At 38.6% G+C, this 70,523-nt stretch overlaps 6 protein-coding genes and 1 long non-coding RNA gene across 12 annotated transcripts; 4 read left to right on the top strand and 3 right to left on the bottom strand.

Moving 5' to 3' along the window:
* Window positions 1-3,646: 3,646 nt before the first annotated feature.
* LOC122663932 lies at window positions 3,647-4,599 on the bottom strand. The gene has a single exon (XM_043859603.1). The coding sequence runs from the start codon at window positions 4,562-4,564 to the stop codon at window positions 3,686-3,688; it is 879 nt and encodes a 292-aa protein (XP_043715538.1). The 5' UTR covers window positions 4,565-4,599; the 3' UTR covers window positions 3,647-3,685.
* A 7,715-nt stretch (window positions 4,600-12,314) lies between these two features.
* On the top strand, window positions 12,315-13,209 carry LOC122664796 (probable lipid phosphate phosphatase beta). Its single transcript, XM_043860774.1, has one exon. The coding sequence runs from the start codon at window positions 12,365-12,367 to the stop codon at window positions 13,055-13,057; it is 693 nt and encodes a 230-aa protein (XP_043716709.1). The 5' UTR covers window positions 12,315-12,364; the 3' UTR covers window positions 13,058-13,209.
* A 4,778-nt stretch (window positions 13,210-17,987) lies between these two features.
* On the bottom strand, window positions 17,988-19,022 carry LOC122665257 (thioredoxin H-type 1-like). Its single transcript, XM_043861356.1, has 3 exons — window positions 18,887-19,022; window positions 18,359-18,481; window positions 17,988-18,252 (listed from the first exon to the last, which is right to left on the bottom strand). The coding sequence occupies exons 1-3, from the start codon at window positions 18,950-18,952 to the stop codon at window positions 18,118-18,120; spliced, it is 324 nt and encodes a 107-aa protein (XP_043717291.1). The 5' UTR covers window positions 18,953-19,022; the 3' UTR covers window positions 17,988-18,117.
* A 4,622-nt stretch (window positions 19,023-23,644) lies between these two features.
* On the top strand, window positions 23,645-29,236 carry LOC122664205 (thioredoxin H1-like). Its single transcript, XM_043859926.1, has 4 exons — window positions 23,645-23,773; window positions 23,875-23,997; window positions 24,081-24,205; window positions 29,118-29,236. The coding sequence occupies exons 1-4, from the start codon at window positions 23,708-23,710 to the stop codon at window positions 29,179-29,181; spliced, it is 378 nt and encodes a 125-aa protein (XP_043715861.1). The 5' UTR covers window positions 23,645-23,707; the 3' UTR covers window positions 29,182-29,236.
* Window positions 24,898-55,251, bottom strand: LOC122664206. The gene is made up of 3 exons (XR_006333311.1): window positions 55,127-55,251; window positions 26,492-26,506; window positions 24,898-24,910 (listed from the first exon to the last, which is right to left on the bottom strand). It is a non-coding gene; the product is annotated as an uncharacterized LOC122664206 (long non-coding RNA).
* On the top strand, window positions 36,150-51,882 carry LOC122664202 (oxysterol-binding protein-related protein 2A-like). 5 transcript variants are annotated; one of them, XM_043859921.1, is made up of 11 exons: window positions 36,150-36,708; window positions 42,672-43,031; window positions 44,134-44,230; window positions 45,542-45,978; window positions 46,972-47,127; window positions 48,440-48,607; window positions 48,707-48,847; window positions 49,412-49,642; window positions 49,759-49,872; window positions 51,217-51,415; window positions 51,818-51,851. In XM_043859921.1, exons 1-10 carry the CDS (start codon window positions 36,313-36,315, stop codon window positions 51,388-51,390), a joined length of 2,274 nt encoding a protein of 757 aa, XP_043715856.1. In that variant the 5' UTR covers window positions 36,150-36,312; the 3' UTR covers window positions 51,391-51,415; window positions 51,818-51,851. The 5 variants fall into 5 exon arrangements, 3 of the variants coding, with proteins under 3 accessions (XP_043715856.1, XP_043715858.1, XP_043715857.1); XM_043859922.1 differs by having other exon boundaries at window positions 36,151-36,708; window positions 51,841-51,882; XR_006333310.1 differs by lacking the exon at window positions 51,818-51,851 and having other exon boundaries at window positions 49,740-49,872; window positions 51,217-51,251.
* Window positions 55,148-65,667, top strand: LOC122664203 (vesicle-associated protein 1-3-like). 2 transcript variants are annotated; one of them, XM_043859925.1, is made up of 9 exons: window positions 55,148-55,274; window positions 55,435-55,501; window positions 55,737-55,807; window positions 55,930-56,011; window positions 56,163-56,278; window positions 56,371-56,532; window positions 56,651-56,719; window positions 58,905-58,982; window positions 65,295-65,667. In XM_043859925.1, the coding sequence occupies exons 2-9, from the start codon at window positions 55,450-55,452 to the stop codon at window positions 65,406-65,408; spliced, it is 744 nt and encodes a 247-aa protein (XP_043715860.1). In that variant the 5' UTR covers window positions 55,148-55,274; window positions 55,435-55,449; the 3' UTR covers window positions 65,409-65,667. The 2 variants fall into 2 exon arrangements, with proteins under 2 accessions (XP_043715860.1, XP_043715859.1); XM_043859924.1 differs by having other exon boundaries at window positions 55,398-55,501.
* Window positions 65,668-70,523: the final 4,856 nt, after the last annotated feature.

Here is a 70,523-nt window from a genome sequence, read left to right as displayed (position 1 = left end):
TAAGCGTACTAAGATTCTTTTTGTTTCTGTCCATTGACAGTTTTTTAACGGTTTCTTACCCGTCTATTATTTGATCCAATCAATCATGGGTTATCATATATTTTTTTTGGTAAGACATGGATTATCATATATAAAAAGAAAAGGGTTATTTTCAAATGCCCCCCTTGAAAATGGCTAAATGTACAGTTACCCCCTTGAACTTTCACTAATTCCATGTGCATCCTTGCTTTCCAAACTAAGTACCAATCTAGTCCCTCCTGTTAGTCAGAGATGTTATGTTATAACGGATCTTAGTTTTTGAAAATTTATGGACCATTCTACCCCTTGATAGGATAGAATGACCAAAATGTCCCTTCAAAGAAAAAAAAACATTTGCAACTCATCTTCCCTAAATCGACTGGGGAAAGATGAGTTGCAGGCTATAGATAGAAGGTCTGTCCATTAGAACAGTAAGCCCAGCTTTATCTCGACAAGGGAGCAACTTCAATCAGGGAGTTAGGTTCTCAGTAAAAACAACCTCCCGTGGCAGAGCACCATATCTAAGGGTACCCGAGAATAGTCGAAAGCTCCAATGAGGAGAAGCATAATCAGTAGATGATTCTAAGCCCAAAAACAAATATATCTTCCATTTCCGAAACCCCATCACCGACCTTCTCCCAAAACCCATCTCTGCTAAAACCGCCATCATCTCCACTAACCTCTATTTCTCCTTTCATCCTTATTCTTTTCTCGGTATTTTTTTTTTAATCATTTTCATTCTAAAAACCCTCATCCCACCATCACCGATTCTTCTCTCCATTTCTTTTCACTTCTAATCTAACCCACATCCTTGTCTAAACAAAACCCCAATCTGAATTCCAGCCATGACCACACCCATCCTCAACTAATGTATCATTTCTGATCCCATCATGTCTTTGATTTCATTTTCCATTTTCCCTTCCAATAACCATCGGATCCCTATTTCTTTTCTTTTATTCCCATTTTTCCAAACCCAACATAGAATTAGAATCCATTGGTTGCCATCATTTGTGTTTTTCAAGCTCTCTGGAGTCCATTGTCGGCTGTGGTGCAAAGAAATGTGGAGCAGAAAAAATAGAAGAAGATTAGGAGAAAGAAGAGGAAACCCAGGCGGAGAAGAAGGAGATGGGAAGGAAATTGTGCGGACATAGAAGTTAATCGAAGCACAGAAGAGACCCGAGAAGGTGTGGGTCAGATTTTTCCAGGTTGAATCGACCTGATCTTGGGGACATCGAAGACAGCCCACAACTCAACTCCGGGAGGTTTCGCATTTGCGCTCGATACAAGATCAAATCCACCCCATCGTTCGTAGTTCCAGCGACCTTGCGTGAATGACAATTCCATCTCACGAATCCGGAATTTTTTAACCTAATCAAAGCAGCATAAAATCCCATTAGTTATTACTCTTTGAACTTAAACTGCAGTTTTGAAGACGATAACAATTGACAAACCTTAGATTCTGAACAGAAATAAAGCTAATCGGAGAGTTAAAAGCAAAAGCTAGAAACACAGATGCAAATGGGTTAAAACCTAAAGCAAATAGAAGAGGGAAAGGAAAGAGAGTGAATCACGATCGGTTCCATGGTGTTTCCTACAAGGATACCTGCAACTTATCTTCCCCAATTCGATTTGGGGAAGATGAGTTGTAGGTTTTTTTTTTTTTTTTGAAGGGACACTTTTGGTCATTCTATCCTATCAAGGGGCAGAATGGTCCATAAATTTTCTAAAACTAGGACCCGTTAAAACATAACGTCTCTGACTAACGGGAGGGACTAGATTGGTACTTAGTTTGGAAAGTAGGAGTGCACATGGAATTAGTGAAAGTTCAGGGGGGCAACTGTAAATTTGGTCATTTTTAAGTGGGCATTTGGAAATAACCCAAAAGAAAAAAACATAAGGTGAAAGAACATTAAATTTCCTCTTTTTTTTGGGGGGGGGGGGGGGAGGCTGATCCGGTTCTGTTCCAAAAGATCTGTCTAGTCCAAGTTTATGAAAATCGGAATCGGGGATCGAATCAATACTAATTGATTCAATCCAAAACAGTCTGAATTTGTCTTAAAAACCGTAGAATTGGCTCCTCGGATCTGAATCCCCAATGGTCTGGTCAGAAAACCCCTAGAACTAGAAATAATGATTTTAAAAATTAGTTAAAATTTAGAATCGATCGGTGAATCAGCCGATTTGGATCGGTATGGGCTGACACTGATTCCGATTATGTATGACTTTCTCAGTTGGTAAGCTCTCTCTCTCTGTCTCTCATTCATTTCTCTCTTGTGGTGCATAAAATAATCCACCCGAACACATTAATGTTAAAAACGTGCAAGAAGATTGCGTGAGGTCCTGAAGAAAATAATACGTTTTAATAGCTTCTTCAATTCTTCTTCTTTTAGTCATAACTGATTAACTGTAGCGTAGGGTTTGAATGATACAAAAACCATGTGCGAAGAACATGATAATCACCCAGAGATCCACTGTTCCAACCATCCCACCCAAAAAGGACTTCATAATTAATGGCCTCTCATCACATTATCGCTTTTAATTATTTTAAGATCGATCTTACCAGAGAAAGAATTACTTCTCTCTCTCTCTCTAATCTCTATCAGATTATTAAAAAAAAAAAAAAAAAAAAATCTCTAATACCACATTTAATATAGTTAGGCACAGCCATATATAGCAGATACTGAGTCCTAATCAAACACCGAATTCTTTCTCTCTCTCTGTCTCTCTCTAGCGTTTGCGTGAATTAAGCTACAATCAATCCCATTCATGAATATTGAATCATGCATGTGTCGTGGTGCCCTTAGAGAATAGAGATGATTATCTCTGGCTCCCTGGTGAGAAAGAGATCATGACTCATGACTCATGAACACCTCTTATGTGTTTCTTCAATCTATTAGCGTGGAATTATAGACAAGTAGGGTTGGTTAGTTGGTCTTTGATACTTACTTGACTCTAGCTAACCTTGTTTGTTTATGTGGTAGAGGTATTATACTCGATCAATGCCAAATTTTGATGTGACCATGAAATTCTTTTCCAAGCTCAAACTTGAAAAGGTGGGGTACCGTCTCCCTCCGAGGGTCTCTTCATCGTTTGAATAGAAGAATTTCAAGTTGGAACTTGGAACTTGGAACTTGTAATTTGGAAGTGTTCTCAACAAACAAACCATCCATTTTCTAAATATGGGACTCCTCCTCACCTAAACACTACAAACGTACCCCATCCATTCTCTTTTACAAATTTCCTGAGTTTTAGCAAACTTTGTTTGAAAAACCAGCCCGTGACCGACCATGAGACTTCAGGACATAACTGTTAATATAATATTGACAAAAATACATCAAAGAGGTGGGACCCTTCACTCTCTTTATACATTTCCCAACTTACAAACTGTTCCATTGCTCCAGAAAGTATCTAATTAATTAAACACCAAAATTAGTTGCAGAATCAATCAAAATTCATCATTCATTAATTTATCAGTACAGCAGCTTACAGAATCACCACTTCAAAGAAGATGAAGAAAATTACACCAAAAAAAAAAAAAAAAAAATTAGAAAACCATTGAAGCAAAATGGAGTAATAAAATGTTGAAGTATTTATCAACTCAAAAAAAGCAAATGATCGAGTTGATAAATACAAGAACATCTTCTTTCTTTCTTATCTTTTCTTTTTTTTATAGTTTATAGATGATAAGGAAACAAGGCAATACTGCCCGTGAATCATATACAAGGAGCTCACCATTGTCCCCATTTACCGAGTCAAACCCAACTCGGCTTTCTAAAAACGAGTCCAACTCAAGCTGCTTACACACTCTACCTGCAATGACGCGGCACACCAACATAGCTCTCCGTCCTTTACCCCCACCGGCGTTCTCGTGAGCCACTCCACTACCGGAAAACGTACGTATCGTTGCATCTTTGCCGGAAAACGTACACATACCACCAGCATCATAGATCATTCCAGTGGCGGGGCCCAGACAGTGAAACCTCATCACTTCGTTTCCATCCGCGACGCACCTTGCATCATCCTCCCTACTGCTACCGCTTCCTCCGCCACCAGCACCAGCACGAGACTTCATCATCTCCCGATACTCTTCGAACCGGGCCACCGTCTTGGGCAGGTGTTGAACCTTGAACATCATCTCGATCCGACCCAAGAACACCTTAGGGGACCAGCTTGTGTGGAAGATTATCTCCACAACGTTGCGAGATGGGTGTCCCTCCGCCAGCTCGGTCAACGTCGGAAAAAAAGATTCCGGCGTTCGGGCAGTACGTGCAGAGACACTGCGTCGAACCCGGTTCGTTGCATTCGAACCGGCCTCGACTTTACTCTGTCCTGAGTTTTTGGAACTCCGTCTGGGTGGAGTGGGCGATGGTGGGTTTGATTTCCTGGGCTTCTTCTTGCTGGTGTCGATCACATCCTTAAGATTCTGAACGCTTTTTCTGCAACTCGAAGAGACAAGCAAGTGGTTGAGGTGCTTAGGGTTTGGATGGTAAACATCTTCGAAAGCTCTTGATTTACATTGTAACGATTTGACCCAACCAGTCGCCATTAACGTCAACAACTTTAGATTTCCTCTTTGTGGTTTGAGGGTCTCTCAATTGAAATTTGAAATCTCTCATTCACATTTTGGTATTTCCTTGGAATGATTACTGAATAAGAATACAAACAGAAGGAAGAAGAAAGACGGAAAGAAGGGGATAGAAGAAAGAGCTCAGACAAACAGACAGGGTCAAAAGACATAATGAAGCAGCAGTCGCTGTTAAATGAGTCTATTTTTTTACCCCAAAAATAAAAAAAAAATGAGTTTATTTTAGTTGTCCTCATAATGACCAAATTACCCTCTCCAAGTTTTCAAAATTACATAAATGTATTTTGTCACTATTACAAGAAAACAAAAACTCATTTCAATAAAAGACAAATTCCATTAAAACGTTTAAAAGGGCCAAAGTTTGATAACATGGCCTAGAATTCACCATATACCATTTTACGTGGTGTCATCTGATTGCTCAGGGACATCAAATTATCTGCTTTGATGAGGTCCCCCTACACCCTACCCTTTATTGCATGAATCATGAATCTGCTTTTATTCTAATCTGATGGTTAAGACGCATGGTAATATAATTCCATGGCTAGTTGGCTTGGTGATTTAGATGTTTCTCTTACCAAAAAAAAAAAAATTTAGATGTTTGCCGGCATTTTCAAATATATATTATTTTTAGGATTCAAAAAACTGCATTAAATGTTTTTGGGATTAAATCAAATGGCATTAAATGAAATTGTCAAATTATTAACACCCAAAGAGGATCGAAATGGAATCAGATAAAAATCCATAATAGACAGCAAGAACAATCCGTTAAGAAAAAGTGATAAAAATTAGGGAAAACCAAACCATACCAAAACCGAATTTCATCTTAATCGTTCTGTTTTGGTTTTGACAAATTAGGAATAGGGTGGTGGGAATTAAAGGGAAGAAACATTCCAGAATTGGTTGAAGGATCGCAATCAGTTATAAGTTTTGAATGGAGCATGTTCTCCAACTCCGACCAATCTATTCTGGCTACCCATCACTTTGTTATTCCTTACTAAACAAGCAACAACTATTTTCACTGTTCTTATTATTGAAAGCTGTTCCTCTTAAAATGAATGAAGGAAAAGTGTTTTTTATTCTTTTCTTCCAACCCTCTTCCTTTTCCTTTTCTTTTCGTGATTTAGGGCTTAGAAGACTAAATGTTAGATGGGGCCTTCTCAAAACCGCCTTTATTAGTTTATTAGTTACTATTATTCTACGAAAGGGATGGTTCTTTAAAGATCCTTTTCACTAATTCAACTCCAAAGAGACATGAGAACCACCACATCAGGTTATAATCTCACCCCTTTCCTTCCTTGAGAAAGGTCATTCCTTCCCCCAAGCACTTCAAAACATTATTATATTGTAACCCATGAGGCTTACAACCAAGATGGATGGGTCGATCATCAAGCTCAACAACTCTCTCTCTCTCTTGTCATTTGAAAAATCAAAATTGAAATTGGTCATTTAAAATCGGGCTGAACGAATCAAATAAGAATTGATTTGAATTTTCTTTAAACTGTATTAGTAGTTTAGAGTTAGGGTTTATGGTCTACCACCAAAAGCACTTCGAATACCATTGATGTACAAAGGAAATTTCTATGTAGAACAATCTATGTAGTTTAGAGTTAGGGTTTATGGTCTACCACCAAGTCAATTCGGTTTCGATTTAAATTTTTTTTTTTTTTTCCTCAGTTCGATTAGATTTTAGTTTCTAAATTCCATTATGTATCTTGAATCGAATCGAACAATCAAAATCGAACCAATTGACACTCTTCTGTCTCTCTCATAAATGGAACAACAAGAGTGATTAGGATCGTTTGATATAAAATGTTGATTAATGGAAGAAATAGATCATTAATTAAGGTGTGTTCGGAATCAATGCATGGTTGGTCCAACATCAACTGCATCCATGTGCAGTCTATTGCAGAGAGTCATGTGTTGTCAATAATCTTACAAAACTCCGGATTCTAAGATATACCCACTATAGTATAATAATTAAGAGGTTAAATGTTTAAATAAAAGTAATATAATAAGAGATTTAAGTATTAAAAAGAACTGATTAAGAGGGCTGGGCTAGGGTTTGATTTTTGAGTTTCTTAAGATTCAGTCAACAGGTGAGACAGAGAGAATAGAAGAATAATTCCTAAACAAACAGAGCACCACCCAACTATTAACAGAAAAAGAGAGAATAGAAAGAATAGAAGAATAGAAGAATAGAAGAATAGAAGAATAGAAGGAGAATTGAAACTGAGGAGGAGGAAGCGACGATGCACTGAAACTAAAACTGAAAACGACAAGTTTTCTCACCACCAACCTTGACTTTTTACCAAATAAAAGTACTTTTTTTTTTTTTTTTAAAAGATGGATTAACGAGTTTCCATCAGAAGAAGACAACATTGAGATATATAAAGAAATAAAGTAAGTAAAGCTTATTGGATACCAAATCACTCCGACAAAACAAAGCGCACAACTTGGAAAGTTGGGAAGAGAGACCCAAGAAGAAAAGGAAGAAAAAACCAAAGACAGTGAGTGTCTCAGAGATAGAATTTGAACCGTACGGGTTTGCCGGGTGAGGGAGGGTTTGGAACGCACGAGTTACGATGGTAGGTGTGGAACCATCAGCCATGGAGGGTGAGGGGGGTGACTAGGGCTTTGCTTTGCCCCTTTGACAGCCTTTGGCCTCACGCCTTGAAGAATCTCTTGACTATTGACCCCCGGGAAGTGCGCCGTGCGCGTATACTGGGCGTGCTTATTGGCTGCTAACAACCAAATTTCATCTTTTTATTGCCTGTGGAGCTATGCTGAGATGAAAGGGTCTTAATAATTCCTGCACTCACCCATGTACTAACAATAATAGTATTACATGGTCTCAGCAACCCCACCATGAATGATTCGGTGGGGACTCAAAGAGAGTGAGAGAGAGTGTGAGAGAGGATATTTCTTTTCAGTTATTTCATTAGCTAATAAGTATGCATTGGGGTTTGCTGTATTCTGGAAATGATGTTCATCTCACATGCATATCTTTCATCATCATCATCATCATCATTATTCCCTATCATCTTCTACTTCTCAAAGGTTCTGTTTTTAAGAATTTCTCTCAATGCCATTATGAAAGATGCAAGATCTTCGATTTCCTCTTCCGCTTCAGTCAGAAAGTATAATATATTCAGATTGTTTGAATAATTGATCTCTTACCCTCCACCATCTTCTTTTTTTTTTTTTTTGGGTAGAACCCTCCACCATCAATAAGTGCGTTTTGGGTTCCTCTTTCTCTCGTAGAAGAAAAGAACTAGGTTGAGGTTGTAACATAGTTACCAGTTTAACCCAAGGGGTTAACGATCAACATCTCACAATTTAGATGTCATGAGTTCAACTTTCTTTATAGATAGCCTATTTATGTCACGAATTTGTATTTTAAGGGGTAAAACGCCTTAGGCCGTTATAGGTTTCGATTTTCACTATAATTTATAGTAAGAGAATTCTTTAAACGAGTTGAGCCGTGAGGACAAGTGGTTGTAAATTGTAATTCTATTCTCATATTGTCAATAAAGGAATTCTCATCTCACAATCTTGTGGAACCACATAAATCTTCATTTTGCGATGATTGTGGTTTTTTTTTTTTTTTTTTTTGTCTATTGTGTATTTGTTTTTTAGATTGTGATTAGATTTCAGTTTCTACATATATATATATATATATATGTTTGAGAAAATATTGAAAGGGGAGTAATGACAAGTCAATTTTAGTAAACCATGCATAAACTTGTAAGTGCATGCTGAAAATTACATTTCAGTACATAGACGTGCTCATTACTTGATTCCCAAATAACCAATAACACAGTTATTTTATTTTTGTAAGTCTTTATTGTAGAATTATGAGAAATGAAATTATAAAAAGTAAGGAAACATATGTTTTTTTGATGAAAAATCTCGATAAAAAACTGTGAATCTTATAGATTATCTATAGCTCTAGGAAAATAATCCTTTTCAATTCCTTAAAAATGTGTATTGCAGCAGTGCTAGGTGAAGATATCGACGCCTGGCAACTCGGACATCCAACGGTTCAAGCTCATTGATTTCTGTTGTGTTCAAACCAATGGATGTCCGAACTGCTAGGTATCGACATCTCCACCTAACACTACCACACTGTACACTTTTAGGAATTGAAGAAGATTAAAATCCATAGCTCGATGTTATTTAACCATAATGCTTAAATTACAAATAAAGTTTTTTTTAAAAATATTATTTATAACAAATATTAAAAAATATAGTTTTAAAAAAATTTGAAAATATTAACGAAATAATGTTTATGTCTGACAAAGAATTAATACTATTAAAAACCTCCTCCTTACAGGTAACTAGGAGATCATATGAATCATAATGACAACCACCACATAGATCCATTTGATTATAGATAGATGGATTGTGTAATCCATGCATAGGCTTATGGAGATTTAAGCTAGCATGTAGCAACACACTATTAAATTATTAATTATATCAAGGTAATTAAAAAAGAAAAGAAAAGGAGTCAAAATGCAACTATAACTAGTCAAAATAATTAATGGGGTCCCGTAATTAATTAGTGATGCCCCCCATTAATAAATTGTTGGATTTATTATTGATAAATGTTGGCGTAGAAAGTCGAGCCGTGAAATCATTAATGAGTTTGAAGTTTGAACCCAATACCATGGAAAGGTAATAAGTCCACAACTGAAATCAAGCTATCCTATTTTTTATTTAAAATTGTGATTTAACTGTTCTTAATGGATGTGGTACTCGGATCGAACTTTAATTTTGAACTGAATCCAGAACATGGTTTTAGTGCACATATCGTATCGTGTATTGGTCATTTACATAACTGATATGATATCATATTGATGGTATCGGAACAGATCGATAGATTTATCCCTGACTATTCATCTGGACTAATAAGGTGTTTTCTATCTTTGCCATTGTATGTCCCTTGTTTTTTAAGGTGTGTTTTTTGGATCTTTCATCACCTTCAGTTTTCTGTCCGACCCAGTTCTTTAGTTCTTCTAACAAAGGGGATTGGAATGACCACTCTACCACTGCGTAAACACTCTGTCTGGATGAGTCCATCACCCCTATTAGAACAACTGGGAAACTGGGCCGGCAAAAGACTGGAGGAGATAATTTTTCGTGCTTTTCTTTGTCCATTTGTTTCTGTTTTTTATTTGGCATACATTCCTTTGCATTTAGATATATTTTGTCTTTGTATTTCTTTTAGATTTTGGTTAGGATTTGCTTTTAGGGATTCGATTCTGTTTTCGGTTACATATTCCTTGCTTCACTCTAGGTTTTCTGGTTCTTGTATGATTTGTGTTCGTATTATTTTCAGACTTGGTTAAGGTTTGATTTTATTTTTTCGATTTTCATTTATATATATATATATTTTTCACTTTAGTGTTTTTGAATCTATGTGAGTCTAGCCTTGGTGCAACGGTTAAGTTGCGTTATTGATAATTCGTTCACACTCATGATTACCTCATTCAAATCAACAACCTAACATAATAATCTTGACATATAATTAGTATAGTTTTAAGAAATTGACTCTAGTTTTCTTCTGATTGTCAAATAAATAAAATAAGAAGATGGATTGATCTTTCTTATGACACTATTATTGTTTTAAAAAAAATCTTTGAAGCATCGGACTATAAAAGAAAGGGACTGAGTTTTCCTTCATCCATGGTAAAATGACAATCTCTTAATCCACGGGTTCTCTGCTTGAAAAGGACTTATAGAATGTATTTTGGATAGGGCTGCAATAGGGTCAGGTTGGGCACTTGGGTTGGGTTGGGGTGGTTGGGCTTTTTGAAACCCCAGGCCAACCCTGAGTCCCCTTAGTTGGGCCCAGGCCCGGCCCGACCCTGACTCAGGGTTTGGAAAATCCAACCCTAACCCGCCCTCAAGGAGAGATCCATGGACTGGATTGACCTTGATTGGCCCTGATCATGGAGTGGGGGAAGGGAGAGATCCATGGACTGGACTGAGTTGGCCTGGATCGGGGAGAAAATTATCATTTTTACATAAAATAACACTATAATAAAATATAGGATAAATTACATGTCACCCCTTGGTTTTCAAACGAAAATCAGATAACCCCATGATTTTTGAAAAAACTCAAATCACCCCTGGTTTAGACCCCAATATGACAAATTAGTCCCTATTGTTAGTTTTATGCTGTTAAGTGATGATGTCAGCCAATTAAATAAATTTAAATCCCTAAACTACCCTTGACCAATGTTGAAGATGAAGGAAGGGTAGTATTGTAAATTTAATTCTAATGTTTTATTACAAGGGTAAAATAATCCTTTCACACCAATAACTAACAGCAAACTAAGACCGTTACTGTAAAGGGGGTGATTTGAGTTTCGTTTGAAAATGAGAGGGTGACATGTAATTTACCCTAAAATATATTAGCTTCAGATATAATATATTATATAACAAATATGTGTGACATTTAAAGTTTATAATATAAATAATATATCAATATATATTTTATAATATAACTTAAAATAGGATCGGGCTGGCCGAACCGGTCTCAACCCTAGCCCAACTCGACCCTGACTCAGGTCTAGAAATTTCTAATCCTGACCCGCCCTCAGGGCTAAGTATCTCAGCCCAAACTTGAGCTCAAGGCGGGCTAGGGCGGGTCGGGGCGACCAAACTTGCACGCCTAATTTTGGACTTTCGACAATAAAGGGGAGAGGTAATGATGAGACCACCATTCCAAGAGTCTCATTAGAGCGTCACAAACTATGGTCCCCAAGAAAACTTTCACCTTAAAACAAACAGGAGGAAGAGTTCTATGCATAATGGATATTAGTTATTTGGTGGAACAATGGATCAAAGCCGGGAATTAATGGCCCCAATTGTGTCCATTTCCATTTTAAGGATAGAGGTTTCTCAAACCCATGGTTCAGACTTCGGATGGTATCCAAGGGAATAGGGGAACAATGAGCTATTTATCAACTTCGTACTATGATGGGGGAAGGTTTACCAAAAAAAAAAAAAAAAAACTATGATGGGGAGGGGACCAGAACATTTGTTCTAAACTCTTTCTGTGGAATCCCTTTGTTGATTGTCCTAGGCCCATTTATGTGGTCCAAGATTCTAAACCGTAGATTTTACCTTTTCAGAAATGGGAACTCACAGATGGACCTTTTGATTTTAATGGTCCCACGAAGATCTCCAAGGTCCACCACCTACGTATAAACCAACTAAAGGTAAAAGGAAGGTGATATACTGATATTGTGATCTGATGGATGGGCTTGGCATTTTGTTCAAAACTCACTGGAGAATATACTCTATTTCTGTATGGGTGCTGCAGACTATGGACCTCAAATTGTACGAGTTGGGCTCACGTTCACGTACGTGAGCGGCTCACAGCCGTCAAGATGGAATCCACACTGTGGGACCCACATGGGGTGGATTCCCCCTTGACGTCTGTGAGCCGTTCTCGTACACTCATGTACGTGAACGTGAGCTGGACTCAAATTGTGCTCACTCTGTCCTTGGGCCCAGACCATCGACCAATAAACCCAACCCACTAATCGGAGTAGATTCAGACTCAAAGGAGGCTTGGCTGGTAGGCCTAGCCCAAGCTTTTGCTCCTTCGGCTCAATCTAGAATAAATCATGTTTGGATATCAGTTGCTACCAAACGACGTCATCTAAGCTGTTTCGGTTTAACCATATTACCCGTAGGGAAGAGTTGGCTCGCTGGGACTCTGGGAGGTGTGTCTCGGCCAAGCTCCCAATCATGAGAGAAAGAAAAGAACCAGAGCCACCCAAGGAGACCTCCGTCACCACTGTAGAGCCATCCAAGAAAACCACCACCTCCATCCTCCGCCGTCTGATAGAGCTAGACACGGCGTGGTCCCTCCACATCCACACAATATGCCAGCCCTTCCCCCGTTCCGTCCTCAAAACCCTAGAAATCTCCGGCGATGGCCGCTTCTGGTTTCCCATTCCAGTGGCCCTCTTCTTCTCTCCTGTGGCCTCTAAATCCAATCAACTTGGCTCCATCCTTATCGGTCTCTTCATTGGATTTCTCCTCGACCTTGCCTTGGTTGGCCTGATCAAGTATCTTATCCGTCGACCTCGCCCCGTCTACAACAAGGGAATGCATTTGACGGTCTCCGTTGATCACTGGTCTTTCCCCAGTGGCCATTCTTCTAGGGTTTCCTTCATCGCCGCCTTCTTGTACTTCTCCGCGGCTTCCATCGGTGAGGCACTGGTTCAGCTAACAGCTTCTGGCGACGAATTCGTTAGTCGGTGGATCGATTCTGAAAGTAAGACCATTCAACTCTTCATCTTGGCTGTGTGTTTGTGGTCTGCTGCTACATCGGTATCTAGGATTTTGCTTGGCCGGCATTTTGTTTTTGATGTCACTGCCGGCGCTTGTTTGGGCGTTCTTGAAGCTTTAATAGTGATTAAATTGTTCAAGTTTTAGATTCATTGGAAAATGGATAATGGATATCCCTTTTGTAATTTATGCCCCTTCAGCCAAAAATTTTGTATGTCGTCAAGAATCTGTGTAGTGGTAGTTAATAATGTTTATTATTGCTTTCTTATGTTTATGTGTCACTGCATTGACTTCACTTGTTTTTCTCCTTCTCTTATTGGGTGGCTGTTCATTAGTTAATGTGTTGGTTCAAGGGTTTCTCAGTATTGACTATTAGGTTGAAGTGACAACGGAGTGAACATGATTTCTGGTTGCTAACTTTACTTTATTATGTCTTCAGGAAACCACATACTTTTTTTCCCGTAAGATTTAGGCTAAGGGTCTGAAAGGTTGATATGTATTGGGTTGCATATATGACTTGAAAATAGATGCTAGTACAGGGTTTATGATTTTTTTTTGGGGGGTAGAAAGAGGGTTTATGATTTTAGGATGCTTGTTATCAAGTTAAGTTGATGCACAGGTTAAAGGTTCAGTTGGGAAAGAAAGCATGAGTACCGGAAGGTAAGCCGCATTAGGGCTGTAAAAATTTCTAAAACGGCATATCTGTGCAGCAGAGGAGGGAAAATGAAATCCTAGATGTTTCCTAGGTCTGGATTTGATCTGAGGTTTGCCTTTTCCTGTGAGCTATTGAAAGGGAACATTTAATCTGATGGAATGCTAGGCCTTCTAGAGGAGAAAATTAAGCATTGTGACTATGAGTCAATTATAAGAAGGTTTCTGGGAAATAGGTGTACAATTTGCACAGCATAGAATAAATGCTCAAGTATCTTTGGTTGGTATTTCATCCTATACCGTTAGGAAGGTCAGGATCTGGTGTGAAGTCATGGGACTGGCTCAAACGCTTTATTTTACCTGTAATTTTCTCTGTTTATCATTGTGGTTCCAGTATGTCGTTCTGAGAACCGATGGGCATTGGTTAAAGGGATACCATCACCCTCTACCTTGTCATTTGGCCTTGGAAGCGTTAAATTTCTGTTGAAGGCTGACTTGAGCCTGCACGATGCTTTGTGGTGCCAAACAATGATTCATGTCTCTCACTGGCAGTCTATTATGCTTAGATATTCTGATCAGAAAATCCTTTACTTGATGCTTTTCCTACTTTGTTTGGAGGTGTATTGGGCCCTAGGATAAATTTCCACCATAGGATCATGTTTGGTGTGAGAGGAATGGCTCCTAGCCTCTGTTCTTAGCTGTAGGGTTGGTCATTTCCCCTCCAAACACCTTAGCTATCCTCTTGGTTCAAGATACAAATCGGCAGAATTTTGAATATTGTGCTTGCAAAGTGTTGGCAATTGGCAACTCCAAAGGGGTTATCTCTCTAAGGGTGCCAAGTCAGTTTCTTTTAGGGGTGTCAATGGGTCGGGTTGGGCCGGGCTTGCCCTAAACCCTAACCCAACCCTCGGGGCCTTAGCCTAAACCCTAACCCAACCCAACACTGGTAGGGCCTAAGAAACCCTCAACCCGATCCGACCCTGCCAGGGTTTTCCCTGACCCGACCCGGCCCTGATTAACCCTGATAGGGTCGGGCAGGGTCGGGTTGACCCTGATTGACCCTGTCTAAGAGAGGATAATAATCCCATTTTCTCTTCCTTTTTAGAGTTCTATACTAATATAATATCAAGAAAAAAAGTCAAATCAAAGAATCTACACAAAAACCTACTTGATTCTTGATCTGAAGCTTAAATTTGGTTCTCTGTAAAGCCTTCACCTAATTAAACGATGTACTACTGTACGTGACCATTTCAGTTTCTATAAGAACCACAAACACTTCTGCTCTTCTCTCTCTCTCTCTCTCCCCCCTTGGTCCCTCCTTAACCCTATATCTGTGTGTGGTCATCTTTGTCCGTCCTGCTTCCTTTTAGCCAGCAATTGATCAGTAGAAAAACCAATATGAAGAAGATAGATCAGAAGAGAAGAATCGATGGGATCGGTTGGATTGCCATCAGTTACAGAGAAGAAAACAAAGCCAATCTACAACCCTGCGATTTTTTATTGTAGTTCTCAAATCTCTCAATCTCAAGACCAGAAAACGTAGGGAAAATGCTGTTTTTCAAATATCTATGGGGTAGATTGATCCAATAAACAAAAGAACTAGTTTTGGGCGAGAAAAATCAGATCTAACGTAAAGAGATACCTGTGTTTCCGTTGAGAAGGATCCAAGAGACTCAATTGCTTTGATCTGCAGAGAGGAAGTCTTGATCGTCAAGAGAATCGGAGCAGGAAAGGAGGAAGAGGAAGGCACAAGCGGCAAAGTGTCGAGCTCTGAAATGCGATTCTTACTTCTTAGGGTTTAGCCATCTCTATTCTCTAAGGGGTTTTTTGTCTTTTCCTTGATAATATATACATTAATATATACCTATAACTAATACAGGGTAGGGTCGGGTAGGGCCGGGCCAGGCTAAGCCCGAGGTCTTATCCCGAACCCGACCCGACCAGGGTCAGACTAAAATTCAACCCTAACCCGCCCTTCGGGCCGACAGATCAGGGTCGGGTCCAGGTCGGGCTCAGGGCAGGTTCGGGCGGGTTCAGGCCAGCCGGGCATTATTGACACCCCTAGTTTCTTTACTCGGTCATTAGTGTACATAAAATTCGAGACTTTGCTTAGTGATTTCCTAGGGAAAGTACTCAACAATTCCAGTAAATTCCACTCCAGTGGTTGTAATGATGTTTGCAATTCTAAACCTGTTGATGGGTTAGGATTATATCTGGTTCTTGACAAGGTAGTTGGAGATTGTTCGTTGGGGAACTCCATGGAGGAGAATTATTTGGGCCTGGTATTGAAGTGGAAAGGGACGGGACGGGTGGGAGGCGCTGGGAGTTTGGAATGGAAGAGTGCAGAATCATCGTCTTTTCAGCCGTGCCTTTTTTGGAGCAGTGTGACTGAGCAGGTCATGTTCTAGCTCATTGTAAAGATATGTATGACTAGTAGCTCCCTATCCTATTCCTATCTCGGGAGACTCAAAGGGGCTCCTCTCAATTTGGCATGCACAAGGCTTGACCAGGCATCGCTGAATCCTATTTAACATGCTTCCTCATGCTCTTGCTTGGTCTGAATGGAACCTATGGATTTTTAAAGATCAGCACAGAACTAATAATTGAACTCGGGATTGCATCAATAGTCCTCAAGACCTCATGTGAGATTTTTTTACCTTTTCAAACAAATTTAAAACCTTATTTTTGACACGTGGTGATGTTGGATTGAGTTGAAAATTAACACACTGAGTAGATAAGTATGTAGATGGTACATTCAAAAAGTTCATACGCCATTGAACCTACTGTATGGCAGCAATGGTATTGCTACTGATGGCTTCCAATCCTGTTGATGCTGGAAACCTGGTTGGCTCAAGCTGGGTCACACACAGGTACACTATGACAGACCCATCTCCTTGGTTGGGCTAGGGTTAAGTGGTTTACAAGTTTTCTGCTTAGCTTTGCAGCCTATGTCTGAACAGGTGAGGCAGATGTTGAAATTTCCCAGCATGAGAAGGATAAGCTGGGCTAGGGCTTGAGCTGGCCATTGGGTTTTCAAAACTCATCCCACCTGAGTTGCATCCATAGGTAGGATGGCTAATTGCTCAACCTAAAACCAACCCATTTTATTAATTGGGTTGGAAAAGTTACAGATTGTTAGGTTGGTTTCAGACCTTGTTTGAAGGATTGGTTGGGATAGGCACTAATTAAACTACCTAAGCCGATTAATAGTCAGTTTTTCTAGACTTGATTAATAGTCGGTTTTTCTAGTTGGTCTTTGGATAATGGAAGATTGCCATCCGAGATGGAAGTCTTGAACTACTTTTCCTTCTTTCAAATACTTACTGCACAGATTATGAGAACCCCATGTTGATTACTCATCACTGATCAGAAAGGTAAGTTAATTTTTCTGTCCTATTTTACGGGGTTCCTGATGCCAAGGAATCTCATGCGACATGTTCATATTAGGTTGTCAAGGACCTGTTTCACATACTCTCTGAGGTTTGACAAAATCCAATATGGCCATTTACTATTGGCGGTTGACAGACAATACTTCATTCTAAAAAGTTTTAGTACTTTGACAAGATATCTATCCTATTTGGAACAAACCTAAGATCTTGTTAAACCTGTCCAGGTGAATCCTTATGTCCAAATCATAGAAAGCTTCACCTATATCTTTCATATCAAAATTATAGCTACTAGTGACCATAAAATGTTTGCCCCTTATAGTACATGGTCGATAATATCTTTATACCATTCCTTGATATGATATGCATGCCATCTGAACGGGTCGACCAAGGGATTGGCTGAAGGAAGACCGTCCCCTTTTATTTCAATCTGGTTTGAAGTTGGTTGTTACTGTAATGAATAGTGTAGTACAACTTCCCTGGTATTTTGATGTTACTATCGTTAAGAGTATGGCATCTCCTGTGCCTTAGACACTTGGATTTCATATCCTATGGAAATAAAATTGTGAAGGTAGCAGCGAACTTAAAGCAACCGCAATGGTTTCTTAGTCTTCAGGATATTTCTTTTGATGTTAGACTTTCTTTATTTTGAGTAGGGTTGCCACAAAGTACAGCTTTGAAAAAAGTTGAATGGCAAAATAAGATCACTCTATTTGATGATAGTTTGGCATTGTCTGTATTATGATTTCATTAGGTATTTTTTCGATTTTTCATTACAAGGTTTGTATGGAAATATCTCTTGTATGTGGAGGATTAGAGGTCAGGCCTACATCTCTCACTCCACAATAGGTTGTAATCTTTGCTTTTATGTAAATAAAATCTGCAAAGTTCCACGGTTGAAAGGGGGAATTTTGTTTTTAATGAGCTATGCAATTAACGTATAATTAAGAAAGATATGTTATAATCTGCAATATATAACAAAGTTTAGATTAAAATCAAAGATATGATGGAATAAATAATAGGGCCATCAGTTACATATCTAACTATGCACGTTGTTGCTTGCTCTCACTCAAACAAAACACATTATTGAAACGTACTATTCCCTCTCACACAAGAAAAACACAAAACCCCCCAAATAGTATGATCTGATGAGATCGATTTATGTAGCCCCTACATTGCATGCAATTGTTCCATTGTATCATAAAGCTGTTCTGGCTTTGCATAATCAAGCTTAGTTATCTGTTTCCCATCCTTCATGAACAAGAAAGCCGGAGCTGCTTCCACTTTCATTGCATTAGCAAGAGACTGCAAGTGCCAAAGTTGTCATAATTAAGTTAAATCATCAGGAAGAAAAAGATTAATATCAGCAATATATAGAAAGGGAACTAGCTACTTTCTTGATGATACACACCTCGAAGTGTCGCATGTCCAGCTGGAGTACTTTGACACTGGGGTACTCCATTGCCAAATCCCTCACTGTCGGGGATAGCTTGTGCGCTGGCCCACTCCATGGAGCCGTGAAGAAGGCCATCACCTGCAACAAAAATAACCCATGTATAATTAGGATTTGAAACTTAACCTGAGACATGCCCTTCATCAAAAGGGATCGAGGTTAAACTTTCATATATTTTTTTTCCCTTTCATTTGTTCTTTTTCCCTGAAAAACGAGAACAAATCATGTTTTCACTTGGGAGATTGCTTAGTAAATTCAGCAATTAGATGTGGCTATATCCTCTGTAGAGATATGGAAAAAGGAGAAAAATTGAGAGCCCTATAACTAAAATTGGATTCCCGGAGAATTATTTTCCATGAAGACTTTGTTTGAAGGAGATTCTGACCGATCCAACATCTCAGTTCTTGCAGGCACTGAGATGAATATAAAATTAAAACCTGGAAAAAACTTGAAAACAGGGATTCGATTGAAGAGAGGAAAGGGTACCTTGCCAGAATTCATATGGTTTTCCCAGTCGGTGAGGTTGGAACAGATGATCACTTGCCCTGCCATTTTCTCTTCTCTTCTCACTTTCCAAGCTTTAATAAACGTCAGAAAACAAGTAAACAGCTAAAATTAAGCACCAGAGTTATGGAGAAGTGGAACTAGAAGTCACATATATATATATATACATGTTAGTGTGTAGGAAGAAAAGTGGAAAAGCAAATGCTAAGGGTTTTAAGTGTATACCAGATAAGAGAATAATTTAAAGGTTGCGATATGTTACCAGGAAACTTCCTGCAACCCGGGTAACAGCAAAATTTATTCCTGGACTCTCAATCAATGACTTTTTCGATTCATTTTTTATCCATTCATATCAAAATTGATTTTTCATTGGACCGAGCTTTCCTCAAGCTACGGTGAAGAAGGAATTCCTTCATCAAAATTATTATTTTTTTTGGGTACGAATTCCTTCGTCAATTAATGTCATTATTGTACTTAGATGGGTGTTAATTAGGGGATTGTCAAGGACATTTCATACCTTCCAACAAATAAGAGAAAGTAATTATGATAATAGATTCGAGGGTGTTTTCTTCACCATGGATGAAGGGAAACCAACTCCTTGCCCATCACACGTCTTCTACACGATCAACATCACAAGTAGTCACATCTTTTTGTACCTGTGGTATAACCATGTAAAAGTATCATAAGGGTTTCTTTTGTAACAAAACACCGTTAATGTGCTTTTGGATGGTCGGTCAAAAAGTAATTGGTTTATGAGTTTCTAGGAAATAGAGGGAAAAGGTTTTAACATTCGAAGAAGGGCGGCCATGTGGGGACGGGGACGAGGAATAACAAGATTTCTAGCAGTATCCAATGGGGAAGAGTCGAACAAATAACCTCTCCCATGAACTTAGGACAGTGCTCTACTACAACTGGTAGCCACTGCCACGTTAAGAGACGTTTTATGTGTTTGAACCATTGGATATGATTAAATCATAAAATTTCATATCAAGTTAATCAACTCCTCACAAAAATGAAAAAGAAAAAGAGAGAAACTCGAAAAACCCTAGGATGGTGGGTGAACTCTACTCTATGGGTGGAGGAAAACTTTGTCCATGAAATTTTAACTTAGTTGGACAATTTATAATTTAAAATTATATTGGATTAGTCATTGAAGAGGTTACTTTCTTTGTTCATCGTTCTCTATTTTTCAACTTAATGTAACTTTTTTCTTTTTTTTTTAATAAAACTCAATGTAACTTAAAGTCCATGTATATATTACCAATTGGATATGTTTTTTTAACAGAGCCTGGAAATTTATTTTATTGGTCTAATCATACCAATCATAATTTATTCTAATAGATTATATTAATATGGGTCCTTCTATCCGTTACTATGCCCAGTGAAGTCTAATGCTTCACTATTTGTTTGTCATCTCATTGGTTAAATTTTTGCCCAAAATAAGCAAAGAAAGTTGTTCAAACTCTGATTCAAACTTTTAGTAAAATTATCAAAATACCATAAATGAATATGAATATAAAATATAAGATGACATCTTTTGTAATTTTAACTACTTTCCCTATTCATTTTAAGCTGAAATTGTACTAATGTGATGCTTACCAAATCATCTATCACATGAACTAATCGGAAAAATTTTTGCTACTACAAGGCTAGCAGCCAAGGAAATGGAATAATTCACTTTCCTTTGAGTTCATAAATATCCTCCTAGGTTTTGTATTTTCTAAAATACCTTTTAAGATCCCATTTCCTTGGTTGCCAGCCTTGTAGTAGGCACATTCATGCTACAAGTGTAACAGCAAAACTTCATCTGAACTAACCCATGTGACAAATAGTAAAATGTTGATTTTTGGATTTTCATGACCTACACGCTACCCTCTCTTTTTTGGGTGGACTCTTTACCACAAATTGCTAGGATGGGTGGGATTAAAAGTTGTGGAGACAATAAATAAATAAATATATATATATGTGTGTGTGTGTCACACGTTAGGCCGGGATAGTTCTAGGAAGGAACAGATTGTTTCCTTTACAACCAGATGGAGATTAACATCACCTATGAGATGGGTGTAGGAGGGAAGAGAGAGAATACTATTCTTGAATTTCCAAAAAGAGTATTTGTAGTAGAAGAAAACTAGTTCATATGCGTGTTGGGTTATTCTCTACAAGCATAACATACAAGGGGCTGCATATATGAGATATACGTGTGGGCCGGAGTTATTCTATGCTATCAGATGCTATTAAAAGAAAGATTCTTAGTAATCTGTTGACGAATTTTCTTTCTGCCGAAAGACCAAATTCTCTGCAACATTAGGGAAAAGGCCTCTTGGCGTGATGAGGGGTGTCAATTGCATTAGAGCGGTGGCCTAAATCCAAGGGAGAGGTAAAACTGTCAAAAAAATCAAAAATACTTTAGATGAGCAATGGGTACTGTTTTGGTTAGTTTCGTAAACCCAAACTCAAAACAGTTTATTTTTGTTAATTAAAACAATGAGTCGACAAAAACCTAGTAGTGGCTAATCAAGTAATTTTTCCTAGATACATATATGTGGCTAAATAGAAAAGAGATAGAGATTGAAAAGATCCATTGATGAAGCTGTGAGATGCAACAATGGTGAGATACCGTGGATGAGAAGCCCTGGATGAGAGGATGTTGGGTTGAGATAGCTGGTCCTATCCCTCCTTCTATATCCCTTTCTTCTTTTTTACCTTATCTTTTATGTTCTCCTTCATATGTAAACATAAAATTAGTAATAAAAGAGTTTTAGTTATTTAATTTTTGTTCCTTTTATTGTTCTCTCTTTCTCTCTCTCTCTCTCTCTCATAGTCATCTTTGCCTCATTGTGGGTCAGCTCCTCAGAGCTACACTCTAAGCACTTCATTCAATGACTCTGTGATCACCCTCTCTCCATCCATAGAGGCAATAAACGTATTGTCTAAGGAAACCTAATTAACTAAATTAGGTACAAATAGCTCTATTTGGTTGTAAAGGAAATTAAAGGGATAGGAAGTTAGATTTCAAACCTAATAAAAAAAAATTTATAATCGTTACTGCACATGGTTATGTTCCTAACCCCAAATCATTCCATATTTGGTTATTAAATTTCACTTTATTTTGTATTAAAAAGTAAAATAAAAAATACATCTAAAAAGTATTTTTAAATACTTTATAGAATCATGTTGTATAGTGATTACAAAAATTTCCTTTTCAAATTTAAAAATTTTCACTAATTTCCGTCCTTCTTTTCCTTGAACTTCCTTTGCAGCCAAACTAACTACCATACATGGGAAAGGCTGGATTCTTAAATTATATCATTCAAAACCCGCAAGTGGGATGGGTTTCTGTCCCCTCCGTGAGATAGTTGTTATCCAAAGACGATTTATATAACCACCTTCGCAGGTCGTATTGTAGAGAATTTGCACTTTCGGCAAAAAAGAAAATTCATCATTAGATTAGTAGGAATCTCCTCTTTATAATAGAATCCCATAGCACAACCCCATAACCATAAATGGCTAATTACTCTTTGGATTCCATTTTTAGAGTGGATCCCACTTCCATTTTTAAAGGTATAGATATAGTCAGCCCCTTGTTTTCATAAATACCCCTTCGCATCCTTGTAAATGGCAATAATGGGACAGGTGATTACTAAGGATGTAAATGAATAGCCAAAATTCGTTTTCGTATCCATGTCTGTATCTGTTTAGCACTATCTAAATCCGTCCGAAAGCTAAACGGATACGGATACGGATAAGCTATAACTATCCGAAAAGCTATATTTACATATAAACGGATAAACTATTCGATCCATATCCGTGTCCGTATCCGTTTAGCACTATTCAAATCCATCCGAAAGCTAATCGGATGCGGATACGGATGCTGATATAGCACTATCCGAGCCGAATCTGATCCGTTTACATCCCTAGTGATTACTTCTCGCCGTTCTTGAGGTGGACGTACGTGCCAGAGAGGAATTGAATTCCTCTTCTACCACTACACACTTTTGGAAAATCAAGAATCTCTTGGCTGCAAAGGAAACAATCTCTTCCTCCTCCTAGAACTATTCTGGATGGATCCAACTTCTCTATTTTCGCTTGTCCGGTACTGCCGTGCACTACCATACACAAACACGATCGAAAGTGCCGCCTTGTTTGTGTGTGGGGCACACACGACAGTAGGGGTAGGCGGAAGTAGAGGAGTCAAATTGATTCTAGATCAGGATTGTTTTCAGGGAGGTGTGTGCCTAGGGTGCTGCTAGGGGGGCATCCAGTGGCTAAGCCATGCTGCACACATCTCGGCGCATGCCAAAGGATGTGTGCAACACAACTCAATGGCTGACAACACCTTGGGCATGTTGAGCTCCCTGAAAACGAGCTAAACTCAACTATTTCTACCTAACGTTTTCCACGTGTTCTCCACTACTTTTAATCCCATCCATCCTAGCAATTTGTGGTAGAGGGAACAATGGCCCACCCAAAAGGAAGGGTTGTGGGGGGGAGGGTTTCAAGTAGGTCATGGAAATAAATAAAAATTTGTGGCTTGATTTTAGTAACATTGATTGCCAACCCTACCCGAACCCATACAACCCATAGCCCACCCTTGTTTCTCTATTTGGAAATTTCCTAGCACCCTTCGCATATGCTTTTCCACTTTTCCACTTTTCTACTTTTCTACTTTTCTTCCTACACACAACATGTATGTATATATATATGTGATTTCTAGTTCCTCATCTCCATAACTAAGGTGATTTTGTCTGGTTTTTTGTTTTCTGAAGTTTATTAAAGCTTGGACAGTGAGAAGAAAAGAGAAAAATGGCAGGGCAAGTGATCATTTGTTCCAACCAAAGCCACTGGGAGAACAATAAGAATTCCGGAAAGGTACCCTTTCCTCTCTTCAATCCAATTCATGTTGAGGAGAGACTATCATGCTCATCTCAATTTTCTTTCCCCATTTCCTAATGGCTTTTATTTTGTTGCAGGTGATGGCCTTCTTCACAGCTCCATGGAGTGGGCAAGCCCACAAGCTATCCCCGACCGTTAGGGATTTGGCAATGGAGTACCCCAGTATCAAAGTACTCCAACTGGACATGCGACACTTCGAGGTGTGTTATCAAGAAAATTAAGCTGTTCCCTTTATATCATTTCTGCCCGATTTAACTAATTAAGGCAACTTTTTCACTTGCAGTCTCTTGCTAATACAATGAAAGTGGAAGCAGCTCCGGCCTTCTTATTCCTGAAGGATGGGAAACAGATAACTAAGCTTGACTATGCAAAGCCAGAACAGCTTTATGATACGATGGAACAATTGCATGCAATTTAGGCTTCTACATAAATCGATCTCATCAGATCATACTATTTGGGGGGTTTTTGTGTTTTTTTCTTGTGTGACAGCCGACAGGCAAAAAAAGGTTTCAATAATGTGGTTTGTTTTTAAGTGAAGAACAACAAAGTGCATAGTTATATATGTTGTTGATGGCCCTATTATTTATTCCATCATATCTTTGATTTTAGTCTTAACTTTCTTATATATTGTAGATTGTAATATATCTTCTTATACTTTGGATAGCTCATTAAAATATATTTCCCCTTTTAACCATGGACCTCGCAGATTTTATCTATATAAAGAAAAGGTTACAATCAATTGAGAAGGGAGAGATGTAGGTCTGGCCTCTAGCTAATATTCCTCCACTTATAAGAGATATTTCCACACAAACCTTATATAATGGAAAATGGAAAAATACCTAATGAAATCATAATACAAGCAATCCCAAACTATCATCAAATAGAGCAACGAAATGGGGTCAGCTACATAGATCTTGTTTATCCATTCAACTTTTTTCAAAGCTATATTTTTGCGCCAACCCTACTCCATATAAAGAAAGTCTAACATCAAAAGGAAAATCCTAAAGACTAAGAAACCATCATGGTTCCTCTAAGTTTCCTGCTACCTTCATGATTCTATTTCCCTGAGGTATAAAAATAAGGGAAGTACATAGTTTTCTGTCTATCTCTCTCCTCCTTGAAACACGGAAGCATAGGTGTCTTTTCATATGGGTCATGTTTGAGAGAAGACTCAAACTATGCATGTTTTTACTCACTACTTCTCCTAAGGTCACTTTAGGCCTGCCCCTAGTTCTTTTAGATCCTTCAATCTAAATTAAATCACTCTTTTGAACTGGTGCATCCCGAGGCCTCTGTTGAACATGACCATATATACCACCTCAAATGACTCTCATAACTTCTCATGTATAGGGGCTACTCCCAACTCAGCTCTAATATGGTCATTCCTTACTTTATCCTTCCTAGTCTTGTTACACATCCATCTCAACATCCTCATCTTTGCCACACGTAGTTTATCTTCATGTCGCTTCTTCACTACCCAACATTTTGCACCATCCATACATCATGGCCCATCGAATGGCAATCATATAAAATTTTCCTTTGAGTTTTAAAGCAATATACCAATCACACGTTTACACAAAATCAATAGGGCCTTCCTACAGGCCAGGTTTTCAATAATTCCATTGCCTAGCCCCGGAAATACAAGAGAACAAATTCGAACAAAATGTGGATACTACACAAAACATATCATGGATAATTGGTTCAATGGTGAGACAAACTGGGGCTTTTCATGGATTCGTAATTGGGGATATAACCTCTAAATTATCCGTGGTTAGATCATTCAAATATTGATATTGATATGTAATGATTCAAGCTAATCTCTTTATTTGAAAAGTCAGTGATAAAAACAAAAACAAAAAAAGAAAATCCTACCATAGAGATTCATAATAGTGCATGATGTGTTGGTTCTTCTCCCTTCAACCATCCTATTTTAATTCTCTTGGAAACATCATCCTCTATATTACCTTCTTTATTTACGATAGAGCCCAAGTATCTGAAAAAAAATCACTTTGAGGTATCTCTTTATCATCAATATTGACCACCTCATTAATCGTCGTAGTATAGCTAAAGTTGCATACCATACTCTGTCTTTGTTCTATTTATCTTAAGACATTTTGATTCTAAAGTAGATCTCCACAACTCCAACTTAGTGTTAATCATTGTTTTTGTCTCATCTGCCAACACAATATCATCGGTGAGAAGCACACATCAAGGAATCTCATTTGTATGTCTTGAGTTAAATCATCCATGATAAACGCAAATAAGTAAGGGCTTAAGATTGTTCCTTAATGTAGCCCAAACGTAATTGGAAACTCACCACCTTAACCCCCACAGATCTTACGCTAGTCAACAAGCCATCATACATAGAGGTGTCAGATTAGTTCTCTAGAGACTCTATTATATTATATATTATGGGTAAGAGATCTGTAGTTGGTCGCATGGTCTCTACACAAGTGTCTGTGCCAATTATAGATCATCCAAGGGCAGAGGTGTCATCTCATGGTGCCTTGTGAGAGGGCGTAGAAAACACCACCAAGTAGAGATCTTTTTCTCATATTATATATAATATAGGTAGTCAAATGTATGTGAAAAAGAGACTTTGTTTCTAATTTTCATCAATTTGATCATTTTACCCCACTCAAGTTGCAATTGTACACATTTTCATTAATGGTAACCGTATAAATGGGTCTTGACTCTATTAAGATTTTTCTATTATTCTGACTTATTTTAAATAGAAATAAGATGCAAAAATGATACCAAACACCTGAAAAAATATTTTTGTATAAAAACGAATAAAAATAAAAATATACCAACTAACAGATACATTAGGAATCTAATCGAATTGATACCATGAGAAATGCTGGATTGCCTTAAATTATATCATTAAAAACCAACCAGTGGGATGGGTTTATGTACGTTCCATGAGATAGCGTTATCCAAAGGCGATCCATAAGAATATAACCACCTCCGTAGAAGGTGGCGTTGTTAGTAATCTTGTAGAGAATTTGCTCTTTCGGCAGAAAAGAAGATTCACCATTAGGTTACTAGGAAACTCCCTTTTAATAGCATAGCCCCGCAACCATAATTACTTATTATTCTTTAGATTCCATTTTATATAAACAGGTATGGAGCCCCTTATATGTGGATAAGGACCGTGTTCAGGGAGCCCAGCGCCCAAGGTGTTGTTAAGTGACATCCAGTGGATGAGCTGTGCCGCACATATTTCGATGTACGACTAAGGATGTGTGCGACACAATCCAAGACAACACCCTGAGCGTGCTAGGCTCTCTGGAGATGAGATAAATTCCTTGTATATATGCTATGCATAAAGAGAGTAATTCCACACGCATCTGGATTTGTACCACTTTCTTTTGAAAAATCATGAATATTGGGCGAGGATTCCCTCCAACGCTAGTGTGCAATTTAATATTTTAAAGGGAGATGTATTACAAGAAACCTTGACAATTGGGGATATGTGGGAATCATGCAAAAAATGGTCCAAAGATGCTAATGATGTCGTAGGGGATCTTTTCCCTATCAAGAATATATATATATATATATATATTGTATTCTCTTTCATCTTACACTTTTCACAGGTGATGTTAATCTCCAGATTGTGAAGGAAACAATATGTTCCTTCCTAGAACCTATCCCAGCCTAACTTGCCACAAGTTGCCCTCCATTACTTTCAATCCCATCTTACCAACGTCGGTACCTAAATTTGTGCTAGAAAGATAAGTGGCCGGTCTACCCAAATGGGTAAAGAGAGTTGTGAACCTCATATGGATGATACTATTGTCCAATACCCTATTGGTATGTCGTGCATATTCCTTCTTACAAGGAAATCCTCCCAAGATTTCAATTAACAAGATTACTTGACAAAGTGCTTTGTATGAATAGAAACCCCTTCCTTATAGGCTTATACTCATAAAACAATTTTTTGACCAACCACAAAAAAACACATAATATGGATCTTTATCCTCTCAATTACACTGTCCGTACTTGACTCAAGTACATCTAACAGAAGAGGCATAAATGACTATCCTACCCATTGTCCGAGGTGGGGTCCACCTCCCTCTATTAGATGTACTTGATGGTCAAGTACGGACAGTGTAATTGAGAGGATAAAAATTCACATAAATATATGTTCTGTAACAAGACAGACCCTAATAATGCTTTGTATCGTGATCTACGGTGCACTGCCCGTAGCGGCTTGAGTGGCGTACAAATAAGGTGAGGTACAATGACCGCCTTACCTCCACTCGGGCAAGGTGCTCGAGCAAGGGTAAAACGGTTATTGCACCATACCCTGTTTGTGCATTGCTCAAACCACTACAGGCAGCGCGCCGTAGAAGATCGGGATGCTTTTATAGGATTACGCGGTGACCATGAAAAGATGTGTGCACTTGTGATGTTGATCGTGTAGAAGGTGAATAACGAAAACGTGTGATGAGAAAAGAGAGTTTTCCTTCATCCGTGACGAAGAAAACACTCACGAAACAATAGTGATAACCATCAATAAAAAGAATTCGTCAGTAACGTACCATTGCTTGAGGATAACTCAATCCAATAAAAAATCAATTTTAATAGAAATGGAATCCTTTGAAGGAAGACTAAAAATAGTGGATTTGAACTCTTTTTTAAAACGTAATTTTCTTCGGTAGTGAAGAAAAAGAAGGGATAAGGATGTAAGATGCCGAGGTTTATCAGACAAAAACCAAATGGGAGACAAAAAAAAAAAAAAAAAAAACAAAGGTGTAACTTGAGAGTTGAGAGATCGGCAATTCCAACCCTGGTTTCAGCCACCAGATAGCCACCATTTAAATTATTCTCTATTTGGATATAACCTCACACGCATAGAATTTGCTTTTCCACTTTTCTTCCTTACATACAACATGTATATATATGTGACTTCTAGCTCCACATCTCCATAAATAACTTTGGTACTTTTTTGGTTGGTTACTTGTTTTCTAAGCTTAGTTTAAAGCTTTGGAAAGGGAGAAAGAGAAGAGAAAATGGCAGGGCAAGTGGTCATTTGTTCCAACCACAGAGACTGGGTATCAAAGTACTCCAGTTGGACATGCGACACTTCGAGGTGTGTATCAAGAAAAGCTGTTCTCTTTCTATTGCTGATATTAATCATTAATTCTGCCCGATTTAACTGAGACAACTTTGTCACTTGCAGTCACTTGCTGCTGCAATGAAAGTGGAAGCAGCTCCGGCTTTCTTGTTCCTAAAGGATGGGAAACAGATATTTAAGCTTGACTATGCAAAGCCAGAACAGCTTTATGAGAAGATGGAACAATTGCATGCAATGTAGGGGCTACATAAATCTCATCATATCATCTATTTGGGGAGGGGGTTTTGTGTTAGTTTCTTACTAATGTTGTTACTAGGTGTGTTTTCCTTGTGTGAGAGAAAGAATAATTAGTTTCAATAATGTGTTTTGTTTAGGTGAGAACAACAAAGTGCATGGTTAGATATGTTGCTGATGGCCCTATTATTTATTAATTCCATCATATCTTTGATTTTAGACTTTAACTTTCTCATATTTTGTAGATTATAATTTAACTTCTTATACTTTGCATAGCTCGATCATTAAATTATTCTGACCCTTTCAACCATGGACCTCGAAGATTTTATTTATATAAAGAAAAGGTGTAGGCTTGACCTCTAATCCTCTACATACAACAAGAGAGATTTCCACATAAACCTTTATAATAGAAAATTGAAAAATAACTAATGAAATCATAATACAGGCAATCCCAAACTATCATCAAATAGAGCAAGCAGTGTGTTTGCTCAACTCAACTCAGCTAAACATAGATCTTGTTTTGCCACTCAATTTTTTTCAAAGCTGTACTTTGTGCCAACCCTTCTCCAAATAAAGGATATTGCCTAGTAAATTTGATTTTGTTAGGAATGTCAATGGGCTGGGTTTTCTAAAACCCCAGCCCAACCCAACCCAGCCTTGATTGATTGGGCTGGACTGGCCGGGTTTGCTGTGATTCCTTGATTAGGGCCTCTGTATATGTACTAAGAAAAAATGAAATATGACCAACATCAATCATTCTTAAAAGATATAATTAACCTAATATAAATTGATAAAAAGTTGATTCATAATATATCAATAACATGTAAAAACAAACATCAAAATTAAACAAAAATAATTTGTATTTCAGAAACAAACTTCAAAGTTCAACCTCCCTTCCCCTCCCAAAAAAAAAATTGTTTGATGAATAATCTTCAATAGACTGAAGATTATATTTTTTATAGACATAGATTGAGATAGACATATTGTATACAGGGTCGGTTTGGGTTGGGCCTGACTCAACCCGGGCCCAATCCAGTATAGCCTTGTTTCGGGCTTCAAAATTTCAGCCCAAGTCTATCCGGGCATTCTTGATACTCCTAATTTTGTCTTACCCTTCCTTTTTTTCGTAAACATATTTGTTTTATTATTCTTTTTCTTGTAGATTGAGAAAATTACCCCCAAAAAATTCGTGATTATAGCGGTTCTCTACAATCGCTAATTAAGGATCTTTAAGGATAAAAGATATTCTTTTTGTGACAGTTTTTCCATCCCAAAAAAAAAAAAAATTCATGTTTGTTGCAGTTTATAAACATAAGACTCCATTTTTAGAAGTTGAATAGTGAATCTCCTAATCGTTATTTTCTTCACATTTTTGGTTGTCGATACTTTCTTCTTCTTCATACACATATAAGCAATAAATGTGAGAAGAAATATATCCCTTGCGTGTTCATTGGATAATATAGAAGCTTAGCAAAATCAAAGATATAATAAATGAAGGAGACAATTGAGTAGTTGGTGGGAATATATAGTTGACAACGTCAAAGAAATAATATTTTCCCACAAAGTAATGAATGAACAACAGTCACAGGCTGCATTTGAATCTCTTCAGGATTTGTATGTCGGGTTTTGGATCACCAGTTTCCCAGCTTTGTACGTGGTTTTAGTGCACGGTATCTGGCACAAGTATGGGTCGCCACCCACACCGATACGATACCGATATGAATTGGAGTCTTTATCCTTCTCCAAAAACTACAGCTAACCAGATAGAAGAGACTCTAATTCAATGATTTTGACACTGAAATCTGTATTTCTGAAATTAGGGACATGGGTTTTCTAGCGTTGACTAGTTTTTCAATCCAATGCTCCTATTGAGTTCCACCAAAAAAAAAGAAAAAACTCCAACTAACGAGGGTTTACCAACTCGATCATGTGTAATTGTGTATGTAACACATTTCTTAAAAAAATATATTTAGAGTCAACGTTCTTTGTGGGAGAACACGGCCCTTGTGCGTGCACTGGGCCAATGAGAACGGCTGAATTGGCATAGTGAGAAGTGCAGAATTTCCATCTTTCATAGGGGCGGAGTGATCATTTTGCTCCCTTTGTGTCTAGACGTAAGCGATACACTCCCCCATAAAGAAGTTTTCACTATAAATAAAAATAAGGTAAAAGGTTTGTGCTCACCCCATAAAATAAAATCACAAATGGTCAGCAAGTCTAGTCTCCACCGGACCACCACTCTCCACTTTGAAGGAAAGGTGAAGGGACTTGCAACTAAAGATTGGATATTGATGCGTTGTGAAATCAACTTCTTCTTCTATTTAGGCGTTGTTCTCTCCTTTAACACATGGGCCCTTGATCCCCACAACCACTTGTGTCCGTTTTCATTTATTTACTTTCCCTTCTCCGAACCAACCTTATTCCATAAAACAAATAATATATTTAGTACCCATACCTATGAAATCTAAAGCCATGCGAGTTGGGTTGAAAACAATGGAGAAAAGGACCAACTTAGAGTGTAAAAACAAAAAAAAGTGTCCAAAGGTCCCGATTTTATTTTATTTTATTTTTTTCGGTACAAGAGAACCCTCAATAGGATGATATATTAGGGTCTAGAGGGAAAAAGGAAAGATATAATATTAAGGAAGTCCTCTAAAAATGAAGATGTCCACAAATTCAAATAAGGGTAGCACAATGTTTATTGAGAGATATTATGAATACAAACATTATCAAGTTTACCAACAAAAAAGAAAAAAAATAGATTAAATACATGAAGAAAGAAGCCTTAAATCCATCATAATAGTGGATATTTTAATAAGAAAAACAAACAAGGGGCTCGCCAGAACACTTCACATAGACTTGACGGTCGGAGGATCCAGACTATTAATGCTTAACTGGCAAGTGAGATTTAGTACTCTTCCTTAATTGATAACACTTTGGATTAAGCTTTGCCTTTGTGTGATCATTAATAAGGGAAGTGACATGTGATAGAGACCATCTTAAAAGAGCCTGATGGACCTTTACGAGTTTGGGTATTAACCCACATGGCTGGGGAGAGAACCAAGATAGGTTGGTCCCACAAAGTGCTAACACTGCCATTGTTGTTATTTTTTAATTTGGAGTGAGGGTTGTGTGATTGACATCCACTATTCCATTTTTTATGATTAACAAGAAGCGATTGATCCGGTGCTCGAAGGACTACACAAAAATCAATCTATAGTAATGTATCTATGGTTTTAAAAATCGAGAATCAGATTGGTGAATCGATCAATTTGGATCAAAATCAGCTGACATTAATCCTGATTTCCATCGTTCCTAATTATTGCTTCCTAAATTAGAATGGGATTGACGGTTCCTAATCATTTTTTATATAATCTTTCTTAAATTAGACCAATTCATTGGTCGATTCTCAATTCTTGAATTGATTCATTTCATCATAAAATAGCTTAGAATCCTAATTCCTTATCCGATTTGGATTAAAATCCTCTTTGACCTATTCCATTCCCGATTCCAAAATTTAAAACCTTGAGTAATTGATATTAGAATGAACAATGAAACTAAAATTCGTTCGTAACTAACTGAAATCTCAAAGTAATCTTGGTTTTAAGTCTGGCCGAAATGAAACTCATGGTCAAAACCCAAGTTTTGATCTTGGATTTCAATCCAGAGAGGTCCAAGATCAAAACCCAGTATCGAAAACTTTAGACGCTATCTGACACATCTTGATTTTGAGTTTCAACCTAGAGAGGCCAAGTTTGAACTCAGTATCAAAACCTTGAAACAAAATCCGACACATCTTGATTTTGAACCTGACCGACACTGAGATATCATTCGTTGATAAGAACTGATTTGATTAACATGGTGTCGTTCTTAAACTCTTGGATAAGTGCAACGTTTATTTCGTGCGCTCCCTGAATCTAGGGCAGGGGGCAGAGGCAGCGCAGTGCAGATACCCAGGTGGCATTCTTTCTCTCATAATTGACTCGTTTATTATTGTATGCCAATCACATCAGCTTTATTGTGTCGTTGCTTTCCGAAATCTGATATAAACAGTTCTAGTTTCGATTGGTCTTGTTTAGCTCAAGTAACCAAGTCAAAAAAGAACTGGTGGTCTTTGTTGCAAATATTGCCGTGCCGTTGCCCATGTAGAGAGAGTGAGAGAGAGAGATTAGTTGTTCTTTTCTGGTTTTTGGTAGAACATGCAGGAAATAAGAGTTCGTGGTTCAAGACCTCAATAGTTCAATAATTCAATGAGAAGAAAATAAGTGAAACATAAATCAAAGCCTCGAGGAACGACCTGCTTTATTTGGTTTATTGAATCTCTCTCTACCTAATGCAACTAAGAACATGAAACGACAGTGGGCCACGCTAGGGAGAAGTGGTAACCCACTTTGTGTAAAAAAACTTATCTAAGCGTAGCTAGGAGTAACTACTATTCTGAACCACTTTGTACAGGCTTCTTCACCTCCTTCTCTTCTTTCTTTTGTGGTTAGGGATTAGGTCCAACCAGATCAAGTAAACTACTAGAGTCCAGGATTGGGGGAGATTATATCGTGGCAAAGGCTCAACCAAGGTTTCTATGAAGAGTTTTGATGCCCTTGACCAATAATATATGTTTGCTTGGGCATGGTGAGACAGTTATTACCCCAGGAGTGACCTTTGCGTTCAAGGCAGCCCATGCTTCGCAGGTGGCCCATCCTTTGAAGTTTGAGCTCATTTAGTTTACATGTTTGCCGGGACAAAGGTGCTCTAAATCGCTTCATCGTAATAACTGTCTCTGTATATATATGGGCATTTAACTTGGGATAATCAGTTGGGGGATGGTGGACATACGCCATAATCGTGGACGATTTCTCAATTGAGCCTTAATATATGAGAAAATGGATGAACTGAAACACCTATCTTAAGAGACAATAAATGGATAGGTTTTTAATTGGATTTTTTTTTAAACTAAAGAGAATTTGACAGCTAAGTGTTATTTAACTCCCGTGCATGTACAAAAGGGGGGAATTTTTATTGCTAATCCATTAAATATAGGGATGTAAATGGATCAGATACAGATATCTCGTATGGACTTGTCAAAACTTTAGGGGGGCATGAAGAATATTGGGTGCATTTTAGAGGGCAAGTTGTATTTTACCCTAGAAATATTATGATTTCAAAGTAAGTTCGTATGCCTTATGGAAAATAGGTTGGTGGGCCCTATATTTTCCTTCTCTTTTGGTTAAATTTAGATTAATGGACGGGGAAAAAAACTGAAATAACTACAGCTGTTCAAATGGAACATTTCCACAAAATAACTAAATTATTCTTATCTTTAATTACTAAGCGTTCAAGAGTTGAGAATTCACAAATTCCCAGGGAAAACAAGGGTTGAGGATTTTTCCTCCCGACGAATGAGGGAAAACTTCTATTTCAGAGGGATTTTTTTTCCCTTCTTCCCATCACTCTGCCTAGTGAAATATAACACTTTTACTATTTACCACGAGACAATAAATGGGTTAGTCTATGCGAGGACTAACTAAGCATCTCATTGGTACAACTTTAATTTAAAACGAGTAGAAAAACTTGCTAAAATTACAAAAGATTATATTTTATATTCATCTCCATTTGATGATATTTCGGTAATTTTACTAATACTGTGAATCAGAGTTTGAGCAACTTTCTCAATTAGACTAAAATTTGGTCACTAAGATATAGGTGGCATAATGATACGTACGAGGACCCCTATTTATTTATTTTCTCCCAACTATTTGCATGTCCTCTTTGACTGATGATCTCATTTCACATATTACTATTAGTGTGTCATAGGAACTTATTCCTACACCCTGTAGGCGGTGTAGTATGGGAAACCTCTCGAAATTAAAAGGGAAGTGTTTTCTGTGGGGAGCGTGGCTCCTACGCAGGACTAATGGGAGCGCATGTGGAACATGTATCATTGGGGTGAGGTGGTCATTTCACCCCGTGTGTCTAGGTGCAGGCGTTGCCAGGCTGCACTCCCCCATACACAATCCATTTTCCAGAATTAATATCTTGTTGGACCTTGGTTTGAGGAATCGGTATCGATGTAGGCCGATATCGATTCCTAACCGATCCCATATTGATGGATCAGGACATACAAGGATTAAAATGTAAAAAATAAAAAAAATAAAATAAAATTGAGGGAGAATATTGGGGTAAACCTGAACAATTAGGGGTGTAAGTTTGGCCCTATCGACCTGAATCCACCATAAGCCCGAATAGGCCTGGACTAAATTTTTCAACCCAGAGGGCAGATTAGGTTATGCTTTACAATTTATTAATTACATTTTGTAATTTTTGTTTAGTATCTAATTATCTATTTGTGTATCTAAAAAAGAAAAGTCTAATAATTATCCATTGAACAAAAGTATTTAAAATTTTTAGATTGGATTAAGCTTTTTAATCGAAAGAAATGTCTAATAGTCAATTGAGTATGAAACAAACCAATACCCAATCACATGAGACTAATCAATCAAGACCAACAAGACCCTAGCAAAAATTTGTATCAATCAGGGCCAACTTTGCCCAACCTGACGCAATTAGAGTTTCAGGGTCAGGCTGGGCTGTGCTGACTGCTGAGCCTAGCAAGGTTGGGCCTCGGCTGATATATCTCAGCCCAACCTAGGGCTAGGTTGGGCTTGGATTGAGCTAAGAGGACTCAGGATTGGGTTAGGGTTTTTAAAAACCCGATCCAACCCAGCCTTGTTTCACCCCTATGACCAATCCGGTTATGTATCGGATTGCCGATATCGATTACTAATTCTGGCCCGGACAGTCTCGCGATGTTCCCGAACGAGATATTTCCGAGATATTCACTAATATCTCTTCTTTTTTTTTAGGGAAACTTAAGTTTCTGCGGTAGTTGAATGGGACCATGAAATTAAAGATCGTTGTTATATATTATTATAAATTAAACTCCGAAACTCTATTTATTAATTCTTCAAAATCATCAAATCTCCCTCACTCTGTCTCTCGCGCTCTCTCCCGCGCGCGCGCCCACATACTCGCTCACTGGAGTTCTGCTTAGTTTCAGAACTCTGAGGTTTCTTCTGAGCACTTCTTCGTCTTTACTGAACAGAAAAAGTTCCCGAACTTTTGAGTTTTCTTTTCTTTCCTTTCTCTTTCGTTGCAGTGAAGATCAAATGGAGATATGATTGTTGAATTCAGTCGGTGATCGGAAATGCGAGTAAAGGAAATGCACCCTCTGTGTTGTATCTCGCTGGAGAGCCCTGGGATCAGAGATCGATCGCCGAAGGTTTCATCCATTAGAAGAGGTCTTTCTTCAGTTTCTGTCGGATCTGACTGCAATGCAGGGAGGGAAACGGAATCCGACGTTAATGTCGCCGGAGTTCTTTACAAATGGACCAATTACAGCAAGGGATGGAGATCCCGATGGTTCTTGTTGAGAAATGGTGTTCTTTCATACTCGAAGATCCAGCCGTCGGAGAATCTCAATCTACTGTCGACGGGCGATGAAGTTCGAGTGATCGGAGATGCTTCTACTGACCGTCTTTCACGTCTCGACAGCAAAGGGAGACGAAAGCAAGAGAAACCTGTTGGTGTCGTTCATCTCAAGGTACGTGTGCGTGTATATGAGAGGGGGGAGGGGGGGGGGGAGAGAGAGAGAGAGACAACCACAATATGATATCTCCTGTGCACCAATGCATCCAATCGGATATCTGAGCTGTTTTTTTGTTTCTTCTTTTCTGAACCTGAGCCGAACTCCTCTTTTTGCTGCTAATTTAGAAAAGTTTCAATGCATCCATCTGAAAAAACGAGAAAGTTGTAAGTGCCTTACCAATTCCTTCCTTTTTCAGTGACCTGTGAGTTAGTTTCCTCCTATTTTCGCCAGTAAAGCTTGGATATCTGAGCGTTAAGTCTGTGAACCATCGGTTTTTTCGCCGTTCCTCGTATTCTTCTGCGAATGAAATGCTGTAGAAGTCCAAGGCTGTATTTTGCGTGTACGACCGAGCAAACTGTTTCTCTGCCCTGCGAGGCTGTGAGTCTTGACGTTCTCTATTTTCCATGTTTTCAGTCTATTTTTTCCCAATTTACATTTCTAGCCCTTCATTTGCAGTTTCACCGTGTGTTAATCTGTAAGTTGTCACATCACCAGGTGGGCTCTAGGCACGAAGGGCTATCAGATAAGTCTAGGGTTTTAAGCAGTAGGTCATGCACGGGATCATCGTCACTCATCCATGGTCCCATTCCATGGCATTGCGTCACGCTTAATGTAGTCCCTTTCTTTCTCACCGAAACGCCCTCCTTCCCGCTGTCTATTGAGGGTTCGGAACGGTGAGGTTTTCTGTATGCTTTTGTTTTCTTTATCTGTGAAAGAGAAGAGAGAAGGAAAGCTATAATCATGCTTTGAGTTGATCTATGTGGGTTGGAACCTCGCTAATTCGTTTCATGTCGGCATTCTCTGTACTTGTTTATATTCTTACTGATTTGACGGTCAAGAGGTCAGTCGGGGACTTGGGGATCTACCAACAGTGTCGATTTAGTCCACTAGATGGAGCTAGTATAACAAATGAAAGGTAGAGGAAAGCAGTTTTAGTGCGTTTTCATATCTTAGAATTTGGAGTATGCAAGCAAAGGCTTTACAATATAAATTAGAAGGATCTCTGGCGTTTCACTTTCCTATTATGATTTTCTCCTAGACGGTGGTGGAGTGTTTCTTCCGTTTGGTCTATTCCTTCTATGTCTTCTTTTTTTGCAACAATTGTTATGAGCGAATGCTAAACGAGTCCGGATCCCCCCCTAAGCGTGAGCATATTCTACGGACGTTCGCTCGCTCGCTCTTTTAGTTTCAGTTCGAGTTTGAAGGGGACTGTGTGGCTTGATGGTGGTTGTTTGCGATTGACCTGAAGTTGGGTGGATTGAATTCAAGCATATGGTCTATCGTTTTTCATTCTGGATTCTGTTAGGCACTTTCTGTTAATTTTTAATTTATATTTCTTATAAACATTGGTTTTAATGTATATTGTGTCCAGACAGTTGATTTTTTTTTTTGGGGGGTGCGGTGCGGTTTGGGGTAGAAGATTATTTTATATAATTGCTGTATTAGATTGTGCCCTATTATTTGATTTCAAATTCTTTTACACAAGTCTGTACACTGGCTTTTGTATCGCCAGCGGTGATGGTGTAGTAAATTAGGATTTTTTTTGATAAGTCAGAAAATCAAGATTACTGAATAATTAGGAAGGCCATTGAAATTCTTAACTCTTTTGAGCACTTCAAAACCTGCCAACTAGTTCACTGGTCTTTACACCCCCCAAAAAAATAAAATTCACTGGTCAGTGGTCACACATTTTATTTAGGCAACAACCTAGCATCTGGTCCCCCTATTGGATGTGAAACTATCATTTTATATGTATGCAAGTAGGGTTAAAAAATATGGAATCAGGATCCGGATAGATCTCGGCCAATTCCGATATGGATTGGATCAGAATCGGCTTGTATTGGTCTGGATTTGGCCTTGGAATCGATGTTTTAGTCCCCTAACCCTAGTTTCTGTACAAGGATCAGACGAGCCGGAATCAGGATCGGCCTCATCCGATTCCAAATCAGTACCTGACTTTAAGCACCAGCAACCACACAAGAGAAGAGATGAAGATTGAAGAAGGGAGAGGTGAGACTGCTAAGAATACCAGCAGGCTTGATATCCTTGCAGCTCCCCCTACCGATTGTATTTATAATAAGTAAAAAAAAAGCTTACAATCCAGTTAACAACTAGGAATTCAGACTTAGAGAACAAGTAGGAATCTTAGTGACAAAACAACACAAGATACCCCCAGCTAAGAAATAAGAAAACAAAGAGAAGTCCTAATCTAACTAGGAAAACTGTCAAACAAAGATACAAAGCCACGATAGGCCGATAGGGACACTCCCGCTATCGTGGCACACTATAGCATTGCTAACACTTCCCCTCAAGTTGGAGCATACAAGTCACCCATGGCCAACTTGGAACAAACTTGCCGGGAAGCAGGACCAAATAGAGGTTTGGTGAACGCATCACCCAATTGATTTGCGGAAGAAACGAACAAAGTTACAATCAGCTTGTTCATGATGGCATTCTGTACAAAGTGACAGTCAACTTTAATGTGCTTAGTTCTTTCGTGGAACACCGGATTACTAGCAATATGGATAATTGCCTAGTTATCACAAAACATCTTCATCGATGACGTAATAGGAAAACCCAACTCTTGAAGCAATGACTTCAACCACATCAACTCGGCTGTAGTATGAGCCATAGCTCGATATTCAGCCCCAGCACTTGATCTTGCCATAGTTGTCTGCTTTTTACTTCTCCAGGTAACTAAATTGCCACCAACAAATGTGCAATACCCTGTGGTAGATCGCCTATCACCAGCTGATCCAAGCCAGTTAGCATCAGATAATCCAACCAGATCAACACTTTGATGGGGACGATAAGCGAACCCTTTACTCGGAGCTCCCTTCAAATATCGCAGAATACGACACGCTGCCTCCTAGTGAGCCTTCAGAGGAGATTGCATAAATTGACTAATAATACCAACAACAAAGGAGGTATTTGGTCGTGTCACAGTAAGGTAAATAAGTTTCCCAACAAGTCTTCTATATTGGTTTTTATCTACAAATCCCTCACCGCTATATGATAGGGTCATAGATGCAATAGGTGAAATCATGCCATGACCAGCAATATGAGGAGAGGAACCATCAACAAGAATGACAGGAGCAGAATGAGGAATGGAAGATAATGACGTAAGACTTACCTGTCATGTGGGTAGATGCTCTAGAATCAATAATCCAAGGAGTGATAGTAAAGAAGACTAAGTTACCTGTATGTTCTAAAGTGGAAATGGAAGTAGAAGCTGATGACTCAAGTAGTTGGAGCCGTTTCAGGTGTAGTGGTAATTGCCCCAGGAGCCGATCTGGTGTCATTGGTGATCACATGTTTGGCCTGACATGTGTCAACAATATCTTTTGGTTTGTTGCAGAAGGTACAAATGTACAATAGCGAGAAGAATTGTCAGATTGCTGCCCACTAGTACCACGACCACGACCACGACCTCTACCAGGATAGTAGTTACCTCATCCTCTGTTGGCGGTGAAGGCTGACCTTTCCCAGGAGTGGGGGAAAGATCAACTTTGGGTGCAGTTACCAACTTTGAAGACAAGAGAAAATTTCATTCACTGAAGGAACCTTTTGGTGGTAAGGAGCTGACTTTTTTGACTGTTTGATAGTCCTGATGAACCCCAACTAGAAACTTTGCAACATGGAACTTAGCTCATTGAAGCTTTAATTGTTCTAGATCAGTGGTAAGTGATTGATAGATCTGGAATTCCTCAATAATGCCCTTATAGTTGGTGAAATATTCAATGAGAGACTTATCCCCTTGCTTGTAGTTAAACATCTTCTCATAAAGATCATAAGTTCGGGATATATTCTTGTCTTGAGAGAAAGTTTCTTTCAGATCATCCCAAACTCCCTTTGTAGTAGAATGAAACATAACATTGGCTGCAATGGCGGAGTACATACTATTTCATGACCAAATCTTGAGTATGGAATTTTCACGCATCCATTCTTCATAGGTGGCAATGGCTGTGGGATCTTTGGAATCAGCAGGTGGAGGATCAGAGGTGAGATATTTCATCTTACCTTTCGCATGGATGTAGACTTGAACAGCTTGGGCCCATAACAAGTAGTTAGAGACACCATTAAGCTTGATACTGGTAATTTGAATATGAATATTGTCAACTGGAGCCTTGGGATCAGCCATCATGCAAATTGGCAGTATAGGTATCAAAGGCAGCATGTAAAATAGTAACCAGCAGCAGTAAAACTCAATATAGCAGTAGTAGAACTGATCTGAGAGATCAAATCAGCCCGCAGCAGCAATTTCTTCAAATTGAGACCTAATGATCCAGGTTTTGAGAGAGATTAAGTAGCAGGGTGTAAATAATATGAGATGCACGTGAGAATTGGATCGAAGGTCCCTCTAGAAATAGGAAAAATAGTCCCAAAAGATTGGGATAAGTATCTGAGTGAATCAGAAGTAATTAGGGAAGCACACTTCTGAAAAATCTCCTAAAAAATAGAGTATCGCAGGAGATAATTGGAGAACTTTGATTGAAGAAAATCATACCATCAATATTCCTTCAAACCTGGATCAAGTGTATTTCAGTATGGGAGCAATCAAACTTCAAAAGATCACCCACATCGGTCGGCTGGATATATATTAAATGCTGAACTCAGAAATCTGGAATAATAACCTCAGATGTAGAAATCACAGGCATCAAACTCTTGGATATTGATGTTTGGAAGTAATAATCTTCATAATCAGCAATATCAATCAAGGATGCCCTAGTTTAATTCCATATGATCAATAACCAGGGCACAATGCAGTAATTAGACAGCAGAGGTTCTGCAACCAGGAACCAAGAAAACTTGTAGAACAAACTATCAAAACGGCAATGGAGAGAAGCTTGGTTACTGGTATTCTTCCTCTGATACCATGTGACAGTACCTGACTTTAAACACCAGCAACCAAGAAAGAGAAGAGAAGAAGATTGAAGAAGGGAGAGGTGAGACTGCTAAGAATACCAGCAGACTCAATATCCTTGCATCTCCCCCTACCGATTGTATTTATAATAAGTAAAAAAACTTACAACTCATATAGCAACTTGGAATCCAGACTTTGAGAACAAGTAGGAATCCTAGTGACAAAACAACACAAGATACCCCCAGCTAAGAAATAAGAAAACAAAGAGAAGTCCTAATCTAACTAGGAAAACTATCAAACAAAGACACAAAGCCACGATAGGGACACTCCCCCTATTGTGGCACACTATAGCATTGCTAACAATTATTATTATTGTTGTTGTTTCTTTTTATGAGCACTTGAAAACCTCCCAACTAGTTCACTGGTCACACATTTTATTTAGGCAACTACCTAGCATCTGGTACCCCTATTGAATGTGAAACTATGATTTTATATGTATGCAAGCAGGGTTTAAAACATGGAATCGGGATCCGGACCGTTCTCGGCCAATTCCAATATGGATCGGATCTGAATCGGCCTGTATTGATCTGGATTGGCCCTGGAATCGATGTTTTAGTCACCTAACCCTAGTTTCTGTATGAGGATCGGACGAGCCGGAATCAGGATTGGCCTCGTCCGATTCCAAATTGGCTCAACCGATCTCGATTCTTGAAACCCTGTATGCAAGCCACATAATGATCTACCACATATAAACATTGACACCATGCAAAGTGTTTTTATTCATGTGGTGTTGAGTTTTTGCTAATGATATTTTATATTAATATTTAAAGTTATTACATATATCAACCTGAACCTGAACTACTTATGGATTGCATTTTCCATATATCCTCTGGAATACTTTTTAGTTAGATCTACTGGTACTAAAATTATTTTCTGGACTTGTAAACTTATATTATTTTGTATGGATGTTTTATGGGAAATTATTTAATTTCATTTGCTTGTATAGTCTTTAAAACTAATTGGAGCAAAAATTATTTTTCTCTTTCATCTTCAGATCTCATCATTTCGTGAAAGTAGGTCTGATGTTCGACGTTTCTACATATTCACTGCTACAAAGACACTACATCTGAGAACCAACTCAAAAAAAGATCGTGTGGCTTGGATTAATGCTTTGGTCTCGACACGAAACCTGTTTTCCCTGAAGCCATTGAATGATAAGCTCTGCCATATCTCAACCAATTTATCTGTATCCACCGAAAAGCTTAGGAATCGATTGCTTGAAGGGGGAATCAATGAAATTCTTATCCAGGACTGTGAGCAGATCATGCGGTCAGAGATTTCAGAGTTACAAGGGCAATTTAAACTTCTTTGTGAAGAACGATCAAACCTGCTCGACACCTTAAGGCAGTTGGAGGTACTTGTTACTTATAATTATAAATGTAGCTTGGTAGTGAAATTAAGTGGTGCCTTCCTATTTTATTGTGCTTTAAGGTTGATTAATGGCAGTGATGACATATTTATCTAAAGACATTTTTGTTAGATTTATCTTTATCAAATTTACGAGTTTGCCTTCTATTTTAGAAATGTTTTACTTAATATGCATTACTAATTACATGTGAAGGTGAAGTTTTTTTCTTCAACTTTATCACTATGCATAATGCAATTGAAATATAGTTTGTGTAGTTATCACTAAGTTTGTGACATTTAGCCTGTCATCAAAATGCAATTTCTGGCTATTTTGAGTCCTCATTTTGATCCAGTAGTAAGAGTGAGTGGCAAAACAGCCATTGGAATCTATGCCCCTTACTCTTACACCGGAAGGGAGAGGAGGTTAGTTAATCAATGAAAGACTCACCCGGAAGATAAAAGAAATATATAAAAATAGCCTTGAGCTTGACAAAAACTTCATCGGCAAAATGTACCGGATTTGGCTTCTGTGGTGATTGCTGCAGAAAGAATGGTAGATTACATGGAAAAACCTACTCAGAACAAAAGGGTAAGTAGGTCGGCTTCAAAAAGGGCTAGGGCTGCTTTCTCTGTTGGTTGAATTCACCTCTAGGTGGAGTTCCTCGTAGTAATTTATCGTTGTTTTTTCTTTATTTGTTTCTGTCTCTGTATTTGTTTTAAAATTGGGTTCCTCATTCACTGTGGATCAATTTCCACACGACAATTGGTTAAATATTGGGTGCTTAAAATTGCAATATTGGTGTACCATATTTTTATTGTGGAATATAGAGGAGCATTTTACACGCTAGAGTTAAACTCGTTCAGCTGGGAAGATACCTTTGACTCAAATGTTATGAAATAAGTGCAATGGTGTTAGCTTGGCCTGTGTTATGGTTTCCTAATGAGTTTATTGATCATTAATTGTGATGCATTTGCATCTACTAATTTTTTAGTGGAGTTCTTTTTTGCTTAGCAGTTGTACCTTAGATTTTTGTTTTTCAAATTTTGTTCTGTATTTGTTTTAGAATTCCTTCATTTAATGTGGATGAGGTTTTATCTTGCATGTGCAGGCTGCAAATATTGAAGTTGAAGCCCCTGGATTACATGAAAGCCAGTACCAGCTGGCAAAGAATGAATATCCAAGCCCTGGACATGGAAAATATAATGGTATGCTATTTGATGTAATTATTCATCCTATAATTCCCTTTTTTTTCTTTTTTGATTTTTAAGAACCTTATAAGTTGCAGAACTATTTTACCCAATTAAAACAAAAACCAGATTTAATCAGGTTTGGACGAGAATCTTGTCTAAAATCCCTGACTAGACAATTTAGTCTTGTCCAAATCAAAAGTGGGTTGGTCCGGGTTTATATGCATAAATCCATAGTTCCATACGCAGTTCATCCAAGTAGGGAGATTTTGGTATAACAAATATATTAAGTTGGCCTATAAGTTAAACATTAGCTGAGTTGGTATGAGCTGCAAGTTTTGACTACTAATAGATTTGGAGTTAAAATCTTTAAAAGGTTGTTTTTAGCAGTAAATACCTCAATCACAATGGTATTTTCAGCATTCATTAAACTCAAAAAACTGGTTTTTATGGCATTAATTGGTCCTATTGATTTGGACGTGGACAGGAATGCTTGCCTGACTCTGCTCTGTTCTTGACTGGTATTTGCAAATTCATAGACATCAACTAATCGTCCAACCTGATCCAGGATTTGTCTAAAAACTCTGAATGTTGCCACTTATTCTTCTTTATTTTGTATTTCCGTGTTTGTTGAAGCATGGGGTGTATTATCTTTTCAATGAACCAAAGCTTCAATGGTTCTCCTGTCAAAACTTTCGATGAGAATGTAAACAGAAAACCATGTGCTAAGTGTTCATTCAGTTCTAGATTTCAAAATGAGAATGCAAACAGAAAACCATGTGCCAAGTGTTCATTCAGTTCTAGATTTCAAACCTTAGTACCTTATCCATGTGATAGAACTCAGTTTGAGCACTTGATAGTAATGGTGATGGTGGTTAGACTAAAACTCCAACTCTGTTCTTAACGTCTAAATGTTGGCTACTCTCTCCTTTTAATTCCAGTTTGCATTTTTTTTCCCCTTTCCTTTTGAAAAGAATCTACAAGAGTGGAGTACAGGGTATAAATGTATACTAGTGTATTGCTGGGTCACTGTGAAATTGAGTAACGCATTATGAGGTTAGGAAAAATAAGGAATTAAACAAATGCCATCTCTGGCTAGTGGCTTATTTGTTCTATATTTCCATTGGCGAAGGTCCTTCTGGTTGGGATGATCAAATTGATTTCTTTTTTTGTTATTCCAATCGCACTTGAACTCTTTCAGTGAAAGTTGACTATGTTTGCTTCCAACTGTAGCTCATTGCTGACATTCCTGGAATAAATTTTGTGGAGTAAAAAATAATTTAAAATTGTGTTCTTTTTTGCTTGCTGCTATCTTTTTTGGGCATTCAGAGTGGAGTACAACTGAATCATCAGATGATATTGAAAAGCAAGAGCTTGAGGAACTGTCAGATGTAGATGAGACTCTCTTCTTTGACACAAAGGATTCCTTCAGCAATTCTGCATTTAATTATCAATCTACAACGGGAGTGATGAATGTTGTGGATAAGTGTTTGACTCACTCTGATGCTGTGGATAGGATGCATGTGGAGGCAGAATTTAGTAACTGCAGTTATCCTCACATTGAAAGGCGAAAGAAACTTCCTGACCCTGTTGAGCAAGAGAAGGGCGTCAGCCTTTGGTCAATGATAAAAGACAATGTTGGAAAGGACCTTACTCGAGTGTGTCTTCCTGTTTACTTCAATGAGCCAATATCATCCTTACAGAAGTGCTGTGAGGACTTGGAGTACTCTTATCTTCTAGATCGAGCATATGATTATGGAAAAAAGGTAGGCATCATACACAGTCCAGAAGGTAGTATGTAACTTCTTGCTTTTATGTTTCCATCGGAGTTCTGTATCAAATATGTTATTTAAAGAGAATTCAATGCTACTGCTTGTCTAAACCTGATGTAAACCATTGACTTTGTTCCATACATGTTAAGATTTATACTAAGATATAAGCTTTCCCAACCAACTCACTCCCAACCCTGGACCAAAACCCAAGCTGATCGATTACCACCTGTAAAATTAAATCCCTTAATATACCCTGTCCCTCCCATTTCAATTTGGTTAAGGTTACTTATGGGTCCAACTTATTTCATATATTCTTCTCAGGAATACGTGATACGCCAAAACCAAATCTAACTGAGTTTTTTCTTTGTTAGACTACTCTATATTCTTCTTTTACAACCTCTCTTCTTCATTGAATGTAATTTCTGACTTCGTGTTTTTTTTTTATTCAAATTATGTAATTTCTCTTTGGAGATTTGATTCATTTGTAAATGTAGAAATTGGAGTAAATGACCAGTGATTTCCTTATTCTCTTTGATTGTACTGGTGAAGAAATCTTTCCCGTGTGTAATAATTCAGCGCTGGGTAATTTAACACTTCCACCCTTTTTATAATTTCTATTTTAGAAATTCAAGTGTTGGAGATTACAATGTCAATGTAGTTCTTGATATGGTAGGTCATTTAACTTGGATTTCTATTCTTCAAACTTCTATCTTCGATGCATAAGTTTGTCTTTCATTTCTGTTCCAATTTATGGGCTTTAGCTCTGCCAGGATACCAGGAATTAGTCTTGTTCAGTCTATGAAGCGAAATTATTTATAAGTTTATAACAAGTGCTGCTTTCATTTTAATAAACATTTTGATTTGCGTAGTTAGAAACATAGGATTTTATTCATTTTCAGATATTTCAAAATATAATTTACCTATTGCATTGTGATGTTTTGACATCTATCATTACTTCTCTCAAATGAGGCTCTACTGTGTTGCTAGGGAAATAGTCTACTCAGGGTTTTGAATGTTTCTGCCTTTGCGGTGTCTGGATATGCTTCATCTGAAGGTCGGCACTGCAAACCTTTCAATCCTTTGTTGGGGGAAACTTTTGAAGCTGAGTATCCTGATAAAGCAATCCGCTTCTTTTCTGAGAAGGTCAGTAACCAATAACCTTATAAGCAGCACAGACAAAAAGAATTCGTAGATGGGTCCACCGAGGAATGTATGCTGAGTTGTTGCATGAGATACGGACATGCTTCTTCTGATTGCAGCATTATTGTCATGTGAATGCATGGTGTCAATGGTCTAGTTTGGCTAGGATATTATTGTTGTTTTAATGGAACTCTGATCCCTATATTTCTTCCAGTGAGATTTTATTTAATAAAGAGAATCAAAAAACTTGATCTGATACTATTAGAGAGAAATTTTTGAATCATGGTTGATGCTGATGCTCCAGAATTGATGTTACATGCCTTCCCCTCCCCTTCCACACCCCAAAAGTAAATAAATAAACAAAAAATGGGTAAGAGCTGCATTACTGCACTGCACTTCATCTAAGGATGACTTTCAAACATTGGAATATTGTCCGTACCTTTATCAAGGAAAATTGCAAGTTATAGGCATGCAAATGCTGGACGCCATTCATTTATAGTTTCTTGTGGCAGACAACCCATTGCCAACTTGCCCTTGATGGTGGCCTGCCACAACTTTATGAAGACTTTTTGAACCTTGGATATGCTTAGTGTGTCATGGGAATAAGAATGTAAATCATTCTTGGTTAATGGTTGGAGGTGTAGAGAGTCAACTCTAAGGGGTTGGATCTGGAAGTCAGAGTTTGTAGTGTCATTTTTTATTAATGACTGCTAAATCTTACAATTTAACCATAGAATATTTTAGTAGCTTAATTTGTTTTTCCACCATGGGGATACCATGATTGCGTGATTTGATATCCCAAGTGAAATACCTTTGGGTGGGCTTTATTTTATCTTCCGATATGATGTTTTGAATGCATACTATTTTATTCAGATTAAAAATCTTACCAGCTTATAATTTCACGACCATCTTAGTGAATTGTTTGTTCTTAATTTGGACAATTGGAACTTAGTCTGTCAACATAATGACTTCTGAACCTGTGCTTAACATATTAAATTAATGGATATGTCTGTACTGCCACTACCTCTGTACATCTTGGACCTGCAGTGTACAACCAAGTTGCATGTTCCACACTTTTAAGTTGCACTGCCACCAGATAGGAGTCTTGAACTTGAATTTAAACACACAAGTTGCATGTTCCACACTTATAAGTTGTACTTTTTTTGTAGTATCATATAACTGGATGTGCAGTTTTTGCTGATATTTTTGTTGCCTTCTGATTTTGGTAACTTTCATTGCTAAATTATTTCATATCTGTAGGTTAATAACTGTCCAGATGTTTGTTTTCTTAAGTTTATCCATCATTTCTGGATAGGTTAGCCACCACCCCACACTCATTGCCTGCCACTGTGAAGGTAAAGGGTGGAAATTTTGGGGGGATAGCAATCTAAGGACTAAGTTCTGGGGGCGTTCAATTCAGCTTGATCCTGTGGGCGTTCTGACTCTTGAGTTTGATGATGGTGAGGTCTTCCAATGGAGCAAGGTATGCATCGCTGCATTATGCCTTTTTCTTCAATCAGACTATAGTATTTATGTGTGTGTTTGAAAATCTATTGGTATTCTAAGCATCTGATCCTGACAGGTTACCACAAATATTTACAATCTTATTCTTGGTAAAGTATACTGTGATCACCATGGGACACTGCATATACGTGGTAACCGCCAATATTCTTGTAAACTCAAGTTCAGGGAACAGTCCATACTTGACCGTAACCCTCACCAGGTAAGTAATTTGATCAGTTTTATGTTTGACATTTTTTTCCCCTCTTGATGAGCAGTGTGTACCTCATCCAGAGGAGGGACCTTGGCGCAATGGTAAGGTTGCTCCATTGCGACCTAGGGGTCGTGAGTTCGAGTCAGGAAACAGCCTCTCCGCGAAGTGGGGGTAAGGCTGTGTACATTATGACCCTCCCCAGACCCCGCAGTTGCGGGAGCCTTGTGCATTGGGTACGCCCTGTTTTTTTGTTACCCACCTGCTATCCTCTCCATGTACATGCCAGTGTTCTGAGCTATTCAATTGTCATACCAACTCTTGAGTTGGACAAGCTCAAACAGTAATCATCTGTGTTGACTAATAAACTTTTCTGATATTTCCCCTTGCTTTTGGCCAATGGAATGGTCCAGAGGACCAGAACACCCTGCTTCTCATTTTTCACGTGGATGTCGATGAGAAAGTATTAAATCGCATGATGCACCACCATTGAGATCATCTCCCAATCGATCTTACATTTCCTTGTTTAAATTTCTATTATGTTGAATTAGTAACTTGCCTAAATGTGCAAAGCAGGTGCAAGGAACGGTTGAAGATGTGATGGGAAGAAAGGTTGCCTCGTTATTTGGAAAGTGGGATGAGAGCATGTATTATGTCAATGGAGATTGTGCTACCATGGCTAAGGGTTGTACTCCACCACCAGATGCCTCTTTATTATGGAGAAGGAACAAGTCTCCCCCTAATCTCACTCGGTACAACTTAACATCATTTGCAATTACACTAAATGAGCTTACACCAGGGCTGAAGGTAGAGATGATGTATTGAGTCCGTTTTCTTGCTTTCAAGTTCATTTTTTTTTCTTATTCATCTCTAATTGTATGTTCTAGCTCTGTCTGATCCAAAGTGTTTGATCACGGATTAAGGAGAAGCTTCCACCCACGGATTCGAGACTTAGACCAGACCAGAGGTATCTAGAGAATGGGGAATACGAGAAGGCAAATGCAGAGAAGCTGCGTTTAGAGAAGAGACAAAGGATGGTATGTGTGGAACAATCTTTTGTTATTTCATTTTATTGAAACTTGCACAACTCTTTTTAATTTTTAATTTTTTCGTTTAATTGGAAGTATATGCTGGGAGTTGAGTAGTTGGATCAAAGATAGCCTAGCCATTTTCCTATACTTGTTGCAGAGTTACACAGTTCACACATCAAATGGATCGAATGGTTCATGTCCTTGAACATATTTACTGGACAATAAAGTTCATTCTATTGTTTCTCTATTTGATGTGTTTTTATAATGACATACCAGTGTTTGGATGCACTGGATATGTAATTATTGCCCTTGTTTCTTGGGTACATATAGTGAAATTTCATAGTAAACCTTTTTCAGGAGATGTGAGTTTACCTCAATATCAAGCCTAGTTGACTGATCACAAATGAAACTTTTTCCAAGCTATTGTGGGATTTTGCTATTTTTCAGTTGTCTAAATGAAGTTGTTTATGGGATGTTCAGTTTCCCGTGAATTGCTTTTCCACTACAGATGCAAAGGTATTCATGGGTGTTCTACGAGATGGGTGGAGAGTGATTATGCTCTTTAGTGGCAATTCATACTATTGTTCCTCTAGATGTTCTGTTGCCTTTTACATTTTCTTTTTCCTTTTTCTCCATGAGGGACGATGCAGAGTGGGTGTAGATTGTTCATTAGCTATGTTATGGTTATATTCTCAGTAGTTATTGTGTGGATATATTTTAGTTATGGGGGAGTTACATGTTATGTGGGAAGTAGTGTATGTTAGGGAAGGAGTTATAGGAGTTATTACTTAGAAGTTGTAAGTTTGTAACCACTTGTATTTCTATTTACTAGGAGATAATCTTGATTGAAGATAAGAATTGAAGTCCTAAACAATGCTCTAATGAGTAGGAGGTGAGATTCAAGCCAAAGACACCAAACTTTCTTTGTAAAGCTATTATATCCATTGTCCTATTTTATCTCCTTTCTCTCTGCCCGTATTTTATCTCTTTCTATTTTCTCTCTTCTTCCCACCCACGTGCACTTCACTATGACTATACAAACTTTGATGTTTAGTACTTTTAGTTTTGAATGTGTATTACCTTAATTGGAATTCCTTTCGATGCAACTTTCTCATCTTCAGCAGTAGTTGGAAATAGAGGAACTAGAACTGACCAGAGTACACAAATCATGTTACCTTGATAAGAATATGTTTTTTTTTTTCAATAGAGTGAAGGGGTTTCATCATGATATTCTTTTCCCCCTGTTTTAATATTCATGTTTCAGTGCATGGAGCATTTTGTTTTTCTTTATGAAATTTAAGTTAGTGGTAGAAGGGCCTCAGTATATTCACCGGTTTATCATTCTTACAGTCAAGGAAGATACAAGAAAATGGCTGGAAGCCAAGATGGTTTCAGAAGGATGGTATGGACGGGCCTTTCCGCTACGTTGGTGGATATTGGGAAGCAAGGGAGCAGAGCAAATGGGATGGATGCCCACAAATATTTGGTGAATTTACTGAAGAGACGGCTGTTAACACATTGTGAAGTATCTGGATTGATTGGGACACAGGTGTGTTGTTTGCTGCTATTGCTGCTTGGAATTTTCTTTTTTGTTGTTTCTCTTATTTTTGTAGATGGCTATGAGTTAAAGAGAGAATATCACAGCACAAAGGGTTACAAACCCTTGTTAGTGAGATGATGAGATTCCACCTCTAGTCACCTCATGCACTGAGAAACATTCATTACCATGACAATATTTGGACAGTTTTCCTCCACCCATTGAGGACAGTTCACCCACCGTTAGGGTTCGCAAACCCCTCTTAGGGTTTTAGCATCTTCCAAAATACCCTCCGATACTCATTCCTGCCTTCTCCAACCCCCCCATTCATCGTGAGTGGAGGGAAACTTGGTCCTGATTTTTTTATTCAGAATTTATCACTATAACAATTTAGTTTTACGAACTTTTTTGCAGGTGGATGTTTATAATGATAGCAGAGTTTGATAGGGAACCGATCGATGATTGAAAGTTGGAGACTCCGACTGGAATAAATATATTATTTATTATTATTATTTTTTTTCAATTTTAGCCGAGTAAAGATTAGGTCAATGCCTCCAACTTCTGTTTTCTCGTGTGTTCATTATTTAACTGTAGGGGTTTGTTTAGCTTGTATGATCAGTTATGCCATTTGTTGGTTAAAAGTATATGAGAATTTTTTATTTTTTTTGAATAAAGAATATGATAGCTGGTTGTTTCTCTGAAACCATGGAGATCAAGGCTCCCCTTGGACTGTTCTTGATGGAAATTAAACGGTAAATTTTGTTTTGTTTTTTTTGGGTGGGGGGTGGGAGAAGTGGTAAACTGTCGGCCCATGTGCATGTGCATGTACATGTACTCACATTTCATAAATAATAATACGTATTTACATAAGATTTTGGTTGCAAGTAAAGTGAAAGATAGTGATATCACTTTCCGATGGGAAGTTTTTTAATCATGATTGTGTTATCTACTTAACTCTTAATGTTTTTTTAATGTATATTTATTATATTTTACCAAAAAAAAAAAATGTAAATTTCTTATACTTTTCAAATCGAAGGAATTATTTTTTGGTGCAAAGACCCCCATAGGGGGATAAGTAGGGGCCTACCTACGTAATAACATTTTTGTTTATCTATTTTTTCTGGTTTTTGAATCTGGGAACGAAAAAACAAGAGTAGAAATTTATTTGATAACATCGGTTCATTTTTTTGTTCTTGGAATGAACCGGGATAAAAAATAGAAGATCCAATTTGGAACTTTATTCCATAAATAAAACAGAGAAATGAGAGGGTGGGGGTGTTCGACCTATCTCCACGACTCATCTACGCCACCACCTCCACCTCCACCTCCACCTCCACCTCCTTCACCAGATACATTTCTTTGTTAAAAAGTCTGGCCCAGTAATAGAAATAAAAAGAGGCATATCCCAATGCACAAGGCTCCCGTCATTGCGGGGTGCGTAGGTTCATAATGTATGCAGCTTTACCTTTGCTTTCAGAGAGGTTGTTTCCAAACTCGAACCTGACCAATAGAGCAACCTTATTGTTGCACCAAGGCCCGCCTAGTAATAGAAATACAAAAAGTTATTTCTAGAGTAGAAACATGACCTAGAAACAGAATTGTAATAATAATTGTAATCATGCATGACTGACCTATTAAGCCGAAACATGCAAGAACTAATTTACAATGGATAGAAGGTCCTTGGTAAAGAAGGACTCCCACAATCCCCTACAAGGACAAGAAGTGATCCATTTAGAAATAGAATGAGTCACAACATTTTCAGATCTACTTATATGAAAACAAAAGAGCCAAATCAAAACTTTTTCTTTAAGCGTAAGATATCTAAAACTATGGTGGCAATACTATAAGGAGAGAGCAAAGGGGAAGGTGAGAGGCACTTAACTAGCACCTGGTAATCAGAAAAAACAGCAACTTGAGAAAGACCAGCAAGGCGAGCAGAAGCTAAGCTAAGCGAAAAACAATAGCTTCCCCCACAAGCATAGGCGTGACAACCAAACGGTTGGGTTGCAACAAGCTTGAGATTCTTCAAGTGGTCAAAGATGATGCAACCAACACCTATTGCTTTTGTCTGGGTAGACGTCACCACATTAGTAAAAATAGAGGACTCACTAGCTGAACGGAAGGGATCCACAAGTGGTCGCATGGAGGCATGAGGGGAAAAAGAGCCTGGAATCAAAGAGAGTGTTTCCTCCACATTTTTGTTCACAATAAAAACTCAAACATTGAAAGAAGGCAGAGTGGCTATGGAAATTCTTGAGTTCCTGAGCTTCCATTTTTCTCAAACAACAATGGCATGAGGGGTGAAGAACTTATGTTGTTCCATTTTTGTAGAACTCGACACTTTAACCCACTTGATGATCCACTCAAAGAATAGCACACTTTGACGGGATGGAGATCTCATAGACATTGTTGAGGCAAACCATGCCTGTTGCACTAGGGGACAATAAAGGAGCGCATGCTCCACAGTCTTAGGGGCTTGCCCACAACAAGGGCACTCATGTAATTGAACAATGTGCTTATGCTTGAGGTTGGTCATCACACCAATATCTCTTAAGCATGTGTTCCAGAGGAAGGGTTGCACCTTGGGTTCAGATGTGTGCAGGGGTATCAAGAGGATATTCTGGAGAACATACTAAAATCCTATAGGGTTTGTGAAGTAGTACAATATAGTTAATAAAACTGGAGTTTGGTAGGTGTAGAGGTTATCTCTAAATTGGCACCAAGTTTTGCCATGGAAGGGTAATGTAACAATTTCAAGTGTATAGATAGTTTGTCACATAATGCCCTAAGCTGGTTAACAATTATTTGAAAAACATTGTACCAATTGGGTTACTGAACATCAATCTCAGAATTCTAAACTACAATAATGATGTAAATTTATTTTTTTTTGTTTTGTTATATTGCCCTTAGGACTTGAGTTCCCTAGCCCCCAAGATTAGTGTATCTTACAATTTTTTACAATGAGATATAATGTATCTTCAGTAAGATGGAGCTGAGATCCCTAGGGTTTGAGCAAGTTCAAAAACAGAAAATGGAGAAAACTAGAAAGGGGAACGAGGGTTTTGAGGTTTGGTTCAAAATCGGATTGAGTTTATTCAATCTGATCGGGTGAGAGAGCCAAATGGGATTAAAATAGAGTTTATTAATTAAGGCCGTTGATTGGTTGCTGGCCAGGTGGAGAGATCTCAGGGAGGGGGTGCTGGACGGTTCAGCTCCCGCCACGGTTGAACAGGAGCCAAATCCCTGTATGGGACCGGAGTTATTTAACTATCAAAAAAAAAAAAAAAGGGGAGTTGTTTAGCCACTTGATTAGAGCGCGTAACAAAACTCGAGGGTGATATGATGGACATGTGGAATCCTAATACGCTGCCACGTGTAAAAAATTAGGCCATTCGAAAAGTAAATTACGAATAGTCTCGGGGGTCCGGGTGCTTGTGGCTGGCATGCACTGAGGTGTACGAGAAGACAAGAACGACTGCCACCAACTGGCTTCTGTTTGTTCATTATCACGGAAAAAACAAAAAACAATATACATATTTCTCCTTTTACCCTTGTACCTTTTGAAGATACAAATCGCATCCTCTTCGAATTATTTAGGGTAATTTAGTCATTCTATCTGAAACATTAAAATAATTAGAGATACCTTCTACCGACTAACGAGTACCGAACTACCGATAGGAATTCATTCGCGTGATCTCACCTTCCCTCTCTTCTCACACGCACACGCACTCACACTCCCGAGCGCTCTGTCTGGGGCTGTCTCTCTGTTTGTTTGCGTCTTATCTATATTTGCAGATTTTCGAGCCAATGTTAGAAGACCGGTCGTTCAAACTCTGAAAAAAGCGAAGAAAACGAGAGAGGAACAGAAACGGAGAAGAATTATTGAAAAAGAAATTTGTGTCTTGTTTCGTTTTCTACGTTTCTTTCCTCAGATCTTTTCCCAATTAAAACCCTCATTCGGTATCTGTCCTCATTCTTTCTCGTCATAAACATAGAATCTTACCTGAATTTCGAATTTTCGTCTGGTAAAGCTACTGATTTTAGGCATGAGTGGGGGAGATCTTCTCAGCATTCAACCTAGCGAGCTCAAGTTTCCATGTAAGCAGTCTCTTTCGTTTCTTCTATTTCTCCATTTTTTTGATAAAATTTTTGATTCATCTATTCGTTTATTCGGTTTGGTTCTTTCAATGTCTATTGGTGGTTAACAAATGTCTCTTGCCCTAGAATTTTTCTGCTGCTTTAATTTTCTCATTTTGCAGTCTCCATGGCTTGTAATTATTTGTTTCTAGTTCTCTTATATCTTCTCCTAATCGCCTTTGTTCTGTTTGTGAAGTCGAATTGAATAAGCAGAGCTCGTGTTCTCTGCAACTCTCTAACAAGACGGATCAATATGTCGCCTTCAAGGTAGTTCTCTCTTTGCATTCTGGCGTTTTTTTTGTTTTTTGTTTTGGTTGTCGCATTTAATAATCTGGGTTGTTATTGTTGTACCTGATTTTCTTTTGTTTAATTGATTCTGTGAACGAAAGGTTAAAACGACCAACCCCAAGAAATACTGTGTTCGTCCAAACACGGGGATCGTTTTACCAATGTCAACATGTGACGTTACTGGTAACTCCATTCCAATGCATTTGAACCATGATTTTTCCACTGCCATTTACTTTTAGTTGATATTGATTTGCTTCCTCTGATTGTGTATATTTGTCATTTGCCATTAGTTTATGTTCTAATTTGTTTTTCTTTTGGGATTGTGTCTGATTAGTTACAATGCAAGCCCAAAAGGAGGCTCCACCTGATATGCAGTGCAAAGACAAGTTCCTACTTCAGAGCGTGGCCACACTTCATGGTACAAACGCCAAGGATATAACCCCAGAAATGGTACAAGGATGTTGTTGGTCCCCCTTATGTTGACTTCTTATTATAGGTTTTTGTTTCTTGGTAGTCAAATGTTGCATGCATTTATTCTGTAGTTCAACAAAGAGGCGGGTAAAGTTGTTGGGGAGTTCAAATTGAGGGTGGTTTATGTTCCTGCCAATCCCCCTTCACCAGTCCCTGAAGGGTCCGAAGAAGGATCTTCTCCAAGGGCATCTGTGCTGGATAATGGCAACCAAAACAACGTGTTGTTTGATGCTGTAAGTGTAGCTTGTTGTTCATGTTTTCCCATTCATAAGCAGTTGATGAATTTTCCTTTTTTGAAATTAAATATGAGTTCCGTTTGAATGTATGGTCGTTTCTGTGAAATATATTCAGATTACGGGATCTGGATTGGAAGCTAACCACACAAGATCTATGGAAGAGCCTAAAGATAAATCTTCAGAGGTAATATGATTCTCTTTCCTTCGAGGTTCTCATTGAAAAACTGATTTGTCTTTGTTTGGTAGGTTTAATGCCTAATGGATTAGGTGGACTACTTAAAATCTTCTTTCCTTTAAATTCTCATGATAGATGTAGTGAGTCTAGTGACTGTGCTCTCTGGCATCATAGGGATTTTTTCCCCCTAAGCTGCTACTCATTGCATAGGATCGGTCGTAAGTGAATCATTGGTTTATGTCCTGTAGGACATATTGGTTTGGATCTACGTAATCAGTAGTTATACTATATTTTACTGGGAGATGTCTGATGTTAAATTGTTCGGTCAGTAGAGTTGAGGGTTTGAAATGGTGGATGTTACAGAGAACCATTTTTTTTAAGACTCCTCAACAGAGGAAAAGTTTAGAAGTTTCAGCAAAATATTTTTCTTTACTTCTGGTCTCCAAAGGTTCAGTGTTGGTATTTGAGAAGCTTCAACAAAGGATATGAAGACTTCAGTTGTAAAGAGTTTAGTCTAGTGTTCCAGGGGGTTTCTTCTTTTCGACTGAAAAAGCTTTTTGAATTTTATTTTATAGTAGCTTTGGGTTATGAAAATATTGAAATCTGTTTTTTTCTTTCCTCTATATTTATAAAAGCAACATATAAATGACTTGTGAAAGTTTTTGAGAAACAGCTTGGGATAAAGCTGGTAGTACTCATGTGTTTACCAACATTGCATTAATTGTGCTTGCATGAGAGTGTCATTAAGAATTGAATACCTTGTAGATATCGACTTCCTCTTCTTTCTTGACAGGCCAAAAAAAATCACATCAGATCTCTCTCTGTTTATATCACAATACTATCATTTAACTGGCCATACCATATGGAGCAGAATGTTAGGCAATATACAACATATATGGATTCATCAAAGGAAAAAGGGGATGGGAATTGGGGGAACATATATATAGAATGTGGCTGAGATGGATGAGTGTACGGATAGAAAGGACATAACGGGAAGCAAATGCATTTGCAAGAACTCTAAAGTAGAATCAATCAGTGATAAGAGAAAAGCTGGCCAAGATGGTCAAGTTGTATGACAACGACAGTGGTTGTATCAGTGAAAAGGCTGCTAAGATGGTTCACTTTATAGTCTCATTTTATTACTTTATATGAGGAAACTTTAAATTACTTTGGCAATTGTATGACAGACAGTGATTGTATCAGTGAAAAGGCTGCTAAGATGGTTCACTTTATAGCCTCATTTTATTACTTTACATGTGGAAACTTTAAATTACTTTGGCAATTTTTGCAAACCAGGGAAAATCTTTTTGATGGGTAAAAAAAGGGAGCATTGTTGGGTGGAAGGGTTGTGAGGTCATATAGAAATCTGAAAATGTAGATGAATTTGAAGGAAAAGTGAAAGATATAGAGAAAGTAGCAGCTAGCAGTGGTACAACACTGCCGTCTGAGCTAATTCTCCCTTATTGCCCTTTGGATGGTGTGGAACCGATGTGGGGTGGGGAGCTGCAGTGTGGGAAAGTATAACAACTTTTCCTAGGGAATCAAAAGGTGACACATTTGGTTGCATAGGGTGGGAAAGCATGTATTACGAGGTTATTCTTGTCGGACCCCCTTTCAAATTCCTACTAAAGACGATGGGATTGAGACGAAAAGTTATGGGGAACTTCCCATTGGTTAAAAAAAAAAGGGCAGAGGAATTGAGACTTGGAAACTTTATACTTTGTTTCTTCTTGACTCAAATAATTGTTCTTTCTTCTCATTCACTTCCTAGCTTTAAATTTCTTGGTTTTGTTGTCAAATATCATTCTTTCAATGGAATCAAATAGATCAAGCAACTCTTATGGATTTCATGAATTATGTAGAGTTTCATGATGAATATAGTTAATGATTCGAATGGGACTCCTACTTGGTTTCACATCCACAAGCATGGATGATTAGGGAACTTACTAAGTTGCTATCTGGCAGGACACTGGCTAGCTTGTCCTTTGTTGCATAAGACTGAGGATATGATAAGTTATTCGAATCTCTTGTAATTAATTTTGTTATATACTTATATGCTGCATCATTGATTTTGTATAGCATAAAATTAATGTCAACCTTTTCTTTTCACTTCTGCATTTTGTTGTTTCTTTGCTGTAGAATTGTATTACCTGGAATTGCAAATATTATTTCCTCTTAACATGTTATTCTTTAGGCATTGCCTATGATTTCCAAGTTGACTGAGGAGAAAACTTCTGCCATGCAACAAAATCAGAAACTGCGTCAAGAATTGGTATGTTCCAATATTCCTGTTGGTAGAAATTTGTTTGTTTTAAACTTTTCAATGCTTAGCCTTTCGTGGTTTTTAGCCACTAATGGGTTATTAGTAATGTTATCTGCCCTGCAGCCCTGGGCTGATAGTGCCCAGAATGTTTCCCTCACTTTGTGTATTATCTATGTCCTTGACAATTGGATAGATACTTACTTCCAAGTGCTTATTTTATTTAATTTGGAATTTCTTGCTATCATGAAAAATAAAATTAAAATACTGAAAGAAAAGAAGATCGGAGGAACAAAACTTGTCCTGTGAGAGTACAGGCACACCACTTAAGAACCAATCAGGGTTAGTATCCTGCTAGGCTTCTACTGCCTCATTCCTTTGAAGATAAGCTATCTCTAAAATTGAGAACAATTAGCTTGATTGGTTTCTATTGTGGTGAACATAATATTTTAAAAAGAATGCGAAGAGAAAAACTTAATGTCATATGTTCTGGGAAGTAGAATTTAGTTTCAGACAATGTTGGTAGAAACAGGAGTGCTGGGAAGACCTATAGAATTATATATGTTAGACTGCAGAAATTTGCAATTAATTTAGTGCATGCAATAGATATATGTGCAGTTCTTATGTATTGGACGATGTGCATATTTGATGTAGTTGTATTAGACATCAATACCATCTGGATGTCTATGTGTAAGTTTAGAAGGCCTCCAAGGAGCAGTTGGTAGTCCAATGGGCTGAAATTAAGCTTTTGGTAGTTATATTATAGGTTGATCCTTTTATTATTATTGGGTTTCATTGTAATGGGCCTAATTTATAGATAAAGTTAGTACACTGGATTTGTAAGGATCAGCCCAAAGCCCTTATTTGTTTGCGCTTATCATGGATGACGTAACCAAGAACATCCAAGACGTGGTCTCATGGTGTATGCTCTTCGCCGATGATATCGTTTTGGTGGATGAGACAAAAGCAGAGATTAATGCCAAGTTAGAGATTTGGAGATCAAATTTGGAAACAAGAGGCTTTAAGATTAGTAGATCAAAGATGAAGTATATGATGTGTATACTACCAAGTGACTATTTTAGATAGCTGGGAACTACCATAAACAAAGAAGGTGACATAGATGATGATGCTTCGCAGAGAATTAAAGTGGGATGGATTAAGTGGAGAGGTGCGACCAGAGAATTGTGTGACCGACATATCCCTTTACAGCTTAAAGGAAAGTTGTACAGGATTGTTGTTTAACCAGCTATGATGTATTGGGCAGAATGTTGGGCAGTTAAGAAATGTCATATAGCGAAGCCATGTGTTGCAAAGATGAGGATGCTAAGATGTATGTGCGGCAAAACTAGGAAAGGGTAAAGTGAGGAACGAATGTATTAAAGCGGATGTGGGAGTTGCCCCGATCAGCGACAAGCTCCAAGAATGTCCTGAGGTGGTATGGCCATGTTCAATGGAGGCCTGGGGACGCACCAGTAAGGAGGATTGATCTGATCTCGATTGAAGGAGCTAAAGAGCTAGGGTTAGACTTAAAATAACCATAGGAGAGGTTGTGAAGAATGACATGCATGGTATACTGTCCCTCGGCCGGTTTATTGGTGCCCTCCTTTCAATGGGGTTAAAATTAATGTTGATGGGGCTAGTAAAGGAAATCCGGGTTTGAGTGGAGGTGGTGGCATTATCTGTGACCAGAACGGTAATTTTCTTATGGCTTTTGCTAACTTCTATGGCGTTTGTTCCAATATCGAAGCAAATTTGAGGGCTCTCCTGGATGGCCTTTGTATGCGTGCTAACATGGGCCACACGATTTGCCTTGTTAACTCGGATTCCGAAACAATTGTTCGGCTTATTTCTTCGTGAGTGTGCCTGTTATGGAATTGCTGGTATTGGTTCCATGAAACTATTCAGTTGATTGATAACTTGGAAGCGAACGTGTATTTTTCATATAGAGAGAGTAATCGCGCTGCTGATTTTCTGGTTAACATGGCTTGCAAGTCAGAACGTAGTACATTATTCCGGTTGCAAAGGGAGCTTCCTACTTATCTTTCCCGCATCCTCAGAGAAGATAAGGCTGGTTTACCACTGTTTCGTTTTAGTTGTTTTTTCCTGATTGAGGTTTGGGTTTCTGGTTTTTTGGAACGGCTTGAGCTGTGAGAGTGTTTTGTTTGTCTTCTTGGGCAGGGGTAAGGCGGGTTATGTCCCCCCCCCTTGTATTTTGATTATTTTTTTCTATGTTTAATAAAGCTTTAGGGGCTTCCCCAAGTCCCAGATAATATTCGGGTTAAAAAAAAAGAATGACATGCATAGTCTGGGCGTTGTGCCAAGTATGACCTCAGATAGAGCCTATTGGAGGGTAAGGATCCATGTTGTGGACACTATGTAGCTGAGATTTTCCTGATTTTCTAGGCTATCCTCTTTCCTCTTACTGTCATTTTCCATTTCTCACTTCTCTTATCTATTTTCTTCATACCTCTTGCTTTCATTTCCCATCATTAGGACCTCAGTTTTCCCTACTTTGTTTGGAAAGGATCCATGTAGCTGACCCCATTTAGTTGGGATAATGCTGAGTAGTGGTTGTTGTTGTTGTTTTCTTCCTCCCAGAGTGACCCTACTTGGCTAGTTGGCTTTTTGAGAGAATATATGGTATGTGCATACTACACTAGTACAAACAATATTAAAACAGTTCATACAAAAATGTGGATTGTCTTCCCACCCCCTTCCCCCCCCCCCCCCCCCCCAAAAAAAAAAAAAAAAAAAAACACCTAAACAATAGTATATGGACAAAAATATCGGATTTAATAACTATATGGATAAAAACAGGGCAGTATATATGATGTTATTATTATCATTACTATTACATTCTTTTCAAATGAGTTATCACAACAATTACTATTACTACATTGTACTTTTGGTCCAATACTAATTAACTTGCATATAATCAAATGTATCTCTATGCTTCATGGTTCACATACTCCTTTACTGAATTTGACTGAATTTTCAGCAAATCAAATTGGTGTAGGACAGGTTTGCTCTGATACCACTTAATGTAGTCCTAGATTGGTAGGAGGCCAACTAGGAGCCAGTAAACCAAGATCTGCTATGAACAGGTGAATCGACTAGGTTAAAATAGGTGTTTTGGTGAAATTAGGGTTAGGGTTTGGTTAGGGTTAGGGTTTGATGTGTGGGTTATGTCAAGTTGATGTATGAGAGTCTATCAGTGAAGGTCTTGAGATGTTTTGATGGAGGGAAGTATGTAAACTAGAATAGGCAGCAAGTTAGGGTTAGGGTTTCAGGTTTTTGAAAAGAGGAAAAGATGGATTTCTAGGGTTTGGCTGGACAGAATTTAACCAAACTTGAATGGTTTTCTTAGTAGGGTATATAATCAGTCAGATTTGTAGACTGTTCTGGCGGTTGGTTTGGGCTGTGGGAACTTTAGGGTTTTGGGAATTGATTTGAGATGGGGGGGAAATTAGGGTTTCAGTGGTTGGAAGGGGCAGCAAGGGAGATCAAGTTTTCCTTATGGGCAGGGGGTGTTGTGGTTGAAGTTTGATGAAGTTTCGATGGGTGGTTAGGTCTGGGGGGAATTTAGGGTATGGGAAATTTGAAAATAACGAAGGGGAAAACTAGGGTTGGGATTGTAGAGGATTAGAAGAAGATGGATGGGGATGGGGATGTCTCAACTCACTGTCGTTGCAGAATTTCCTTGGCAGCAGCTTGTTTGATTGTAGATCTTGAATAAAAATTGAATCTTTAACTAGAACTTGAAGGAGATCTTGAATAAAAATTGTATATTGGACAACTTGAAATAAAATTTGAAGACGAACCACCTAGGCTTCACACCGCAAGGTGTCGATTGGATCAGACACCAATCCCGCCAATGAACCACCCGAGCTTCACACTGCAAGGTGTCGATTGGATTAAACACCAATCCCACCAGCCTTGATCAAACACAAGACAATCTCCAAGGGAGAGAACAAAGTTGCAGAGCAGCTTGAGCAGAATTTTCTAAAACAATGAGGTAAAGAGGATCCCCACGGTTAGCTTTACTTATATTGGCCAAAGGCCTAAATTCCTATTCATCCTAGGTTTAGGAATCCTAGGCTGTGTCTAAATACAAAACACCACTTCTCTAAAATTCGTGGAGAGATGTGGACCCTAAAATATAACTTAAGTTAAAAAGATTCTATTATAAAATCACTTAAATTGGACCAGTGGTTCAACCGGTTCAATTTTAAAACATTAAAACATGAAAATAAATTAAGTATAGAGTTAATCCCGTATGCAACCTATGTACCCCTACTTTAGGTCCATAAAAGGGACCTATTACAGTGAAAACCCATGGGATCAAAGGCCCAACATGTATATAACTCAACCCTAGACTTATTCCTAATAAAAGAAGCCTAGTTTGGTGATAAATCTGCATTAGATGGGAAGGGTATCCAACTCATATATCTCAGCATAGATGTAGAAATTCCTAACAAGTATAGCCATAAACAAAGAAATAAACAAATCATATGTGTAGAATTTCATGCTAAGCATGCAAAGGAAAATCTAATTAGAGACATGATAGATCAGTACCTTCTTTTGCTGTCCCACAGGTTAGAAGGCTGTGAATAAGTGCTGAATCTCTACCTAACTCCAAAGATTGTGTCCTCAAAGCCCTCCTTGTTGGTAGAAGAATATCCAAGGTATTTGGGAGCTGAACGCTGAAGTTGAGATAAAAATTGGAAAATTTGGGAGTGATACAAGAACTGGTAAGAAATTTAACATAATAAAGTCTAGGCAAGAAGGGGAAATTGGGTTTCTTAGGGATTTGGGTAAGGAGGGTCAAGGGAAATTTGGGATACCACATCTTTGATCACAATCAGTCCTATTCCAGCCAAACAAGTATGATTTATTGGGGTTTATGGGCTGCTGTAGTTGAAAGAACAAATGGAATGCTCTTAGGAAATGAAAATGGAGGTTGGGAGAAATATGTTGGAATAAACACAACAACGGTTTTGGGGGATCAAACATGGATGGTTTGCTGTAGATATAGAATTTGAAAGAGAGGAGTGGATAGAAGAAGAAGAAGAAGAAAAAGATAGACAAGAAAGAAGATCACCATTTTTTATTCACTCCAAGAATTGCATAGAGTCGCTCGTACTGCAAAAAAAAGGAGTAATCTCACAAGCTCCAAAATACTTTCATTCATTCATTGTCTTCCATGATGAGTACAGAGGGCCTCATAACATTGCACAACAAAAAAAATAAAAATCAGTTATTTCCTAGAATAGCTACCCATATAACTACAACATAATTACAACATAATAACAACACAACAACAAAATAAGATAGTCTGGCCCCAAATGAAAGTACAATAATAAAAAGAACTACACATAATACTGGTTATCTAGCCATAATGACGTGACGTGGCTGCATGTGTCTGTCTCTCTTTTGATAAGTCCTAAATCCTACTGTGATATCCTCCTCACAAATTATATCCATGCCCCAAGCCAAGTTGCTTTCCATGGAAGTTAGCAATTCAAATTGCTCATCTAGTTTTTGGTAGGATAATTTGATTCACCAGTGATGGACCCAACTGATACCGCAAAAGCCATAGGACTGAAATCTAGGCGTAAGTTAGCCCTTTCCAAGCGATATTCGCTTTGCTCTAGTTTCGTTCCTGGTGGCAGGGGCTTTTTCCCAGTATATCTCAGCTACCCCGGATGGTCCTCTCTCTCTTAAATAGTCAAACTGGAAATGTGAAATAAATATGATTGGCATTATTTTGGAGCTAACCTATGTCAAAAGCCTAAGTCTGATGTTACACATAAATTAGGCCATAGTTTCAGAAATCGGATCGTAATTGGTGGAATCGTTGTTTCCATGAATGCACTTAGATCTTAATTTTTGTCCATTTTATCCTTCTTTTTAGTTAATGTAATAAAATAGTTGACAATCAATTAAACTTGGCTCTTGTAGTAAGATCTACAAGTCTTTTAAATAAAAAATCTTCAAAAAATCACAGATCTATGGGAATCTTTTCAGCTTCTTCCTTATTCCAATTTCTAGGGTTACGACTGATTCCGATTGATTCTGAATGATTCCGAAGGTGGCTGATCCGTGTCCAATTCTGGGTTCTTAAACCTTGAATGAGTCCTTTTACCCAAGTCCTATTAAGAGAGAGAGAGAGAGAGAGAGAGAGGTTGATCTCCTTAGATAGTTTTCTTGAGCAGGAAATATATCATATCTATTCTGTAGTTTATTTTAAAAAAAAAATTTGGTAAGCAATATTTATCTCCTTGAGAAAGGCAGTATAATTTGTTCATTTATTTCATTCAACAGGAGTTTATGAGAAAAGAAATTAGCAAAAGCCGTGCTGGTGGCTTCTCCTTCCTGTTTGTGGTGTTGGTTGGTCTCTTGGGTGTCCTTGCCGGTTACCTTTTGAAGAAAACATAGTCATAACAGTCAGTCTTTCGTTGCCTAAAAGCTCACATCAATATTTCGCGTGTTTAGATGTTTTCAGAACATTGTTGGCGGACCGCTTCGAATGGTATCGATGTAAAAAGTGGCTGTCCATTATGTATTATTGTCTGTTGGTTCTCAACTCATTATGTGAATGGAGAGTTTTATTGTTCTTCCCTTTTTTTTTTTTTTTTTGTGATTTAAGTTTGTAAACTTGAATTAATGATTAATTGATGAATCCGAGTTAGGATCAGCGCTTTTTAAGATTTGGTATTGTACTTCTACAATTTTTGTTCTCTCTATTGTATTAAAAATATGGGAGAGGGATAGGTACACCACCCGCCCGTTGTAAGCTAGTGGGCGGCCCCAATGGGGGTATGGGATAAGGCATCATATGGGAGGGGCAGGGTTCATTTAGAGGGAGGGGAGCATGGTTTGAGGAATCGGCATTGGATTAGCCAGATCGTCCATCGGTACGGACATGAGTAAAAAGGGAAAAAACTGCATTTATTTTCAAGGAAGGAATACTGATATAGACCAATCTGGATATACCGTTATCAATTACTAAAACTTGGAGGGGAGGGGACACACGTTTGTTTGCGGCATGCAGCCGTTGTGGTCAAACTTTTCCCTTATAATATAGGGTTGGCAATCTCTGTGGGGGAGTATGCCTTTTGCTTGTGCACAAGGGTTAATGAGAGCACTTGCATTGGCATCATTAGGATGGGGCGATTATTTCACCTCCTTTGTAGTACCTATAGAGAATTTTTCTTCAATAATATATTATTATCATTTATCCTATTAAAAAGGGGAAATACTTGCCTGTGTGCAGGTGGGGGTTGTTCAGCCTTTTTTATTATAATATAGGGTTGATGTTCTCTATGGGGAGAGCGTGGCCCTTGCACGAGGGATAGTGAGAGCACGCACGTTGGCATTATGTGGGTGGGAATTCTACCTTTCATGGGGTGAGATGATCATTTCTCCCCCGTCTGGATGTGGGCGGTACATTCCCTCATACAGAACTTGTCTCCAGTAATATATTATGGGTTAAAGAATGCCACCCGATTGTGTCCAAGGCGTGGACACTGTGCCTAGACACAGCTGGGTGTGAAATGATTGCCCAGCCCCCACCATGGCGCCTGTAATTTCTCCCTTGGAATGGCGGTTGGGCGATCACTCGTCATTCCATGCCTACCTGTGTCTAGGCGCATGTTCACGCCTTGGACACAACCGATTAGCGTTCTTTATCCCATATGATAGTATCATTTGTCCTATTAAAAAAGGGAAAATATTTTGTATTTGGGAGCATGTCCTATGTCAATGCTTCCATATGTCTCTTTCTCCTACATTCCACCCTATGAAATGACATTCTTCTCTTATTGGGAGGAGAGAGAGAAATACAGGGAGTGCTGGCTTAGGCTACGCTCCTAGACAGAAAACACTTTCCCCAGACCTCGTCAGTCACTATTATATTAATCAAAGTCCTCTCTAAACCCGGATCTTTATCCCCTCTAGATCTCTGCCCAGCCCAATTCTCCTAGTCCTGTAATAAAGGGGGGCACAAATGCACAATGACCACCTACCCCTGCCCGGGTGGGGTCCACCCCCCTTTATTATAGACACTGAAGAACTGGATTGGGCAGGGAACTGGAGGAGATAATTTTCCCTCTAGATCCTCTACTTAGAAAATGGTTTGGAATCTTAAGCCTCTTTCATCGCCTCTTTCATCGAGAGAAAGAGAAACAGAGAGAGAGGAGGGGGGGGGTTTAAAGGAAAGGAGAGGCCGTCAAGGTCATTTTATAAGTATTGTCATTGCCGCCTCCACCACCACGTTGGTTCTACCCTACGGCCTACCCCTTCCCTCCTGGACCAGATCCTCTACGATGCAGGCTACCCCAACGGCCATGCTACACAGACACAGGGCTACGTGCAATGACCACCTTACCCTTGCACGAGTGCCTTGCATGGGTGAGGGTAAGGCGGTCATTGCGCACGGTCTTGTGTCTGTGCAGTACTTCCGTTGGGGCAGCCCGCACCGTAGAGGATCTGGATTGCTCCCTCCTCTACAACCCCGCTTCAAGTATACCGAAGCCTGGCCCCTTCCTATATAACCTCTCACCATTTCCTTCCATTACAAAATATGAGGTGGTTACAAATCTCTCACGCCCAACATTCCAATTTCAACCGGTAATGGATAAGTGCTGATGTGTTAACCTTGGGCCACAAGCAGCTGATGCAGATCTCTTGGAAGGCATCTCTAACGTCTGTAACAATAGAATAAGTTGTTCTGTCCTGAATTTCTGATGATCACATCAGCTTTTAAAATGTGTGTTTTTTGAAGGATTAAGTTTCCCTCCACCCATAGAGGACGGTTCACCCACCATTTTAGTGTTCACAAAGTCCTCCTAGGATTTTAGTATGTTTCAAAACACCCTCCCGATACTTTTTTCCTCCCTCTCCCACCCTGCGGTGAATGGGGTCCATGGATGGAGGGAAACTCGATCTTTTTTTTAATGGTATGTATAGATAGATACACATAAAATACACGAATTTACTATAGTGTTCATCCCCTAAAACCATATAATCCCAATATAAGACTAATATTACTGTGACTCATTTCAAGTAGGTGGCAGGAAATCCTGTAGCCCCGTTCTGTACCAGACAGATCCACAAAAGCCAGCCACAGTAAGCATCACTACACCACTCATGACTACTGCACTAACCTTATTGCCAAACCAAAATCTCCTCTCCTCCCTCTCTTCACATCCTTCAGCCTTGACCGTTGCCACCTGCTGTTTTCCTAGGATCACACCTTCGGAAGGAATCCCTAGATCTTGGTAATGATGAACATCAAGGTCAAGAGAACCACCAGTATCTTCAACTTCGATTTCGTCATCATCGTTGAAGCATGATTCGGTGCATGAACACGTTGAAGCACTATCAGTATGGTCGACAGTTGAAATCCCCAAACTGTCCCTGCTGTCCTTGAAAGCAGATTCGAGTTCCTCAAGCCTTTGGGAAATGTGGTGCAAGTGGTGTGGTTTCTGAGTTTGGGATTGAGTCTCTGCGGAGATTAGGCGCTTCAAGAACGTGAATCTTCCATTAATTTCCTCTGTGAGGAGTTGATGATATGGGTTCTCCGCTGGGAGGGTCATTACTTCGTTGAGTTCGGATTTCAATTCTTTCAGTTTTTTGTGCAAGAGTGTGTAACCCTTCGCCATTCGTCTTTTCTCTCTCTCTCTCTCTTTCTTGCTTCAATATTTGATTTTAAATTTGTCAAACGTGTTTATTTGGGGTACCAAAGCGAAGGCAGAGGATCCAATCTGAGAGAGAGGGGGTTCCAAATTGCAATTTACGATTTTAATTAGATTTTTGGGGCGACGGTTATAGAAACTAGAAAGTATGCGACGGTTGATTGCTGTTTCTTTCTTTGTTTTCCGTTGAAGCTTCTTCTGTTTCCAGTTCTACCCCTTCCTACAAACTATTCAATTGTTTTTTTTGAGAAATTTACACGTACCTTCCTTGAAGTAAGGCATAATTACATATTCATCCGTGAGTTTTGAATATTTATGTATATCTCCCCTGCTTTCCAAAGTAAATAACAAATAAATACATTCTGTTAGTTGTCCCTGATAGTTGCACACGATTAGGGGTGTCAATGGGCCGGTTTGGGCCGGTTTCGGTTCTGGCTTTTTGGTTTCGGTGTGACTTTTATAGAAACCGAAACCAAACCATTAAGAAATATTCGGTTTCGGTGCGGTTTGGTTTCGTGTCGATTTCGGTTTATGATAACAGGTTGATATCGGTTTGGATTCGGTTTGGTACCGGTTTTATATAACTAGTAAGGTCCGGTTAATGCTAATTTTTCTTTTCTTTCTCTTTTAAGTACATAAAATATTTCAAATACAATGCATCTTTGTATCCTATGTCCTATGGCCTATGGATACAATTGGTTGGGTAATCACTAATAAAGGATATGAGATAAAGTGAGAAACTATCACAACACATTTAGGGGACAATGGGGCATTAGGCATTTACTGATTTACTCATTTATCGGGTTAGGTCGGTTCGGTTTGGGTTCGGGCTACCGGTGCACCGTCGGGCTAGCCCAAACCAAACCAAACCGTTTGCCTTTCTGGATCCACAAACCGAACCGAACCATTAAGAGTTCGGTCCGGTGTGGTCCGGGTTCGTTCGGGCTGGTTCGGGCCGGTTTCATCGGTTCGGGTTGGGTATTGACACCCTTACACACGATAAGAGTGTTTTAGTCATTTTATAACCAATATACCTTTGATAGGATGATCTATGCCCTTCACCCACAATCTCTGCGCAAGAATGCGTACCATTCATCTTCCCTGCACAAGAACACCTGCAACTCATCTTCTCTACACCTGTAATACCTTATTCTATCCTCCACCGCAAAACAATTATTTCTGAGCTTCATTATCATCATTAATATTGAAGAGATAACTCTGCATCTCTCTTTGGGGTTGGGACTCCGGAATAGGGATTGGATTATTAGCAAGTTATTACTAATTAGGGAGAGAGAAGAAGGGGAAGGAGGAGCGGTTGGGAGTTGGGACATTGGGTCTATGCCTTCGTGGAATGGAAGTGAAATGAAATGGATTTCTGGCCAGAGTTTCTAGCGAATAGTTGGGTTAGAGAGTTCATTGCAAGAGGGTTTGGGGGAGCTGAGGGCGTAATCACAAGATTACAGATCAAATTCTCTAGCTTGGATCCATCTCCATTCATCTTCAAATGGGAGCAAGTGTCTACTTACGAGGGCAGTACTTCAGAAGCATTCCTCTCCAACATGATTGTCCATGTTTTCCAAGGCATTCCAACAAAGGCAAAAATTTTGGATCTAAGATTCCTTTGAAGAAAGAAAACTTGGGTGGGGAGAATAAGACATGACACGCCAAGCTATGATGGTATGGGGAGGTATATGGTGCTTAACCAACAACACCTTCCACCAAGGGACAAATGTGTTCAGATGTATTGTGGGGTGGAGGGTGGGTGGGGAGGGGAGGGGGGGGGGGGTGGGGGGGACCGTTGGACAGTGATGGGATAGGTTCAAACCCCTTAGAGTAGATAACGGTGGGTTATTGC

This window comes from Telopea speciosissima, chromosome 6 (genome assembly GCF_018873765.1).
Source record: "Telopea speciosissima isolate NSW1024214 ecotype Mountain lineage chromosome 6, Tspe_v1, whole genome shotgun sequence".
NCBI classification, from domain to species: domain Eukaryota; kingdom Viridiplantae; phylum Streptophyta; class Magnoliopsida; order Proteales; family Proteaceae; genus Telopea; species Telopea speciosissima.
Note: the sequence above shows the minus strand (reverse complement) of the source record. Positions and strands in the feature narration are given on the sequence as shown.

What these genes read in the sequence shown, in the direction of transcription:
- LOC122663932 (XM_043859603.1), bottom strand. Translation starts at nt 4,564, where the DNA reads ATGGCGACTGGTTGGGTCAAATCGTTACAATGTAAATCAAGAGCTTTC.
- LOC122664796 (XM_043860774.1), top strand. Translation starts at nt 12,365, where the DNA reads ATGAGAGAAAGAAAAGAACCAGAGCCACCCAAGGAGACCTCCGTCACC.
- LOC122665257 (XM_043861356.1), bottom strand. Translation starts at nt 18,952, where the DNA reads ATGGCAGGGCAAGTGATCATCTGTTCCAACCTCACCGACTGGGAAAAC. An exon ending in ACCATATGAATTCTGGCAAG is followed by an intron (nt 18,482 to 18,886) that starts GTACCCTTTCCT and finishes TTTTTGTTGCAG; the next exon opens with GTGATGGCCTTCTTCACGGC. An exon ending in TGGACATGCGACACTTCGAG is followed by an intron (nt 18,253 to 18,358) that starts GTGTGTATCATC and finishes TGGCACTTGCAG; the next exon opens with TCTCTTGCTAATGCAATGAA.
- LOC122664205 (XM_043859926.1), top strand. Translation starts at nt 23,708, where the DNA reads ATGGCAGGGCAAGTGATCATTTGTTCCAACCAAAGCCACTGGGAGAAC. An exon ending in TGGACATGCGACACTTCGAG is followed by an intron (nt 23,998 to 24,080) that starts GTGTGTTATCAA and finishes TTTCACTTGCAG; the next exon opens with TCTCTTGCTAATACAATGAA. An exon ending in GATACGATGGAACAATTGCA is followed by an intron (nt 24,206 to 29,117) that starts TGCAATTTAGGC and finishes CATGCAATGTAG; the next exon opens with GGGCTACATAAATCTCATCA.
- LOC122664202 (XM_043859922.1), top strand. Translation starts at nt 36,313, where the DNA reads ATGCGAGTAAAGGAAATGCACCCTCTGTGTTGTATCTCGCTGGAGAGC. An exon ending in AGGTCTTCCAATGGAGCAAG is followed by an intron (nt 48,608 to 48,706) that starts GTATGCATCGCT and finishes TGATCCTGACAG; the next exon opens with GTTACCACAAATATTTACAA. An exon ending in AGCTTACACCAGGGCTGAAG is followed by an intron (nt 49,643 to 49,758) that starts GTAGAGATGATG and finishes TCACGGATTAAG; the next exon opens with GAGAAGCTTCCACCCACGGA.
- LOC122664203 (XM_043859925.1), top strand. Translation starts at nt 55,450, where the DNA reads ATGAGTGGGGGAGATCTTCTCAGCATTCAACCTAGCGAGCTCAAGTTT. An exon ending in GTCAACATGTGACGTTACTG is followed by an intron (nt 56,012 to 56,162) that starts GTAACTCCATTC and finishes GTGTCTGATTAG; the next exon opens with TTACAATGCAAGCCCAAAAG. An exon ending in CTAAAGATAAATCTTCAGAG is followed by an intron (nt 56,720 to 58,904) that starts GTAATATGATTC and finishes GTTATTCTTTAG; the next exon opens with GCATTGCCTATGATTTCCAA.